At 38.3% G+C, this 62,713-nt stretch overlaps 5 protein-coding genes and 1 non-coding gene across 14 annotated transcripts in view; 2 read left to right on the top strand and 4 right to left on the bottom strand.

Moving 5' to 3' along the window:
- The first annotated feature begins 4,779 nt into the window (after nucleotides 1-4,779).
- On the top strand, nucleotides 4,780-12,419 carry LOC148868204 (spliceosome-associated protein 130 A). Of its 2 annotated transcripts, XM_088972491.1 has the most exons (5): nucleotides 4,780-4,916; nucleotides 5,025-5,304; nucleotides 5,475-8,180; nucleotides 10,766-11,257; nucleotides 11,879-12,419. In XM_088972491.1, exons 2-5 carry the CDS (start codon nucleotides 5,221-5,223, stop codon nucleotides 12,014-12,016), a joined length of 3,420 nt encoding a protein of 1,139 aa, XP_088828617.1. In that variant the 5' UTR covers nucleotides 4,780-4,916; nucleotides 5,025-5,220; the 3' UTR covers nucleotides 12,017-12,419. The 2 variants fall into 2 exon arrangements, with proteins under 2 accessions (XP_088828617.1, XP_088828616.1); XM_088972490.1 differs by having other exon boundaries at nucleotides 5,025-8,180.
- A 1,063-nt stretch (nucleotides 12,420-13,482) lies between these two features.
- LOC148868205 (UDP-glucuronic acid decarboxylase 1-like) lies at nucleotides 13,483-19,872 on the bottom strand. The gene is made up of 7 exons (XM_088968058.1): nucleotides 19,094-19,872; nucleotides 18,843-18,989; nucleotides 18,656-18,735; nucleotides 16,222-16,305; nucleotides 16,018-16,092; nucleotides 14,040-14,132; nucleotides 13,483-13,918 (listed from the first exon to the last, which is right to left on the bottom strand). Exons 1-7 carry the CDS (start codon nucleotides 19,722-19,724, stop codon nucleotides 13,709-13,711), a joined length of 1,320 nt encoding a protein of 439 aa, XP_088824184.1. The 5' UTR covers nucleotides 19,725-19,872; the 3' UTR covers nucleotides 13,483-13,708.
- Nucleotides 19,873-22,545: 2,673 nt separating this feature from the next.
- Nucleotides 22,546-25,902, bottom strand: LOC148868206 (alpha/beta-Hydrolases superfamily protein). Of its 2 annotated transcripts, none has more exons than XM_088972138.1 (9): nucleotides 25,489-25,902; nucleotides 25,294-25,329; nucleotides 25,096-25,189; nucleotides 24,929-24,961; nucleotides 24,698-24,844; nucleotides 24,466-24,596; nucleotides 24,216-24,353; nucleotides 24,028-24,126; nucleotides 22,546-23,053 (listed from the first exon to the last, which is right to left on the bottom strand). In XM_088972138.1, exons 1-9 carry the CDS (start codon nucleotides 25,489-25,491, stop codon nucleotides 22,745-22,747), a joined length of 990 nt encoding a protein of 329 aa, XP_088828264.1. In that variant the 5' UTR covers nucleotides 25,492-25,902; the 3' UTR covers nucleotides 22,546-22,744. The 2 variants fall into 2 exon arrangements, with proteins under 2 accessions (XP_088828264.1, XP_088828263.1); XM_088972137.1 differs by having other exon boundaries at nucleotides 25,426-25,834.
- A 13,864-nt stretch (nucleotides 25,903-39,766) lies between these two features.
- LOC148868207 (uncharacterized) lies at nucleotides 39,767-40,375 on the bottom strand. The gene has a single exon (XM_088968448.1). The coding sequence runs from the start codon at nucleotides 40,373-40,375 to the stop codon at nucleotides 39,767-39,769; it is 609 nt and encodes a 202-aa protein (XP_088824574.1).
- A 13,578-nt stretch (nucleotides 40,376-53,953) lies between these two features.
- On the top strand, nucleotides 53,954-58,734 carry LOC148868208 (large ribosomal subunit protein uL29-like). 7 transcript variants are annotated; one of them, XM_088973467.1, is made up of 6 exons: nucleotides 53,954-54,084; nucleotides 54,210-54,345; nucleotides 54,458-54,614; nucleotides 56,749-56,804; nucleotides 56,970-57,136; nucleotides 58,303-58,734. In XM_088973467.1, exons 1-6 carry the CDS (start codon nucleotides 54,081-54,083, stop codon nucleotides 58,356-58,358), a joined length of 576 nt encoding a protein of 191 aa, XP_088829593.1. In that variant the 5' UTR covers nucleotides 53,954-54,080; the 3' UTR covers nucleotides 58,359-58,734. The 7 variants fall into 7 exon arrangements, with proteins under 7 accessions (XP_088829593.1, XP_088829597.1, XP_088829592.1 ...); XM_088973471.1 differs by having other exon boundaries at nucleotides 53,963-54,084; nucleotides 56,749-56,786; XM_088973466.1 differs by lacking the exon at nucleotides 58,303-58,734 and adding an exon at nucleotides 57,264-57,352 and having other exon boundaries at nucleotides 53,963-54,084.
- A 3,930-nt stretch (nucleotides 58,735-62,664) lies between these two features.
- The window catches only part of TRNAR-UCG (transfer RNA arginine (anticodon UCG)), a 74-nt gene continuing 25 nt past the window's right edge, over nucleotides 62,665-62,713 (bottom strand). The window contains exon 1 of the tRNA in view: nucleotides 62,665-62,713. This exon is cut by the window's right edge and continues 25 nt beyond it. This is a non-coding gene — a tRNA (tRNA-Arg).

Raw genomic sequence — 62,713 nt, forward strand, 5'->3', positions numbered from 1 at the left:
TCTCAATAACATTCAATTAAAATGAATAAATAATTATTATAAAAATATATTTATAAAAAATTTATTATACAAATAAGTTAATGTAACTAACTCCTCCTTTGCTTGCAATTGCATTGGCGCAAATGTGTGGGACTGCAAATGAGTTGAGTCAACATTTTGGTTTGATTTTGTTATAAGTTTACTTTGTTCTATCTATTTATAATAAAAACGAAGAAAAATTGAAATTGAAGTAAAACAAAATAAAACCTCAAAGCTAGCAAAACTAAAACAACATTTACAACTTTCTCATTTTGCACTAGTTTCATGCATTTACTAAAACCTATCCTCTATTTTGCATATTACTAAGGCACCACTTACAAACATTGTTTTCAACCTGTCCGGTTGAACTATTTGAATTGTCACTTGGACTTGATTGCTAAAACCCATCTGTTAGTGCAAAATCGTCTAACCCAAGTGGTTTTGACTATTGATTCGTTCAATAAAGTCATTGGGTCACATGTTGTACATTCAATGTATGTGCAAACTTCTAGAGGCCATAGCTTTGCACTTTTATGTCCAATTGGGATTTTTTTTTTTTTTTGTAACTTTTCAAGATTTATGTGTTTCAAGGTGTCAAAGGTGCCTTGCCCTATTATTTTTGAAAAAAAAAAGCCTTTTTTAGGCTTTAAATTGCAATTCTTAGAATTTTTACAAATAAAAATTAAAAATTAAATTAAAAATATAAACTAAACATAAAATAATATATATGTATACATACATATATATATATATATATATATATATATATATATATATATATATATATATATATATATATATATATTGTATCTAAAAAATAATTATACATTTTTATTAATAAAATACATGTTTATACATACATATACTATTAAACAGTGTATGCCCTTAGTTCCAATCAAATTGATGTACATATACATTTATTGTAAATGAATAAAAATATATTATTGTTTTATGTTGTCATTGATATATTTTTACGAATTTATCCCTTAAATTGGATGAAACTTGTGTTAGTTTAGAATGTTCTCAGTCGTTGCCAAAGAAGTTGGGGTAGCTTGTCTCAGCTACTAAGGTTAAACCTGAAGCACGTGTAATGTGTGTTTGGTTGAAGCATTGAACCTGTACCATTTTCCAATTATGCCCTAGACCTTAAAGACTGATGGACAAAACTGGAAAGTTACGCATAACCCCTAGATTTGATTATGGTACTGCACTGAGTGTTGGATTGGGTTGTCTTTGATATGCCAACTAGTGAGATCCTTTGGGGGTCAAAACCTGGGTATGTTGGGGTAGTTTGAGAATTCACTTGAGTGAGTGATCATAGTAATAGGATCGGCCCCTTTGTCGGACAAAGTGAATGATTGGAACTACACTCTCTCTGATGGAAACCAAAGCTGCCAGCAAAGAGTATGACATTGCACCTTGTAGTCAGGGGAGAGGTTCTTTCCCATTAAGTAGTGTTTGATCATTGTGAGTTAAGAGGTTAAGTGTAAGAAACCATTAAATGCTGATTACATGATGGGCTATATCTTACTTAAGTCCATTATCCTTGGGCCTTCATAAGATGGTTGGACTCAGGGATCATTTAATTGTAAATGTTGGGCCCATTTTAAGCCTATAGTTATGAGCTCAGGGGTTCACTACATTTGGTAGTGAATTTGGCAAAGCCTTTTCATAGAGGCTAGGCCAAACCCATGTGAGATTATGCGAGGTCACTATTGGGGTCCCACACCATACAAATCAAACCTAAATGGGCCAGTAACACACTTGGGACGTGAGCCACTTAGTTAATGGGCTTAAAGCCCATGGTTAATCAAGATATCACATGACTGCTTAAACTATCATGTGACATGGGCGAATATGGGTATGGATATGGGTTTGGAGCATTCATTCTCATTAGAGGATAAGACCTATCTATTGGTAGAGTCAATATCCAAATAAAGATTTGGATCCAACCTCTTAATTCGGTTAGGAGTGGTGCTGCTTAAGGATTAAGAGAAAGAGAGATCAAACTGCTTTAGATCACTCTGTTTTCAATTCTCTCTTCTGCTCTTGCCGCCCAAGAAACCCTAATTTGACCACCACTTTTGGGATTGATCTTGATCAATTCTCTCTTTGATTTTTGCAAGAAAAATACAGAGAAAAACTATGCTCACCTCCCTAGTTCGATTCAAGGTGTTGGATTGCAATTTTGCTGAAAAACTGCGTTGTTGAACCGACTTCAATCCAAGCTGCACCATTTTCAATGGAAGCTGGTTTTGAGATTTGATTTGGGTGTGAACTATCACTTTGGGAGCTATATTTGAATCCATATCATGTATACTCTCCCTCTTATTTGGTTTTAAATCTTATCCGGTTTCAGTGTAAGATCGATCATAGAAAAATGTAGTTTTTCTAAAACTAGGAATCCATATCATGTATAATTCGGCTATCGATATGATGGATTCCAGATTCCTTCATATACACCCGCACACACATATAATATAATATGATATAATATTATATTATTGGCGTGGCACAGTCTAAACCGTATAATCCGGATGGTTGAACCAATGACCTATGACTTAGAGGCAACAACGATTCAATCTTCGAGTAGGTTTTTAAAACATTGCTTACAATTTGCATATGCTTTACTTATTTGACCCTCCATAAAAAACATTTATATTTCTATATGGGAATGGTCAGGTGAACACTTAAGGCATGCTGAAAATATGATGGGGCATTAGCCCTTTTATTAAAAATAACCCTAATAATTCTCTAATCAACCTATAGAAAACAAATAAACCCTCTCCACACATTATAACTTTATTCGGAAAAGGGGTGGACTACATGTTATATACGAGAATTTTTAGGGTTATTTTTGAAATAAAAAAACCTTTGATGCAAGCCCTTTCTAATCAAGCGGTCATACCCAAATGTAAATATTTTATGGGCATCAAAGTCATCAAAGGAAAATATTTTATGGCCACACATTATAACCCTCTCCACACATTTTATGGGCATCAAAGTCATCAAAGGAAAATTAAAAAAAAAGAGAACTTTTGGAAAAGGCAAAAAAGGGGTCCTCGTGGGCCTAGCAAGGCATTATCAAAGCCAGGGATATTCTAAATAAAGGTGTTCATTGGTCCGTAGGCAAAGATGATAAAATAAAGTAAAAATTTTCGATTAATACCCTGTAATTTGGGCCAAGTGCCTCTTTGGTCCTCAAACTTTCAAAACATGACAATCTAGTACCTACTCTTAATTAGCTGTTAGGTGGCATTTGAAAAAGATACAAATGCCCTTTGAGTGTCATCTAATTTTTTTTTATCAACCATCTAAACATTGATACAAAATTAACGGTCTCAAATCCTTGCCTTTTCTATTCAAGAAAGTTGGGGTAGAATTTCCACTCAAACGTGACCCAAACTTTCTTGAATAAAGAAGACAAAGATTTGAAACTATTAATTTTTGTCAACGTTTAAATGGTTGATAAAGAAAATTAAATAACACTTGAAGGGTATTTGTGTTTTTTTTTTAAATGCCTCTTAATGGCTGGTTAACAACTAGTTAGCGACAGGTATTGGATTGTTACATTTTAAAAATTTGGATACTGAATTATCACATTTTAAAATTTGAGGACCAAAGTAACACTAGACCCAAAATATAAGGTACTAATGGAGAAATTTCCCTAAAATAAACTTTGGTTCAATCAATGGGTTAATGGGAAACCTCTAAGTGCAGAAATAAACTAGGACCCCATTGAAAATAATAACATCCGCTACCAAGAGAGACGTTGTTGGAACAGAGACAAAGTTTGTTCTATGGTTCCTGACCATGTTTGGTCTCAGATTATTTGGAAGCACCCAACAAGGCCTGGAAGCATAAAAAAAGAAAACTTTGATGCTTCTTGCAACACTAGTAACAAGTGTTCGGTTAGCCACTATAGCTCGTGACTTTGCAGGAAGATCCTGAACTTTAAAGCGTACAAAATTGGGGAGTCTACCATCAACCAAGTGGAGGCGTGGGCAACGTGGAAAGCCAACAACCTTGTATTGAACTTCAAAGAGTCTCCAATATAGTAATCTCCTGCCTGAACAATAAGGTTGTTCATCCATGAAGATTAAAGACCATCATATTACGTTGCTTTCAAGTGAATGAAGTTTCGCCATATCTATGGTGAAGCAAATCAAGCTACTGATTGGCTTGTGCATGAAGCTCTAGCGTCTTCTTGGGATGGTTTCTCTTTCAATTTCGCCTGTTTCCCTTTTCTCTCTCCTTTATTTGTTTTGCTGATTTGTGGGGACGTGCTACCCCCAAACCACTGTCTTGTGTGAAAGGGTTGAATAAATAATTGCAGATGGGTGTTTTAGTAAAATACAAATTAGGGGCTAAATTTTAATAAATACATAATTCAACTATAAATGGAAAAGTTATGATATCTGAGAAGTCATAGTAACTAATTAGGTGTTATTTATCAAAATTCATGGATGGAATTTGATTGATCAAAACTCTTCCCATACCATATCTTTTCTGCATAAGGGGTGCCTAAGAAAATGGGATGGATGTAATTTTTTTGATAAATTAATATAATCTTTCTAACTGTTTCTACCACAAAAAACAGGTAATTCATACCTATCGAATAAAATCTTACACCATAGTGGGATCGGAATTCTCCCTCTGATTCTACTAAAAAAATTAAAAAAGGGATCGGAGATCTACACTTTTACTTTTACACGTGTTCAAAAAAGATGTGTAATTACTAAAACACCACTTGTGAAAAATAAAAAAAAATGGAGGAATGGAGCTCGTCTCACGTGACTTTCCCCTGGGAGACTGGGTGAGACAATCGAAGCGGTTAACTAGGGTTTCTCTCTCTCTCTCTCTCTTCCGGTCGCGGGAAGCAAATTCGCACAATTCAGGTTAGTTCGGAGTCTTCGGACGATGACACTGATTTTTCTTTGATTTTCTAATCGTAGATATTATCTCGACATGTATTTATCTGAAGTCGTTCCTTTCTTACTATGCAGCTTGAAATGAGTGTAAAACCATAAACCCTCGTTCTATTTCCCCAAAAGATAGGGTTTTCTTCCCTTACATGTTAGGTGTTGCTTAAGGTTTCAACGAGGTGTTCCTGCAGAGATTTCTAGGGTTTCAGTAACGACTTCGCCATGTATCTTTACAGTCTAACTCTGCAACGAGCCACCGGTATCGTCTGTGCTACTAATGGGAGCTTCGTCGGTGGCAAATCCCAAGAAATTGTTGTGGCTAGAGGGAAAGTTCTTGATCTGTTGCGCCCCGATGAAAACGGTAAGATCCAGACAATTTTATCCGTCGAGGTATTTGGAACAATCCGTTCATTAGCTCAATTTAGGCTAACTGGTTCTCAGAAAGACTATATTGTTGTTGGGTCTGATTCCGGTCGAATCGTGATTCTTGAATATAACAAAGAGAAAAATATTTTTGATAAAATTCATCAGGAGACGTTTGGGAAATCGGGTTGTCGTCGAATTGTTCCAGGGCAGTACGTGGCCGTTGATCCCAAGGGTCGTGCGGTAATGATTGGTGCATGTGAAAAGCAGAAGCTTGTTTACGTTTTGAACAGAGATACTGCTGCGAGGCTGACAATTTCATCGCCATTGGAAGCGCATAAGTCTCACACCATCGTGTATTCTATTGCTGGGGTTGACTGCGGCTTTGACAATCCAATTTTTGCTGCAATTGAGCTTGATTACTCGGAAGCGGATCAGGATTCATCTGGTGTGGCTGCAAGTGACGCTCAGAAACATGTTACCTTCTACGAGCTTGATCTTGGGCTGAATCATGTCTCCCGGAAATGGTCAGAGCCAATTGACAATGGTGCCAACTTGCTTGTCACAGTTCCTGGAGGTGGGGATGGGCCCAGTGGCGTCCTCGTGTGTGCGGAGAACTTTGTCATTTATAAGAACCAGGGCCAATCTGATGTACGAGCTGTCATTCCTAGGCGAGCTGATTTGCCTGCAGAGCGTGGGGTACTCATAGTTTCTGCTGCCACACACAAGCAGAAGTCTATGTTCTTCTTTCTGTTGCAGACAGAATATGGAGATTTATTCAAGGTTACATTGGATCATGAGAATGAACGCGTGAAAGAGTTGAAGATAAAATATTTTGACACTATTCCTGTTACTGCTTCTATGTGTGTTTTGAAATCAGGGCTTCTATTCGCTGCTTCAGAGTTTGGGAATCATGCTTTATATCAGTTTAAGGCAATAGGAGAGGATGAGGATGTGGAATCATCATCAGCTACACTGATGGAAACAGAAGAAGGTTTTCAGCCAGTGTTTTTCCAGCCTAGGGGCCTTAAGAATCTTGTTAGGATTGACCAAGTTGAGAGCTTGATGCCAATCATGGACATGAAAGTTATAAATTTGTTTGAGGAAGAGACTCCTCAGATATTTACACTTTGTGGCCGGGGCCCACGGTCGTCTCTACGGATACTAAGACCAGGTTTAGCCATTAGTGAGATGGCTGTCTCACAGCTCCCTGGTATCCCAAGTGCTGTTTGGACGGTGAAGAAAAATGTTAATGATGAGTTTGATGCATACATTGTTGTTTCCTTTGCAAATGCTACACTAGTGCTTTCGATTGGTGAGACAGTTGAAGAAGTTAGTGATAGTGGATTCCTTGATACCACTCCATCACTTGCTGTGTCTCTTTTAGGGGATGATTCTCTAATGCAAGTCCATCCAAATGGTATCAGGCATATAAGAGAGGATGGCCGTATTAATGAGTGGAAAACACCTGGGAAGAGGACAATTGTGAAGGTTGCCTCTAATAGACTACAGGTGGTTATTGCTCTGAGTGGAGGAGAGCTTATCTATTTTGAGATGGACATGACGGGTCAGTTGATGGAGGTTGAGAAGCATGAAATGTCTGGGGATGTGGCTTGTCTGGACATTGCCCCAGTTCCCGAAGGGAGGCAAAGGTCCCGTTTTCTTGCTGTAGGGTCCTATGATAACACGATCCGCATCTTATCCTTGGACCCTGATGACTGCATGCAGATTCTGAGTGTGCAGAGTGTATCTTCACCTCCAGAATCTCTTCTCTTACTTGAAGTTCAAGCATCAGTGGGTGGGGAGGATGGTGCTGATCACCCTGCTAGTGTTTTTCTTAATGCTGGTTTACAGAATGGGGTGCTCTTCAGAACTATGGTTGATATGGTGACAGGTCAACTTTCTGACACCCGTTCCCGTTTCTTAGGACTCAGAGCCCCAAAACTATTTTCTGCAATAGTAAGAGGTAGGAGGGCAATGCTTTGCTTGTCTAGTCGGCCTTGGCTTGGTTATATTCACCAAGGACACTTCTTGTTAACTCCTCTTTCATATGAGACTCTCGAATATGCTGCTTCGTTTTCCTCTGATCAGTGTGCAGAAGGTGTGGTTGCTGTTGCTGGGGATGCATTGAGGGTTTTCACAATTGAGCGGTTAGGAGAGACATTCAATGAAACTACAATTCCTTTGAGATATACTCCAAGGAAGTTTGTCTTTCATCCCAAGAGGAAACTGCTGGTGGTGATTGAGAGTGATCAGGGAGCATTCACTGCAGAAGAGCGTGAAGCTGCAAGAAAGGAATGTCTGGAGGCTGCCGGAGTGGGGGAGAATGGAAATGGTAACATGGAGCAGATGGAAAATGGTGGTGATGATGAGGAGAAAGATGATCCTCTATCTGATGAGCAGTATGGTTACCCAAAAGCAGAGTCAGACAAGTGGGTGTCTTGCATCAGAGTTCTTGATCCTAGGACATCAAGCACTACATGCCTTTTAGAGCTTCAGGACAATGAGGCTGCATTTAGTGTATGCACTGTGAACTTTCATGACAAGGAATATGGAACTCTTTTGGCTGTTGGTACAGCAAAAGGATTGCAGTTTTGGCCCAAGAGAAAGTTCACGGCAGGCTTTATTCATATTTATAGGTTTGTGGAAGATGGAAAATCTCTTGAGCTTTTGCATAAAACACAAGTAGAGGGTATTCCTCTCGCTTTGTGCCAGTTTCAAGGAAGATTGCTTGCTGGGATAGGATCAGTACTCCGATTATATGATTTAGGGAAAAGAAGATTGCTTAGGAAATGTGAGAATAAGCTCTTCCCCAACACAATCATCTCTATCAACACATATAGGGACCGGATTTATGTTGGTGACATGCAAGAGGTATGTTTTATAAGGAATATAAATATACTTTCTTTGAATGATAAAATGCTTTTTTCAAGAGAGTTATTGTCATGAATGCTGTTATATGATTTATATTTTTTTGTAAGTTTTACTGTGCTTACAAGTTTGTGCACTCTTTCTAAGGTTTGATAGAGCTTTATTATTTCCAGAATGTGCACATAATTATGTTTAGCGGGTGAAGGAACTGTTGAGTTTCTTCTCATCTCTATGCTTTTTTATCAGCAACTTTTAAATACACTCATTAATAAATTTAGGAATGTATACAAAAACATGTGCTATGCCCCCAAGACCCAAGTATGGTATCTAGCTTTGACTAGCCATCTTAAATATGATAGAATTTCTTCACCCTTGACCCCAATACATTTCTTTTTGTCTTACTCCTTGTTTGACAAGCCCATCAGCAGCAGTACTGGCCAATCTGTGAGTTCACTTATATGCTGTCCTCAAATCCAAAGGCAGCTTTGAGATTGATTTCCTTCACTACATGCCTGTATTTCCATGACCCACATTCATATTTTTTTTGATAGATAAAGTATCATATTTCCATTAACTCAAAGACTGGTTACATGAATATCCCCTTAGAGAGGCACGAGGTGCCACCTCTTTAAACAGAGAACACATAAACTACAGCAAAGAGTACAAGAATGTTAATACAAAAAATACAGTTGAGCCCAGAACAATGTTTCCCTATTTGTCCGTTGTTTTGTCAAGACATCAACAAATGCATTAGCTGATCTCCCAACCCACTGTGTTGTTACAGACATATTCCTTGTCAGCCATTTGAATTTCTTTAGCTCATTTTTGTAGCCCCACGTTACATTTTTGTAGCTGATCTCCCAACCCTCTGGATTATTTAGCCAGTTCACCACTGTCTTAAGAGTTCCCTTCAACCAGAAGTTGCTCCACACCCATTTCTTTTGCGAGTACTCCTTGTATTGCAGCTAACAACTCTGCCCGAATAGAGTTTCCAACACCTAATGGGCCAGAATAGAGTACAACAACCTCTCCAGCCTCATTTCTTAGTACACCTCCCAACCTAGAGGGCCCTGGGTTGCCTTGGCTACTCCCATCAAAATTCAGCTTCAGTGAGCCTTGAGGGGGGGAGGGTGCAGATTGTCAATACGCTTACCTTTGAGGAGGAACAGCTTGCTACTGATAACCAATTCCTCCAACAGTTAGTAAAGGACTCCTCTTTTCTTGGAAGATCCTGGAATTCCTTTCTTCCCAAACTGTCCGGATCAAGGCTGCTCGTGCACACCTCCACAGTTTCCTTCCTCTTTTATGGGGCCAGGAGAATATAGAAGGGCACATTCATATTTTTTTAGCAACTCTACAAACATGTGTAGGTACCCTTCAACCATAACATCTTTGAAATCCATTGACTTAGCAATATATGAGCCCTTCTTTTCATCTTTATGTTGGAAATTTCATTTTCTCATTTGGGATTTGGTTAAGGCATTCTTCTATGACTGAATCATTTTCAAATGAAAAGAATAGAATAACTTGAATATGTCGAGGAACATCAGTTCAAGCATAGCTTGCATAGTTGCATATGCCATAATTACATGTAATATGCTTTGAATTAGGAAATTAAATTTATTGTGCTAATATCCAAAAAAAATATTCTGCTGGGATAAAACCAGAAACAAGAAAGCCTTTACTCTTTGGGGGAACAGAGTGAACACAATTGACCTCTGCCTATTGCATATTATTTCTAGCCACGGCAACATAGAGAATTATCTGACCAAAAAGTTCCTTTAGGGTCCTATTTGCAAATGATTTCATCCTCTTTATCTCTCCAAACAAGTAGTTTCTTCTAAATCTTTGAAGGATAGCAAAATATTCTTCCATTTCCCAATCCAAAGGAGGAGGATGCCTGAAAATTGGATTCCAAACAAAGCTACCCCCTTACAGGAGAAAATCTCGTTGACAGAACAACCAACCTGAGTGAAAACTCTATAATGATGAGGAACACAGAACAGACAGTACCTATTTAACCCTGGAAGTTGGGACAACATTATGGCTAGGGCTGTCAATGGACCGGATGTTAGTCCATTTTGATCTGGTCCAATATGAGTCCATTACAGATGGAACTGATCCAATCCAATCTGATGAATACTTTGGACCATTCTGGACTGGTCCAATTCAATGTCTGGACCGTCCAAACTGTTCACATTTGTTTTAATTTAGATTGGGGGTCCAACACAAACTTGGTCCATTGACACCTGCACTCTCATCTTATTGTCAATGGACCGGATATTGGTTCAATCTGACCCAGTCCAATAAAAAATCCATTACAAATGAACTAGGTCCAATCCAATCCAATAAATACATTGGACCATTACGTCTGGACTGGCCCTGTTCAATATGTTTTATTGGTCCATCCAGTCCGTTATAAACTGATTTTGATTCAGAGGTCCAACCCAAACTCGGTCCGTCCATTGACACCCCTAATTATGGCAGTAGGATACATGATTTGTTTTTTGTTATACGAACTTGTTGCTCAATGGTGTTATTTTTTCTCATTTGTCAAGTTATTTCTAACTGCTCTCTTTCCTTTGCAGTCATTCCATTACTGCAAGTATAGGAGGGATGAAAATCAACTATATATATTTGCAGATGATTGTGTCCCCAGATGGCTTACAGCATCACACCACGTAGACTTCGATACCATGGCTGGTGCTGACAAATTTGGGAATGTATATTTTATGCGACTACCACAGGATGTCTCAGATGAGATTGAAGAAGATCCAACCGGAGGCAAAATTAAGTGGGAGCAAGGAAAGCTGAATGGTGCCCCCAATAAGGTAGAAGAAATCGTACAGTTCCATGTGGGTGATGTGGTCACATCCTTGCATAAGGCATCTCTCATACCAGGTGGTGGAGAGTGCATCATTTATGGGACTGTAATGGGGAGCTTGGGGGCTTTTCTTCCTTTCACGTCTAGGGAGGATGTTGATTTCTTTTCTCATCTGGAGATGCATATGAGGCAGGAGAATCCACCTCTATGTGGAAGAGATCACATGGCCTACAGATCAGCCTACTTTCCAGTAAAGGTAAAGCCCTGAAATCGAACTTGTAGATACACTTATTGCTGTAATACATGCTCTGTTTCATATATACCCAAAAAGCCAGTTTTCTTTTGCAGTAAATATGTGTAAGGTGAACAAAAAAAGTGCTTGTGATTGTATGTTCCACTTCCCTCTTACCTCACAATGGATGTGGCACGTGACCATTAGGAATGTGAAAGATATGGTAATCCATGCCATGGAAGATATGATCACAATGGATTTGCATGTTTACTGATAATCCATTAATGGAAAAAAGTGCTTGTGATCATATCTTCCATGTCATTAATGGAAGGAATACTGATGATCCATGCAAGCAAAATTAAATGCAGTTAATCATATTTCCTCATTTATTTTGCTTTGACTTGAACACCAAATGAGGTGAGAGTGAGATTCAGTGTTAAATATATTTTATTTCTTATTCTGCTTTGGCTTGATGTTTGTTTGGATAACACTTGTGGTTCGAGTGAGTGTTTGATATGCATATAGTTCTCCAGGAACCTTAGTCGAATCTTGTTGAAAAGAAACAGTTGCACATACAGTCCCTTCCTTTTTCATAGTATTGCTTTTCTACAAAATCCTGCGAGTGATGTGACAAAATGATTTCAGGACGTAATTGATGGAGATCTCTGCGAACAGTTCCCAACATTGCCTCCAGATTTGCAGAGGAAGATTGCAGATGAACTGGATCGAACTCCAGGGGAAATAATGAAGAAACTTGAAGATGTTAGAAACAAGATCATCTGAGAGGCCTTATCTATTTGATCTTATTAATGGGCAACAAATGGGCTCTCGGTGTATAAATGTCATGCAAGCTGGTAAACAACCTGGTACCTGTTAGGAAGGATGGATTTGGATCACCATTTCAATTACTTGCAGAACTGAACGAGCTTAACTTGGAAGCCCTTTTCTGGCCCATTTGGCGTCTGGATGTAATTTTCTTGGTCGTCTGCTTCAACGGTGGAGATAACTTGGGAAAATGACCTGCACGAAATCTGTAGTAGTTGGAATTTCAGTGGCGTTGGATTTGAGCTTTTTTTTTTTTTTTTGGCAATTTATGTTTACCTAATCCTCTCGCCAATCACTTTTGCTAGAGTCATTGAAGTCATTCAGGAACAATTAAAATAGATATAGGGTTCATCTTTGGAAATTTCCAGATTGTTACAAAGTTGTAGGCATTATTTGGTAGCTATCTTGAGGCTAACGATCTGCAGTGGCTCCCGAGAAACCCATCTCAGACAAGCATGACATTTCATCTCCCATGTTTTGTTGCTGAAACTCAAGTCCTTTTATGTCTAAACCTGAGGGCATGAAATGAGGCTTCATCTCATGGATATCATACGACTGCTTTGTCATTACACAGAATTGACGACTCCAGCAATCCAAGTGTTGGATCGCATGCTTGTCACTGTCGGCTTAATATTTTAGTATTTTACTGAGTAACATGAAATAATTTAAAACGAATTAGAATTGGACCTCATTGCCCAGTCCACTCCTGTAACCATTGGCTCCAGGGATTTGGACAGGAGAAGGCAGCTATATTACGAGCTTTCGGTAAGTTCTTCCACACAAATGCCTTAAGAATGTTTACGAGACTGGTCCTAAACCCTAAGCATTTCATGTTAAAGTTCTAGCATAGCAATGCCTTGAAACCGATTTTTCCTCCAGATGATATCCCTAAATGAAGCCGATCAGAAATCTTCAGAAGTTACCAGTTGTCCTATTTTGTAAGGGAGTAATCAGGTTCCACTCTATACCCTCTCCCAGAGATTCTTAGATCTGGAGATTTTGATAAGGGAAATTTGTTTTTCTTCACAGATGGATATCGAGCCAAGTGGTTGCCTGACTTTCAGAAAGCATTTCCCTTTCCCTGTAGATGAAAATCACATATAAGCCTGATCTCAACCCCATCATAGTTTCATTACGGCCGTAACCATAAAAAATTAGCTGACAATTCCTTGTGGATTAACCAATGAGGTGGGACGTCCACTTGACTTTAAAGATTCTGAGATACGGCTACAGCAACCTGTTACAGCGAGGAGATCGTAGTAGTGGCTCCCAAATGTTGGCATCTCCCATGATCAATGGATCGAAAAACGAAAACTTATGCGCCATGTCTGCTAATACAACAAATTTAAAGTTTTTGGCCAATGGAACCAAGCGCAACTTGCCTACTGCTCAATCATATTGTAGTGGGGTTGCACTCTTAATTATGTCAGAACACAGAATTTGCATTACAAAACTGTAGGATACATGCCTCTTTCTTTACAAATGTGGAATGCATCCAAAATTTCCAAGTAGATATTTAGATGATGGTAGAATAGGTGACAACAAATTAATCAAAGATCTTAGCCGCCAAATGAACAAAATAAAATAAAAACACTGATAGGTGGAATATGCGACATGCTCTTCATACTATACAGAGAATTACTTCCTATCTTATTTGAGTGTTCCTCCTTCCTCATCATTCAAGATGCGTTTCTGGAAATCAGTCACCATTAATGGCAATCCCTCCCTTAATGATATCTTCGGCTCCCAATTCAGCAATTCCTTTGCCTTGGAGATATCCGGTTTCCTTTTATGTGGGTCATCCTCTGTGTTTGGATTGAATTCAATGGTTGCACTGGAATCAATTGTTTCTTTGACAACCTATGCCAAGCGATGCAAGGTAAACCTTATTGATGGAAATAATGAAAAGAAAATTTTACAGTTGAGAAACACATCATTTGTGCACACCTAATACATGTATAGAATTCAGGGAATTCCTCACCTCAGCAAGCTCCAGCATGGTGAATTCTCCTGGGTTACCCAAGTTGAAAGGCCCAACATGCTCATTTTCCATTAATGCCACCAACCCATCAACCTAAAATGAGAGAGAGAATCAATCATTCCCATAACAACATGAAAGTTCACTAAATAAATGCACGCACTTGTGCAAGAAAAATTCTCCCATCCTAAGCTGTACTTGTGAAAATTTTGTGATGCATATTACTGGTGGTCCAGCACCTCTCTCTCTCTCTCTCGTGACACACGGACACATGCAAAAAAAAAAAAAAAGACTCAATATTTATAAATGGCTGTGTTGAATCCTGTGGCTGCAGTCTATGTTTTCATGGATCTCAGATCTTTGTGGATGACTAGATTATTACATTGCCTTGTCCTATGCAGTTAGATCTTAGAAGAACCGACAGTGACAAGATCTCTTGTTTAAGACCCCACTTCCCATCTATTGAACCAGTTGGGTTTGCCTCACTAGAGACCTCAATGTTGGTTAAGGCAACCATAGTATCTCTTTTCTATGAACATTTCTGGTTAGAACATATAATCTTGCCTAGATGACCAGAGCATAAGCTGGAGCAGGATTGAAATAGGGGATACTGGAGTATGAAATTAAATATTTCTAACACCCCCATGAAGAGAAGCGGGATTGGATGTTGTTTCCACTTTCGGAGAGTGATGTAGAAGATAGGATTCACATTTCCAACTTTATGGGAATGAGGTTCCTGGAACCATATAATCAAGGATGAAGCAAGAGCCACATCCATTATAAGCGGATCCAGATTCCAGGGCCCTAAGCATCTCCTAAAATCAGTCTCTAGAATCCCCAACTAATTTTGCTCAAATACCCAAAGATGAGGAAGATGAACATATTCCATCAAAGTACAGGTTATAAAACTGCATCGTTAAAGATTAAGCAAGTAATTTCAAATGCATTGTGTCAACATAAAAGAGATAGAAACACCTATCAATTATGTATCGTATTTTGGTCATACAAGTATTAATGAATATGTCATCTACTGTCCTGATCCAAAACATGGGGAAGACAGACCATGCACAGTGACAATCATTACATACACACATACACAAATACACACCATGCACAATCTAACACAGTTCAATTCTTTTGCATGGTTCATCTTACCATATAAATAAATTTCTTCAATCCAGTCCAACAAAGTCTGGTTATTTGCCTTTTTTTTTGTATTTCTACTCAAATGAAGGCCAAATACTGTCTTCCTTCCCATATTCAGATGCAACTTTACCATCAGCATCTTCTTTCTTCTTTCTTGTTAAGTTTAAAATAAACAACCTATGAAATAAAGCAAAACATAAATTATCAAAGCCCATTTTGACAGATTTATATACTCCCTTAATTGTGTTTTACTAAAATTTTTCCTACTTTTCAATCTTATTTCTACACTTACATGTCCTTTGACAAACCACTTTCTCTCCTACCACATGAAGCTTGGGAAAAGCTTAGCAGGGGTTAAAACAGATTCCAACCTGCTAAGTTCAATAAAAAGTAGTAGTAGATGCCAAGAAAGGGGAGTAGATTTTTCCCTACTATCACCCAATAATGCATAAGATGATAACCAACTCAGCAATGGTGGAATTGAATACAACATAGGTTCAGTCTCCCTCTAGGTTCACCATGAAAACCTTTGGAGATAATGTGCATCATGAATACTTATGAAATTTTATACACAAGCTTCACGTCTAAGAGAGCAATTTGCTGTGGCACTTAGAATACTCTTCCAATATTTTGTTAACAACTTATAGCTGCTACAGATTTTAGGAAAAAAGATACAAAGCTAATAATCACTTAATAAATGTGCATGGAGTATAATGCCTTGAAACAGTTTTTACCTTGCAAAGACCTTACATCTCAAAAAAAAAAAAAAAACAAAAAAAACAAAAGGAGTAGCATAGACAGAACAAATACACAGGATGATAGATATGTAGAATACCAAGTCAGAAACATATTGGAAGCTTCGTGATTGCTTTCCATTACCATAAACTGTCAAAGGTTGTTTGCGGAGGGCCTGAAAAAGCTTACACAAACAGTTAGAAGATCCTCTCAATTCTATGATGTCCTATCATTCTGATTTCAAAATTGAAGCATTAGGAAAGAATTAAAAGCTACAAACCCATCAAATGGGGGCTGAGCAAACCTGACCAACAAAATTGCTGACGACATGTCCATCATCTAAGCACATACGGGGCCCATATGTATTGAAAATGCGTGCAATACGCACCTGTAAACAATACATCCCAAGGTCACTTCCATCTAAAGATATATAAGTGTACACATGCTTTGCACATGGCAATTTTTTATGATGATGATAGTAAATAATGTTTCTAAAAATTTCTATAATGTTTTATATTTCTATATCTATAAAAATTATTCTTATTTGCCACACTTATTTTTATTTAATATAATGAATATACATATTAGAGATGTGCCAAGTATTTTTTCTACAATTTTTTTTTTGTATTTTTATACTTTTTATGTGTTTTCATCTTTTTTATTTTAATTTTTATTATTATTTAAGTAAAAAAGTTGAATTGTTGACTCACCACCAAATAGGAAAACAACTACACTTTTGGGTTGGTTTTAAATTTATATTTTATTTCTATCATCAATACAAACAATTATTCTTTGCCACACTTATTTTTCTTTAATTTGGTTAATTAATATAGGATTCAATGAAATAATGGGAGTTAATACCCTAAATATAAATATAATACTTAATGAGAGGGAATTGAATGAGGAGAAGTGTAGTAGTTTGAATTACATTTTGTGACTTCACAATTACAGAGGGACTAAATTAAAAAATTGGTGTATTTTAGTTAAACAAAAGTTTCACACTATCATTCACACTTTTATAGAAGAAAAAAGAAATAAAAAAGGGGTTTCAGATTTCTTAGGGGGATTTATCCCAATAAAGAAAATCTAGTCAAACCCATCAAACATCACATCATAATCATAAGGCCATGCTATTTCAACCTTCAGGTTTTAAAAGTATAACAAAAGAGCACAAAACATGAGGATCTTCCAATTTCAATCCATCCTACTTGACAGTAAATCTAGGAAAATGAAATATAGGTTCAATTACAAGAAAATTCAGCATGTACCCCTCTTTAACCATGAGCATCATATTTGTTTATACTTTTTTTTCTTTAACCATGTACTCCTCTTTACAATTTGGCAGGGTGTTCCAGTATATGATCATCTCATAGAACATACTGCAACATATTCATATAAGCTGCCTCCTCTGCATTCAAACATCGAGTAATCATTACCAGTTGCTGATAATGAAACAACAGACCTTTAAGAGCCAGGTAAGTAGATTTGGAAGTATAAGTACTACTTGAATGGTATGAAAGCAATTCTATAATTGATTGTGTCAATTACGTACTAAAAAATGTAAACAAATATAAATTTATAATTTCCCTAGGGTCATTGTAAATAAGTTTAAATTAGAATCTTTGCATTAAAGGCATGCTCAAAGTAATGGTTGATTTTTAGTACTCAGTTTATCTCATGTGCCTTTTGGCCGGTAGAGATAGATAAGGAGTTGTATACTCATCCATTGAGCATCAAAAACAGCCATAACCTAAAATGGGGTGCTCAAAACATAATGAAGAATCAATAGCAAAGTTTGTTTTGCTAAACCAATTACTACAAGTCCATAATACCATTGTATAACCACGTCTAAAACCAGTCGGGAATGTAGTATTCTCACTTTTTGATAAATTCTATTATTAAGATTCAAATGTTGATATATAAAATCATGCTCTTATTTCTAGACTTTTATTATTACCTAACCTTTTCCCTTAGTTTTCGTATAACTTGTCCAGGAATGATATCACTCAAGAGACTAGTATATGATACCATGTTACATAACCCTCTTTTCATGGGATTGCCAACACAGATATTGATACTTGGCACTAATACTCGTAACTAATAACATGATTATCCAGACAATTGGGTCTACTTAAAAAATAATGAATCAAGAAACTAAATTGTAGACAGTGGTCAAAAAGAAAAATCAGATTTCAGAAGCTAAAGCAGAAGCAAAGTATCTATAAATGGTATGCCATGTCACCGACATATGCATTGATAGAATAACTTTCAAGGTTTAAACTCAACCATAGTGGACAAAGGGAAAAATGGGCGTTCTAGAAATTAGAAAATAGTTATAATATCTACAGAAAGGCGTTTCAGATTTGGAAAGGTAGTTAAACGACCAAGTAAACATATAAGTTGGGTATAAATATATCTGGTTCTCTAGACATGAGAGCAAAGTTTTAGACAAGGAAACATGAAGGGAACGTATTTGCCGACTAGACGCATGAGCAAACATTATGGGGTTGGAGAAAACTTTGATGAGATGTTATCGTCAACATAAATCAAGAAAAATCAAACATTATAGAAGAGCATACCCATTTGTATACAGAACTGGGATTGAGACATTAAGCGGCAAATAGTAATTGCATTTAATAGAAAAAGAAATATCATGTAAACCTCGGTCTGTGTCTCGTATGTCACAGAATCAACATTCTAGAAAAGCTCATCCATAAGTTGATATCAGAATTACCTACCTCAACACCTGCACCTCGGTGGTAATCCATCGTTAAAGTTTCAGCAGTCCGCTTTCCTTCGTCATAGCAGCTTCTGACACCTAAACAAGACCAAGAACTCAGAAAATTAGTAGGAAATACAAAAAAAATGGATTTAAACAGAGAAATAGGGAGATGGGATTGATCGTAAACAATGACTAAAGCTTACCTATTGGGTTCACGTTTCCCCAGTAAGTTTCCTTCTGCGGATGCTCAAGCGGGTCACCGTACACTTCACTTGTACTCGTGAGCAGAAACCGTGCCCCAATTCTCTTTGCCAGGCCCAACATATTCAAGGTGCCCACCACATTTGTCTTGTAATCACAGTCAAGGATTTAAAAGTATTCCAAATTTGATAAATAACAGAAATCCAAAAATAGCAGAAGAAAATTCAGAGCTATAATAGCTTTGAGAAGGATATGATCGTCTTGATGGGATTATACTTATAGTGTACAGGTGAAGCCGGACAAGCCAAATGATAAATTTGATCGACTTCCAAAAGTATAGGCTCCACTACATCATGTCGGATCAGCTCAAACCTTGGATTCCCAAAATGGTGCATCACATTCTCTTTTCTCCCTGGAAAGAAATTATCGATCACAATCACATTGTTCCCTCTTGCCAAAAGCTTATCGACAAGATGACTACCCACAAATCCGGCACCTCCGGTCACAACAATTCGCAACTGCCGTCTCTGGATCCCGGCCGGCACTCTTCCGACCTTACCCACTTGACGATTTGCGGAACTCCAAGAGGGGTTCCAAACGTTATGATGATTGGTAACACCAATGGGTTCTACGGAGATATATTCAGAAGGGCCAAGCCTCGATAGGGTGGGCTGGAGAAAGAAGAAGGTAGATGCGATCAAGATACCGACGAGAATGAAGAGGAGTCTCTGTTCTTTCATGAGGTAATTGATGGATCTGGGGAGGGATCTTGGTTGTTTTTGGGTTTTGGAGGGATAAGTAGATGGGTGGGTTGAGGTGGTTGGCGGGTTCTCTTCATCTCTTCTGTAATTCACGACGCTTGATTGCTTGTGAAGCTGTTTCATGTTCACAGTTTCTCCAGTGTTGCTTTAATTAAATGGAATTTCTAGTGATTTTGGGAATGAAAAAAGAGGAAGAGATCTATTAAATTTGATGCGCGATCGAGTTCAAGAATTCATAACAAATACTATGATAATTGAGAAAAATTCTTTGCCTGAGTGTGTTCTCTTGACGCTTAAGCGAAAGAGAGAGAGAGAGAGAGAGTATCAGGCAATCAGCATCAGTTATAGAAAATATATTAGAAAAGCGGTTGGTTTAAGGCTTTAAGCCTAAGGGACCGTGTGGGAGGGTGAGCTGATAATTCAGCTAAGCTGGTTCAGTTGCTTTTGAAGCGGTCCGGATTAACCGATAAATTATTGAAAAAGGCTGAAGCGGACAGCCTGACTGACAGCCAATTTCACCAAACATAACTTACAATCTGTCCTCTTTTTAAACTGTCTATACATTTTCAGGTGTCAGGGCCCACCAAATATAACAGCAAGCAAACGGCGGCCATGCTTGAGGGTAGTATTTAGTTCTATTTACATTTATTGACGGTGCCAAATAAGCACCACTTCAACATTTTCTTTCTCTTACTCCTCTCCATCTCCATGTATCGAAAATAAAAATAAAGAAAAAGCCACTCAATCCGTAAATGTGGGGATGGATTGAGTTTAATGCCAACCCAACTTATTAATTAATCTGGTCTCCATTTAACTTTGTATTTAGTATTTATGGTAGGTTCGACCATTATGCCGAAAAGACATGATACCCAAAAAAATATATAAGCAGTAACCAATTATTAATTCACGGTGTTGATTGGTCAAACCCTTTTCGATATCATGTTCTTCAAGCATCATATGTTTCTCATCTATCTATCTATAATCTATTGAATGTTGTATGTGTTTCAACAAATTTAGGTTTTTAAGTCAATTTTTTTTAAAGCATGAGAATTATGTCCTTTTATATATAATAATTTAGAATTTAATTAACCTCAACCTTTGGGTCTAGGAAATGGGAACACTTGGCAAAGCAGTCGGGCCTATCCAATTCCAAACACAACCCATTGGATGGGGATTTAATTCAATAGATCAGGTTGGGTTAGGGTTGACCTCAATCCGATTCATGGTTTTTAAAATCAACTTGGTGATCGAATCGATCAGGGGTTTGGTTATTAGTTCAAACGGTCCAATCGTTCGATCCAAATGGTCGGCCCATTGACAAAAAAAATTAAAAATTTAAAAAACAGTCAAAAGCATTCAAATGATTAACCGGCCGGTTCAGCGGTTTGTAAATCAAAATCAACGGTTTTGGGAAAAAACAGAACCGGTCAAGTGACCGGTTCCCAGTTTTTCCAGTCCGGTCCAGTTTTGAAAACCATGATCCAACCTAATTGGCCCAACTTGCACTCCTAAGGCCTAAGCATAGCAGCTTTTGTCTTTCCAAGGTGAGCCTAGGGCTGTCAATGGACGGACTCAATGGACCCGAATTGATTCAAACTCGACCCAATATATATAACATAATATATAATATATAAATAAAATGTGTAATATATTAAATAAATTATATATATTATACATATAATATATATAGAGTATTTAATATATATTAAACAGAAACATTTATTTTTATTTATTATAATTGGGTCTGTTGGATCAGACCCAACTGTTTCAGGAATCAATCAATTTAGTTCAAATAGACTTATCAGGTTCGGGTCCTCAACCTTTTGTGTTGAATCGATTTCCGGTTCCAACTGGTTCTAACCCAGACCCGACCCATTGACAGTCCTAGGTGAACCTCATAAAGACAGCCTATAAATTATGTTGGGTGAAAAAATCTAGAGCCCAAATGGTTCTCTATCACTCATTTAAACTTTTAAAACGCTGTCTACTTTAACCCATTGGAATTGCTTATCCAGAGAGCCTCAAAACAGCTGAATGCCAAATGGGTCGGTACGCGTGGATCAGATGCAAAACCTTGATACACATTTGTATTTATATTCATCCTAAACTGAGCCTATAGTTAAAATTTTTAGTTGTCTAAATTCAACATGAGACATTTGATCACACAGATTCCTTCTAATAGCATCTTGCTGGGTTAACATCACTTCGGTAAAACATAGCGAAGGAAGGTGCCCAAGACCATGTGAAATGGTAAGGCAAAGATAGAGTTTTCCTCAAATGATTGCCCTACAATAAATTTATTTTTTTATTTGGTATTCAATGTCCTATAGTAATTGGCAAAAAAATGGTGCGGACTTGCTAAGGAGATGGGAGATCTCTCCCAAGTCCCAACAGGGCCTGATTAGTAGTAAGTGCATCCCCTTCAATCTATATATGAACGAGGTTGCGATCCATGGCAAGCTTCAAAGATTCCAAAAAGAGCAAAATCTCCCCCAGTCCAGTCCAGATGAGACTTGAACCAATGCTTATAACTCTTTAATTAATAAACAACATTCATAGAATTAAGTTTATAAGTTCAAGTTAATAACTTTGGATTATGGGATATGGAAAGATTCATAGATAATGGATTGAATTTGGAGCAGATCCCATAATACAAACAACTATCAAATAAAAGATGTATCAACCAACTAGGAAGAAATCGGATGAATTGGTTTAAGGCCTATCTACCCCTGAACCAGGTCAGACCCTGAAACACATATTACAGGGGGAAAATGTATTAGGGGCACCGATATGATGCACCCTGAGTCCCTGATGCATTGCAAAATTTTAATCCTTGCCTAAGAGAATGAAGCATTTACAGCCAAACGTGTAAACTACTTTTGTATTTAAACATCCTAAACGATCTTAAATAAAAAAATATTGGCTTTAGGTAATAAGCTCCTAATTCATAAATAAAAGATTATCATAATGAAATTTGGTTATATATGTAATTCACATTCACAGCAGGTAGCTAGGATGAACTATATATAGAATTCTTCTTCTGTTTCCATGACACCCACATATCTCCAACTTATATCCTACAAAGATGCTAAACTAAAATTAAGTTGAAAACAATTTATGGTAGCCATTCCAGCATTAATTGATTAGGGTTCCACAACCGATTTGTTGCCTCGAAGTTGAAGGGATTTTGACTTAGTATCACAGGCAAGCTTCTGCTCCATCTCTAATCTGGAATTTCCGTGGGTGGTTCTCTCCTCCAGCCAGTTTATGATATCACCGAAAACAATATTTATGTTTTCCACAGGTTCACCAGACGTGAGCGCATGCCACATCCCAGGATACAACTTGAATGTTTTGTCTGAACTTGATGCTGATTCATACAATGACTTACTCACAGATGGATCTGTCACTTTATCATCCCCTCCGTGCACGATTAGAAACGGCAATTTTACCTATTTAGATATCAAGTTAAGTCACACAGTCAACAGTTGTTAGCTCAAAACTAGCTAAGACACCTTTATTCAAGTAATCACATATCCATTCTCACATCTCTATAATATTATTTTCATTCATCAAATCAAATTCAAATAAAAATCGTCCTGCCACAATGAGCGAGGACCCATTTAAATTGTGGTGGATGCCAAATCAACTGAATGAGGGTAAATGCATCATTTCATCATACAAACATGATGATGATGTATGAAATAATGGATATGGCATGGGATTCATGTAGCAGAACCCTGTATAGTTGTGATAAACCCTAGAATCTTGATGATGATGTCACATACATCAGCTTATTCTATCCTTTCAGAGTCAATCCCTCAATTTTGTTTTGGGGTTTTAAAATTCAAAAATAAAACCCAAATATAAGACTGTCTAAATTGACCAGCAAGCCACAATTAATTCAGTTTTATTTTTATAATCAAGCAAACTAAATCTACGGATTCCCACAGAATATTTGCACATGGCCATGGGGTAGGGGTCTCCTAATAGCATGAAAGGCAAGAAGATTGAATTGAACGCAGCTGAATAAAAAGCACAAGTATATTAAATTAATTATGTCGGGCAGATAGCAAATGAAATTAGAAATTTGCATCCGGGCCGGGCTATATATGGAAATGAAAGAAGATTTTTAATTCTATTCCAAGAGTTACAGCCTTACAGGGTCAATGTAATTGATTGACAAGTTTGCCCTAAAGTTGTTTTTGTTTTCCTTTTTAACTGCAATAGAATAGACACTCAAACGAGGCAGCTAAAGTACAACCGAAACATCCCAAGTTCGGTATTTTGTTCTATTTTTAGGATGCTACTGGAGAAAGAATGTGATAGGCTGATTAATAGCTGGGGACTTTAATATATGACAACAAGAAACCCCATCAAATAACTACTGAATTAAAAAAAAAAAAGAATAAAATAAAGCACTGACCTCGTGAAGGTTCTGTTCTATATCTAAACTGACTGCCAGTAGTTGGTTGCCGGTTTTCAAGCGAGGTCTTCCTTTGTAGCAATATGGGTTTGATCGAACCTACACATAATTAGTTACATTGTAATTAACCAAAATAAAGTTTTACTTTTTATTTAAAGAAGAAAGAAAGAAAGAAAAAATTAAGCTACCTCCTCTCTTCTTTGAGGCTCTTTAATGGCAATATCAATTATGTCTTTTGTTGGGATTATCTTCCAAGTGGGGATAATCTTGCAGAGTTGAGTTAAAACGTTGATAACCACCGCATGAGGCTTCATTTCATCAGCAATCTAAAAAAATATAAACAAAAAAAAAAGACAACGAAGAAAATTATTAATTATTAAACTTTTGTTTTTTGTGTGTGTGTGAGAGAGAGAAAAGGTAAAGCACAGTGAGACATACCTTACACATGGGAGCAACCAAGACCGCACCATCCCAATAATTTGGCATCTTTCTGTGTAAAAGGAGAACCACAGCACCCCCCATTGACTCTCCTAAGAGATATCTCAGCTTTTTACTGTTCTCTTTCCTCTCTGATATTAGGGATGCGAAATCAAATTATGGGGGAAAGGAAAAAAAAAAAAAAAAAAAAGCAAACAGAAGGAAGAAAGCAGAGAAGGAGAATTAATCTGACCACAAATGCTGGTAAAATGGTCGGAGCAGTCGTTAACGAGATCATCAAAGCAAGGAATGTAAGCGTCCAAGCCGGACGATTTTCCATGGCCTTCGTAATCTATCCCGTAAACCGCAAAGCCGGCGTTTGCAAGTCGAATTCCAGTATCTGTATCATAATAGATACCGATCAGTCATTCAACTCTTTTTATTTAATTTTAAAAACTAACAGAGAGATTCTTATATTATTCACCTTTCATCGAGATACTGCATTCCATAGCGTAACCTGCCAAAATCCCAATCGAACGTAAATTTCCAGAGAGAAATACCAAAAAAAAAAAGAATAAAATAAAAAGGTCGAGAAGCCTACTTCACATGTAATAGATTTTAAATTAAAAAGGAAAAGTGATGGTTAATTACCATGGCACATAAAGATCAAGGCTGTTGGTTCTCGTGTTGTAGGGAGCCATCTGCATGTGAAAAGTTTCATTCCTCGGGAGTTCAATATAAACTCCTGTAAAATCGATAAAAAAGAATTGGTATCAATTCATTGAAAGAGAATCGGAAATTCACAAAACCTAATAAGTCTTCCTTCATCTAAAACTGAATAAAACGAACCTCTTCATATTTGATCCTATCTCCGATTATTTGCGCCTGCATAACGAGAAATTAAAATTAAAGTCTGTCGTCAAAGGAGAAAGAGAAGAGAAAAAAAACTGAACAATGAAGCGAAAGAGAGAGAACTGAAACCATGGATAGCTTCATATGTTGTGAGGATTAAAAGCGAAATAAGAAGTGAACAAGAGAACTAACCATGAGAGAAAGGAAAAAGGCTGAGAGAAACAAGAGTAGTGTTTACTGGGACGAGGAACCGATGAGACTGCGTGGAGTCGAGGAATCAGGGAATACGCAATCGAAGAATACGGAAAGCGTGGAAGGAATGAATAGTTGGGATTTCATATCGTAGACGTCATTTGATTTATGTATATATAGTTATAAATAGAGAGGAAGTGGAAATCTCTCTCTCTCTCTCTCAATTACAATTTACACAAAAGAAGACAACTACTTGGCCGGGCGGGCGAGGAGATAAGTGAGGTGAGGACTGAGGAGAGGGAGAGGGAGAGGGGAAGAAGAGAGGAAATGAATGACGCGGGTCCCAATTCCCAATTCCCAATTCCCAAAATTAGGTTGTTTCTAATTTGAATGTGAATCATACCGTAAGTTGTTAGGTTATTTGTCATTTGGGCTTGGGAAGAAGTTGGACTGCGTTGGGGCCGGGTGCGCATTCTCCCCCCGCTATGTGCACGTTAGCAGTTTAATATAGCCAACGCGCTTGAGCTCCGTTTGTTTGTTACGGTCAAAAGTAAAATCTCCCGTCTACATGTACAAGAGACTAACAACAACTTTCTCTGGCTTCATTTTGTCGTGTCGATTGCATATTGGATCGATCGGCGCCGGCGGCAACGTTCGCCAGATCGGCAGATCCAGCTATTTTTCAACGATCTAAAGGTTGTTGGTACGGTACCACGGTCCACAGCTTTACTCTCTCCGGGTTGGACTGGGCTGTGTTTTGGAATGCGGCTTTCCATACACATACATGACACATTGACACGTTCGTTTGGGTGCTGGATAAAGGATGATTAATTATAATCAATGTTTTTTTTTTTAATTAAAAAAAAAAAAAACAAATTTCATGTGTAGAAAGCCTAAGGAACAAGATTTGACTTTATCACGAGCATAGCCGCAAAGCTATCTTGTCTAGTGGAATAATAGACTTAATACCTTTTAGAAGGCAAGGGTTTCTGATTAGGCACGTCCCCTTTTTCTCCCCCTTTATAAAGGGTCAAATATATGACCGTTTACGAAGCAAAAACATTAGATATTATATGCGGTAAGTATGTATCTTTTCAACTCCATGTAAAAAATCATGGTTTTTAAAATTGAACCGGTCAGGGTCTGGCTATTGATTCAAATGGTCTGATTGTTTGATTCGTTCTAACAAAAAAATAAAAGAAAATTAAAAAAAATTAAAAAATGGTCAAAACTGTTCAAATAATTAACCGGTTGATTCAGTGGTTTGTTTATCAAAATCAACAGTTTTGGGGAAAAAAAACTGATCAGGTGACCAGTTCTCGGTTTTTCCCGTCTGACCATCTATCCCTATCCGATTTTGAAAATCATGTTAAAAACTAATTATCTTGCCACGTGTCATATGCTTATGTATTATGTAAATGCAAAGATATAAAGATATATTTTTAAATTTTAAAAGTATAAAATTAAAATTTATGAAATTTTATCCTGTAAGCAATTTTAAAATTACATGTTATGTTTTTTCTGGATTATTCATTTCTCTTTTATATTTTTTAAAACACGCAAGTTATTGTCTGTAAAAATGTAATTATTTATATTTTTCTTTTACCCCTTTCTTTCTAATATATATATATATATATAAAGAGAGAGAGAAGAAAAACAATGTCTATGTTAATTGCACTTTGAATATGATGCTAAAAAGACATACATGATGCCAGAAAAATTGAAAACCAACCATCCTTTTGTAAAGCTTGTCCTTTATCCAACCAGTCAGGAGTCACATCACATGGTCCATACGCAGCACCACACCACATCCACCTCTTCCTTTGATGCCAAACGCTCCTTTACCAAAGTAAAAAAAAAAAAAAAAAAAAAATCTCTGCTAGGTACCTTCATAGAATACTCATAAAATCTCCTTTTCAGTATGTCTGAAAGATACACCTACCCATCGCAACTCTTCCATCTCTTGTTAATTTGGATGTGAGTATTCATGTGCGTGTGCATAGAATAGAAATGCTTTGGTTTCAGACAAAGTAGTTTTGTTTGTTGTTAAGCAGGAATTTGACTGTATGTTAGCTGTGAAACAAATAGTACACTTAGACAAAAAAGCCCCATTTCCAAGGAAAAAATATTCCCAAGACCATGATTTAGAAAGTACTTTTGCAGAATGATAGTCTAATAGTAACTAATAACTTCCAACAGGTAGGTGTTTGGTGCTTAGACTTAGGGTTAGGATCCTCTAATGACATCTACGTTTCAGGCATCAGCACACTTACCAATGCTACTGCTCATTGCTATTCTATTCTAAGCTAGGTGGTTTCTAGTACATTTGCATTGGCCTAACATATAAACATTTATGCAAGCTATAGGATCCGGCTGTAGCGGCCTCTGGTCGGTGTCTGTGAGATGAAAAAGAGGAAACCAAATTAAAAGGTGGCTATTCGACACCTTATAATTACTGTTTCTCCTTAGATGTTTTCTGGAAAAGTGGGTCCCAAAAAGTAATTCATTTCAAGATTTTTCTCAAGATTAAAAGAAAAAGAACATTTAAACTGCTTCTCTTTTTTCCTCATCTGTGCCCTACCCTACACATTATCTCAAGTTATCATCATCTTAAATGTGAGAGAAAGTATGTCATGGAGATTTTTCAATTTCAAAAGCTTCAAAAGAAATAAGAATAACAATAATAAAGTGACTTTTAAAACTAGGGAGCATTCAAACTTCAAAGCATTGGTAGGAATGGCTCAATTTCAAGGCATGAATCAAAATGGTTAATTCATTGTGGGATTTTGATGTTTTGCAGTGATTCCAACTTTTTAAATCCACGAAACCAGAATCACCCCAAGTTGACCATCACCCCTAAATTGTAGAAGAAGATCAACATAATAACAATTTAGAATTTTCTTTAATTAAATATATTTATAAAATCAAAAGCTAAGAGACAATTTGAATGCACAAAATACTTCATTTGTAACAGGACCTGATGAGGGCAGATTTGGCCCTCCAGTGGAATTGTGACACATGTCAACTAAGTGTGACCTCCGCCATGGGCAGCTCCCCTTAGGCAGTTCGCCATAAGCAGCTTGCCACAGGCAGCTCGCCATAGGTAACTTGCCATAAGCAGCTCACCACAGGCAGTTCGCCACAGGCAGCTCACCATAGGCAATTTGCCATAAGCAGCTTGCCACAGGCAGCTCACCATGGGCAAAGCAGCTTGCCACAAGCAGCTCGCCAGGGGCAACTCCCCATAGGCAGCTCGCCATAAGCAACTTGCCATAGGCAGCTCGCCATAAGCAGCTTGCCACAGGCAGCTCGCCATAGGCAGCTCACCACAAGCAGCTCGCCCTCATAGCTTGACAACTTAGACAACTCGTCATTGCATAAGCAGCTCGCCACTAGGCAGCTTGCCACTAAGCAGCTCCCCACTTGTAGGGTAGCTCGATACAAGAGTAGTTTGACGTATCGCAGGAAGATCTCCTGCTTGACGACCTGGCCTAGATACCGACTCGCCGATTGACACGGGCACTGACCCGACGACCTGGCCTAGACACTGACCCACCGACTGACACAGGCGCCGACCTGACAACCTAGCCCAAACACTGACCCACCGACTAACACAGGCGCCAACCTGACAACCTGGCCCAGACATTGACTCGCCGACTGACGCAAGCGCCACCCTGACAACTTGGTTCAGGCGCTGACCTGGCCGCCTAACACAAGTGCCAGCCTGACGACCTCGAGGAGTTCACCACCGTACCCCGGTTCTGACGGGATGTGACGAGTCTTACCGTTTGGAGGCTTTTCACCCACCTAACCCGCGAGGACTCCGGTATATAAAGACCTCACCCCCCAAGGGGGGGGGGGGGGAAGATGGAAAAAATGGAGGTAATCCCTGCTCTTTAGCTCTCTCGTTTCTCCAATATCATCTTTAAAGCTCTCTACAATCAGAGTGGTAACTTAAGCGTCGGAGAGCCCCCGTCGGGAAAATACCTCTGGGTCCTATGATTAAGTTCTCGCAGGTCCCTCAGCTCCCGCCTCCTACAAAGAGGAGGAAAAGATGGAGTTCTTGCACGTCCCTCAGCTCCCACTGCTTGCAAAGGAAAGAAGACCACCTCATGCAGAGGGCAGTCAGGTTGCGCTGCACCAGGGAACTCCACCATTCTCTAAGTCACAGGCTGCCTAGTAGGGAGCTCGCCACCAGGCAGTTCGCCACCAAGCAGTTCGCCACCAAGTAGCTCATCACCAAGGTATATCACCACCAGGTCAAATAACAAGGTACTTAGCCAAAAAAATTTATACATCACAAAAAATGGTACGTGACCAGAAACGGTTATATTAGGACCCTTTTGAACAAAAAAGAAGATAAAGGTAAAAAGGGACCCCCAAATCACATAGTTCCAGCCCACTTGAAGACATAAATGCCATTTAAAATCAAATCATTCACAAAAGATAATAGAATTAGAAATGAAATCTTTTTGGATTCTGAAACTGATTGAAAAGTTCATATCATTTTCTTAGCATCTCCACCTTGCATAGATACATTCATACATTCAAACCAAATGCCTTGCAAGTATGTAACTTAGGCTCAGTTTGGAATGAGCACGAATGCAAATATGTACAATGCAAATACATACAAATTAATATAAAACATAAGGTTTTGCACTCTATATATTTGCATTTTGTACTCCTTCCAACATCCATATCTTTCTTCTTCTTTTTTTCTTTCCTATTTTTATTTAGGTTGTGTTTGGTTGTAGTGCAAATTTATTTACATTAGTACAAATGCATGGGAGTGCAAATGAAAACAAAAATGCAAATTCTTATTTAATTTTATTTTGGGTTTTACTTTATTCTGCTCCATATCTTAAATTATTTCATTTATATTTTAATCAAATAAAATAAACTAAAATTTGAAACAAAAATAAGTCAGGATTTACACTCAAATCATTTGCACTGTTAAAGTTTTATAACAGTACAAATTTATTTGCATTGCAACCAAATACAGCCTTGGGATCAGTTTGGGAAGAATATGAATATAAACATATACAATGCAAATTGCAAATATAAGGTTTAGAAATATCAATTACAAGATTTTGCATTGTTCGTATTTATATTTGTACTCTTTTTCCAAATTAAACCTGTTTATATAAATAAAGATGGAAAGAAAAATACGATTATTAACTGTTAATTGAAATTGATTTAAGACAAAAGACAAAAGTAGAAGAAACGCATGCTTGATGAGAAATAACGCTTCCTAGAGGTAAAGGCCCATCAGTGGCCTGTTGCCCCAAGTGATTTCTAAAAATAATACATTATCAATTGGTTACGCCTTTCTTTTCGGTCGTAGTTGACCATCCGATTGAATAAGATAGATGAGAAGCTGAGCAGTTATTCAAGAAAGCACGCGCATGCCATCGTTTAAAACGAAAGGAGAAACTCATCAATCATGATGTGGGATCCCACACGTGCTGGGACTTGACCCTATCTTGAAAAGCTGAGCAGTTATTCAAGAAAGCACGCGCATGCCATCATTTAAAACGAGAGTGGAAACTCATCAATCATGATGTGGGATCCCACACGTGCTGGGACTTGGCCCTATCTTGTACAGCTTGATGGGGTGAGGTTTTTGGGTGGGTAGGGGTTTTGAGATTCTACACAAGGTGTATAAGTATGGGTATGGTATAGTATTAGTCTAAATCTAATCTTTTTTTACTCTATATTAGATGTTGAATTTAATAATATTTTAAATTTTATGTGAAGGATAATTGTTAGATTATGTATTTTTTATATATCTTAATCAAATAATTAAAAATCTTCATATTAATTTGTATTATTTTATTTATATATTGTTTATATATAACAAGTAATAATAGGAAATTAGATGCAGGTTTTAAACCCAAAATGCCAATGCCTTTAAATGCTAAGAGGGTAGGGCCGGGGAGGGTTTGGATTCTCAAAATCCAACCCGCTATAGGTTTTGGGGCAGGTACAGATTGGGAGGTTTAGGGAGGCGAGTAAGGTCTAGAATTTACAAAACCCTCTTTGAACCCGCCCCATTTCCATCCATTGGCCCACCTAGAGAGCGGTCTAGCATCATTTCATGGATAAGTCCGAAACGAAAAGTGAGCCATCAATAGCGAGGCTTGGTATGACCATATGATTATCTTTTCTTTTTAATTAATAAGTATGGGAGGTAGGAGGGCTTTCTTTTGTTTTTATTTTTTGATTTTTTGTTTTTGATTAACTGAAGGGTGTTTTTTTGAGGTAAGAGGAATGGCAACAAGGTAGGGATCATATTCCCCATCCCTAACCCCGATCCTCGTCAAGGATAAAAGTTGTCTTCCATCCCTGATCCCCAACGGGGATGGGTTCCCCACGGGGACCCGAATCCTTGAAACGTTTTAGTTAATAGTATTTTTTGAAAAATAAATTTATTTAAAATAAATAAAATTTTCAAAATATAAGTAGTATTTATATATAATAATATATATATATATATGCATAATCGGGGTTAGGGCGAGAGAGGGACCTCAATCCCCATCCCCGATCGGAAATTCCTATTAATCTCCATCCTTGTCCCTGTCCCACCAAAGCAATCCCCATCCCTAACCCCATCGAGTCGGGGAAGTCGGGTCCTCTTCGAAGATGGGGAAAATTGCCATCTGTAAGTGAGCCCCATACAGATAGCTGTAAGGTTGGATTGGACTTGTACAATAACCAAAGAGTATGTTTTATCAACGTATAAACAGTTTAGTATTTGTTCTGTAAAGTGCAAGCCCTTGTCTATGCTATTTCTAAATCTTGTATTTATTTTGTATATATTTGCATTTGCACCTTTCCAAAAGGCTTTTTATATTTTTACTCCTTCCAAACTGAGCTTTATTTTATATCATTTTAATATGTATTTATACTGTATATTATTAGAAGAAAGTAAAGTTATCCGCCTTAGAAAAATCTGTGATGCCAGAAGACGTGATACCAAAAAGACTATGACCAATCACACCCCCCCCCCGCTCCCCCGAATTTTGATTACAAATCCACATGATCGGTAATCCCAGCTGATTGGTTATAAATTTTTTCGGTACCATGCCTTTTTGGATCATATATAGTCCAACCCTTGCATAGTTACAAGAAAAAATAAAGAATTGGTTATTAAGGCCATGTTTAGGACTATTTTGTCCTTTATTTTTTCTTTTTAAGTTTTAAAAATATATCATTTTGAAAGCATTTTTATTAAATTACTTTTATAAAAGCAGTTTTATAAATACATTTTATGAAAGTACTTTTACAGAAACACTTTTAAGAAAGTATCCTTACGAAATCACTTTTTTGGATGTATTTTTATGAACTTTCAAATAAAAATTGCTTTCATAAAAGTATTTTCATAAAAGAGATTTTATAAAAGTTTTTTTTGTAAAAGTACTTTCTTAAAAGTGATTTCTTCATGAAATTCAACTAGAAATAACTTTATAAGTGGTATTTTAAAATTCAACCGGAGATAATTTTGAAAGAAAAAAAAATTGAATAAGTGCTTATACAATAAGCATTAAAAAAAAAACTGGAAATTTAGACTTAAAAAATAATCCATTATTTTTAAATAAGCACTCATTTAATAAATACTTACTTTTAAGTGCTTAATGACTTTAATAAACACTTACTTTTAAGCACTCCCAAACATGGCCTAAGATGAGCAATGCTCCAATACCTGTGAACCAACTTAACTAAATCTTCAGCTCAACCTTTCTAAATAAGCCCTGAATAAAGGCAGAGGATCATTGTTCATTGTTGGGTGAAACACAGTCACACACCCACTTGCCTTGTCTTTCCTCTTAATTAATGGGCAGGTTGGTTGCATTCACACTCTTTATTTGTGAATTAGCTAACAATATCCAATCTAATTATTAACCAACTACAAATATGTCTAATACTATTTTGTGAATAACCTAATTTGGTTAACATGTCTTCCTCCCTGATTAATATCTACCTAACCAATAGATATGGCCATATATACAATATTTCATATCCATCATGTCACAACTTGCAAATCCAATTCATGGCTTCATGCAGTCCATATCAACGTAAGAGTCCTTATCAATGAAGTATGAACATTCATGTAGAAATATATAAAATGCAATAGCATACGAAATGATACAAAATACAAGATTTTACACTCTATATGGTTGGATTTATACTTTTTCCAAACTAACCCTTACAAGTCTAAATGGCAAAAGCGGGGCTTAAACATGTTTTGTCTTATCCCACATGCCATCACCTCAAGAGAACGACAAAAGATTATGTATATGCATACTCAAGCTTGAACATGAATTAAGAGATTAGATGCTGAGTATTACTTGCACATAAAGGTGTCAATGGACCGGTTTTGGATTGGATCAATTTGTATGAATCGGATAGACCAATAAGATATATTAGATTGGACCAATTTGGTCTAAAATATTTATCAGATTGAATTAGACCCGGTTCATTGGTAATAAATTTATATTGGGTTGGGTTGTGTTAAACCAATACCTGATCCATTGATATAAGATAAGAATATAGGTGTCAATAGACTGAATTTGGATTGAAACCAGTCTAGATCAAAACAAATTCAAATAGATTGAACAGTCCAGACATTGAATTAGACCGATCCAAAATAGTACAAAATAATCATCGGATTAGATTGGACATGGTCCATTTATAATGGACTCGCATTCGACAGGATCACATTGGTCCAAGTCTAGCCCAAATGACACCCCTACTTGCACATGGCGTCCAATAATTATGGCCTCAATTTCATAAATACAACTTTCTCATGTAGCTAATAGAAACTGGTAAATTTGATATAAAACAACATTGGAGATTGCATGGTTGTTATTTATGCCCTTAGGCTTAGTTTGGAAGGAATAGAAATACAAATTTATAGAGTGCAAAACCTTTATATTTTATATTATTTATATTATACATATTTGTATTTATACTCTTTCCAAACTAAGCAATAGTTTTTGGTTTGTTTCTATCTGGATTATTCAGAAACCTTCTGCATTGCTATTAAATGATCTTCTCTAAACCGTTCACTATCGTAGGGTAAATTTCAAGATAATAGATTTTATGGCTTGTCTAAGCCTATTTTATGAAGATTCCTTTTTAGCTTTAATTGAGAGTTGGAATTGCTAACTTCAGTGTTCCTTATCAAAGGAATCTACAAATTCGACCTTGGCACAATATCAGAAATATTGATCGAGAATGCCTTTATATTGGTTCTGGATATTTGAATTTAATGTCAAAAACGCCCCAGATTGAGATTTCTGTTAACCAGTAAATTTTGGGTTCAATCAGGGGACAGTACATGATTCAAATTCTGGGTCCAACCAAAGTCCAAAATTTCAATCGACAAAATTTGTTGACCGACATGTGGCTAACAAACAATGTAGTTGTAGTAGAAATATTTGATGATTGATCTCTCGAGCAAACAATTTTGATCCAAAATGTAATTAATCTGTTGGTCACATTACATAACCTAAGGTATGGGTGATCCTTTCCACCGGCTTTCAAGAAAAAAAAAAAAGATCATTTCCAACCCGGTCCGCCCCTCTAGATACATATTTATAAACATTTGTATTCATAGCATATATTTGCAAGTCAAAATGCATCCATGAATTGACTAAGTATTAGCGAATGGTTGACCTGCATCTACAAGAATACAATATCATGCTTTGCCATTTATTTAATATGAATTTAAACCTCTAGTTTTCATAACAAGGCAATGTGGGACATTGGTTACTTGTGAAAAGTAAGGTTTTATGGAAGAATACAAAATTGGGTGGTTAGTCTAATTATGAAAATTAAAGCATTGCCTTCGGGTGAATAAATTTATCTATCTTCTTTTGATTTTTTGATTTTCAGATAAATTATATAATGATTCTTTTATTCATAAAAAGTTATTGTTAGAATAAATAAATTTGTATCGATATGTTTTGTTAATTCTTCTCCAATTATGAAAAAATTATTTATATACCTGCGATGTAGGTATCACTTACCTAGACAAATGATACATAAAGAAAATGATTTTTCCGTGCCTTTCATGAATGTGAAAAATGAACATAGCAAAAATGATCAATGAGAACCAAAATCCCATTGATTGACTCCCCCTTCAATTTATGATATAAAATATTGTAAATACTTAAATTTTATAATTTAATTTAATTAATGGCATAAGCCTAAAAAACATGTCTGACCTGCACTTATACCTTAGGTTCAGGGGCAAACTGGGGCTGGGTGGAGCTGTTACCCTTGTCATAGGTGCTAAACCTGGCTCTGGCCGGACTGGGCTGATGAATTATGATCACCCCCTACCTATAAGATGCTCTGATTATGCTCGCTTAGAGAAAGGCAGATGCATGCTTTAGTGAATTTGAATTTTGTAAAACCTGTGGGCATTTTGGTCGATTCAATTTATAAGGTAAATTGAATAGGAGCCATTGAGATTTTAACAAAGCTTGGATGTCATGTAGATGCCAACAACAACTATTGGCAGAAAATGAAGCCTGATTTTTTATTTGCCATAGAAGTCAACATGAGAGATTTATCTTTTATTTTATTTTTTTTCACTTTATATCTTATCCGTTATTAAAATCTTATATTTAGTAATAAATAAATAATAATATATCTACGTATATAGCAGATGATCCACGTTATCATGCCTCTCCTTACTCCATTACCCCACTCTGCATTCTCCTTGACTCTCTCTCTCTCCTCTCCCCTTCTCACCACTCCCGTTAAGCCACATTTCTAACCCAACTGCCTAAAAATATTTCTAGAATTTCTTTCCTAAGGTATCTCCTCTAAGCCATTAGGAACTATCATATCACCCAATTCCCCAATCAATTTCTAAAATCTCTCCCCCAATCTATATCCACTCTCTCTCATTTAAAATATTCATATTAGTTAATAAATAGTTAAATATGGTTAATATTTAAACCAACCCATATTCAATGAGTATTAAATAGTGTTATTATCAAAAGTTAATAAATAAGGTTTATAAATTACCAAAAATTAATAAATATTGCTATTAATTAACTCATCATGACTTTTTAAAGTATCTTCGGTAAATATCGTTATATTCATGTTAATTAACAACATTTTATAGAAATTGAAAACGGTTTAACTAATTCCTATAAAATTGAAAGTTATATTTAATAATTATAAAAAAAGCATAAAATTTTAATTATTGCTATTATTATAGTTAACAACCAAATGCAGATGGAGGAATAAAATATTATAATGTTGAAAAATAAAATTATTAGTTAATTTATATCGGAAAATAAACAATAAATCAGTATAATTTTGTTAGTAAACTACCTAATAAAAATAAATATTTAATAACAATTTAAGATAATTTTCAATAAATCTCCATAATTACACAAATGTAGTAAATTTTTCAAAAATTTTCAAAAACTACATATCCATAAAATAATATTTTGGAAATTAAAAGATATAAAACTCTTGAAAGTTTATTTAAAACACATTAAATAATTATTGAAAATTAATACTTTGGAAATTTTAGGAAAATTTATTACATTTGATAGATTTTGGTAACGTATTGAAAAATATGTAATTTTCATTATAAGTTAATGAAAATTGTTAAAGATAAATGAGTATGAGAAAGGGAAAATTATAATTTGAACAAATAATTAACATAAATTAGTATAATATTGGAAAAAGGAAATTATTGATTAGTTTATATTAGAAAATATAAGATAAATTAGTATAATTTTGTAAGTAAACCATTTAAAAATAAAATAAATTATTTAATAACGATTTAAAAAAAATTAAATACATTTTCAAAGTTACACAAATGTAATAATTTTTTTAAAATTTTCATAAAATTAAATTTTTGAAAATTAAAGGCAATTGTGTACTTTTAGAAATTTAACGTGTGGTTGATACTGAATATATGATTTTGATCATTTTGGTTATTAAATTGAATATTGGGTTGATGGGGAGTGGGTGCCTTGCCCTAAACCCACCCAACATTGGGGACAGGGATGGGGTGCCCCATCCCATTGTCATTCCTATATAATTGTTAATTACTAGTGAAATTAATAAAAATATTAGCTTTTGTAATTATTTTCATTTATTTAAAGTCACTCAAAATTTCATTTAAAAATAATGATAGTAATAACAATTATTAAAATTATTACAAATGATTTATAAATTTAATTTTATTAAAAAATATTTGTCCATATTAAATTAACAATGATTATTTTCTATAAATCAACATTAAATGAAAATTACAATTATTAAAATTTTAAATATTAACAATAACTTTGAATAGTTTTAGTTAATTAACAGGAAATTTTGATTATTAATTTATCAACTAATTAATGGTAAATAAAATTATTCAATCTTTAAGATTCTCTCATGCATTTCACAGGTTCCCGCTATTTATAAATAAAACTAGAAAAAAATGTTGGTTTTGATTAGAACTTAGGACCCTCTATCCAAGTAGGAGGTTTAAATCGAATCGATCGATGGGCGGGATGTCAATTTTATGGTGTTGGCTAGCTATTATTATGTTATATAATGTTGAATTTGGGCATCGTATTGGTGGCCGATGGAGTTTGAATTTTGAAGTGGCCAATTAATATACATATACTTTGTGATCATTAAGCCATACAACGCTTGACCAAATGAAATGAATGAGTCCGGATCTCTTACCCATGACCACTTTACCACACCTATCTGCATGAGATTGCAGCCACACATAGAGAACATCTCATACTCTTATATGATATTATGCATGGAGAGATGTTCCCAATGCTTAGAGGTAGTATTTTGTTTAGGTATCAATAAAGTTCTTGTGGCTAAGAGATCCAGAGTCAAAATGAACCACAATGATCACTCCAAGATCGGACCTTGGCTATGTGATCACGAGTTGGAAGGATTTCCTGATCCTCTCAATCCCATTTGTTGCTGCCAATTACGGAGCCGGGGGCAACAATGTAATTTCTAGTATTCGAGGCTAATGGGTCCAACTTGTTGAGACAAAGAAGACGTCAGAGGCCATGGGGTTATCCTAGGGGCAAAGACTCCGATGGTCATGTTGGATGAAAGTCAAAATGGGTTGAGGGCTTAGACTAGGCCCATGAGCCTCTAGGTTTCTTTAATTAACCAAGGGGGCTCCATGTTTAGTATGGCTTGTATTTTCTCAAGATGGTCCTCTCTGCCTCGTTGGGTGACTACAAACCCTAGGAATTTTCCCGATGTGACCCCAAAGGTGCACTTAGTGGGGTTCAACTTCATGTTGTATTATCTCAATACCCCAAATGTCTCGTTGAGGTCCAAAGTGTGCTGGCTAGCCCAGAGACTCTTCACAACCATGTCATCGGTGTAGGCCTCAATGTTCCTCCCCGTCTACTCTTTGAAAATCATGTTCACCAGTCTTTGGTAAATAGCCCTGGTGTTCTTCAGTCCAAAAGGCATCACCTTGTATTAATAGGTGTCGTGATCAGTGATGAATGAGGTCTTCTCTTCGTTGTCAAGGTGCATTTTTATATGGTTGTATCCAGATAAGGTGTCCGTGAAGCATAGTAGTTCATACCCTGTGGTGGCATCAACGAGGTAATCAATCCTCGGCAAAGGAAAATTGTCTTTTGGACAGGCCTTGTTGAAATCTCTCTTATGAAGTCAGCACCGAGTATCTTGTCCACCTCCTCTCCGATGGATTTCCAACACTTCGGTGCAAAGTTCCTCTTCTTTTGTCGAACCAGCCTACAAATCGGGTCCACGATCAACCTACGAGTAATGATCAAGAGGTCAATTCCTAGCATATCAGTGGCGAACCAAGCAAGCACATCGGTATTGTCTTTAAAGAAGCTTACCAATTTGGAAAGTGTGTCCTGAGGGAGGCGAGCCCCGACTTGTATTGTTTTCTCGGGCTCGGCCTCGGCCTCGTCTAGGGGAACCGAGATGAGGTCCTCGGTCGATTGGCCTTGGCTAGGTGGTTCTTCCCTAAGGTCGAGCCCTCTAATGGTAGGGTTTCCTTGTTCTTTTCTTTTAGAACTACAACATAGCATTGTTTAGCAGCGTGGTGGTTTCCCCTAACTTCCCTACACGATGTTTTGTGGGGAACTCCATGGTGATGTGGTAAGATAAGATGATTGCCTTGAGCGTGTGAAGGTCGGCCTCCCTATGATGGCGTTGTAAGGTGAGCCTATCTTCACAACCAAGAATTCAATCATCTGAGTGTCGTGCCAAGGTTCAGTCCTTGTAGTGACCGATAAGGTTATCTTTCTCTTTGGCCTGACAACTGCTCCAAAAACCCAACGAGTGGCACGTCAATGGGCTGCAATTGGTCTGATGTCAACTGCATCTTCTCAAATATCTCATAGAACATGATATCGACTGAGGAGCCATTGTCTATGAGGATCCTTTTCACCATGTAGTTGGCGATGATCGTTAACACCACCAACGCGTCATCGTGGGGCATAGAAACCCCCTGTAGGTCATCATCTAAGAAGGATATGAGGTCCTCTGGCCTTGGCCTCTTTGGTGCTTGGCCCTGAATGTTATACTGTAGGGTGTATGCATTTTGAGATGAGACGGATGCTCCCCCCGAGGCCGAGCCCCCATCTATGACTTCAATGACTCCAGCCAGAGGACGATGGGTATGGGTCTCGGGTTGTAGTTTTTGCGAGGATGACGTCGGGGTGTCACCCTCAACATAATCTTTTAAGTGCTTGTGGTAGATGAGGGACTTGAGCTCGTAACAGTCCTTGGTGTCATGGTCGGTGCCGCGGTGGTACTTGTAGTACTTCTTGGAGTTTCCCCTTCTCGGGTTCCTCTTCAACTTGGCTAGCCACTTCATGAATTTCTCCTTCCCTACTTGCACCATTATGTGCATTTGGGAGGAGTTTAGTGGCACATATTTGTTGAAGGAAGGGGCCAACAGCTGTCCCTTTCCTTCTTCTTCTTATCATCGGGCCTTGCTTTCGGATCTTGAAGGCATTTATTAGCTTTGGCCTCCTTAGCAACGATGTACTTTCGGACCTTCTTCAAGAACTCGACTTTAGTCTTGGGCAGAGTCTTGGAAATGGACAAACTGAGGGGTCTAGGCCGGAGGCCATTGATGCCCGTATGCATGGAAATCGAGGGGTTGAGGTACTTGACCTTGAGTTCTTTCTTGTTGAACCTCTTCATATATGCCCGAAGTCTCTCCCCGCACTTCTATTTGATGGACATCCGGGAGATAACAATTTTTTGACACCATCAGTTGCTCACAAAGTAACCTAGAAAGAGGTTCGCAAATTGGTCCCAAGAGTCGATGGAGTGTGGAGGCAATATCGAGAGCCATCGGCATACTACTCCCTTGAATGTGGCTAGGAAGGCTCGACACATGAATGCGTTAGAGTATCCGTGTAGGAGCATGAGGGCCCAGAAGCTTTCCAAGTGGTCTTTGGGGTCTATACTTCCATCGTAGATCTCTAGCATCAGGGCCTTGAAATTCAACGGAAAGGGCTCGGAGATGATGGAATCCACAAAAGCCTCCATCCAACTGAATGAGGCATGGCAACTGGCAAAGGCGTCACCTCGACCCTCCTTTACTTGCCAAAGCTGATCCTAAATGGCGCAAATATGCACTTGAATATCTCTAAGGCATTGGTCGATGTATGGCATTATCACTTTGAAGTGGTCCTAGTTCTCTCTCACGTAGGATGGGCCAGCCCTATTCCTAGAGTGCTCGAACATTGGCACGTCCTAAGCCTTGCGGGTGCGGCGACCATTGAGGAGGTCATGGAGGTAAAAAACTGGCAGGGGAGAGGCACGGTGCCAGTTTCATGCCCCTGGGGGGACTGTAGTGGCCCGAGCAGCCGCCATCGTCTCGGCTACGTGACGGTGTTGACAGTCGTGGTTCTTGTGCTTAGTGTGGGACTCCACAGGGTTTCCCCCTCGGTTGGGAAGCCGAGGTGTCTTAGAATGAGGCTTGCTAGCCCATCGACTTCTGTTATCGGATTCACCGAGGTCGGCCCCATCCAGGCCACCTAAGCACTGGCATAGCATGGTATGGGCGGATTGCCTGCTGTGTTGTCCATGGCTTCCAACGGGGCAGCCACCTCGTAGGTGGCCTCCTGTCAGGTGCCCTATATTGTCCAATCATTGGGCCAAGCTGTCCAATCGATTCAGGACTAGCTCAAACTAGTCAATCGTGACTAAGTTTTGAATATTAGGAATGATGTCTTGCTTGTTGGCCATTTCAGAGACACTAGCTGATTAGTTCAAATTTGTTTTTCTTAGGGGAAAGTTTTGAATACGTTCCCACAGTTGGTGACAATTGTTGCTGTTAAATACAAAACTAAGGGCAACAATATAATTTATGGTATCTGGGGGTGACGGTTCCAACTTGTTGAGACAAAGAATACGTCAGAAGTCTCGGGGGTTATGACAAGGATGAAAACTCAAATGGTCAAATTAGCCGAGGGGTCAAACCAAGTTAAAGAGGAAACTTAGAACTTAAGTCTCTGTCTTTACCTCAATCCGAATCCGAGATAGTCGGAGAAGAGGAAATGTTGAGAACTGGTAGTGACAATTGATAATAGTTGATGATGGACAACCAAAATGCATCCTATTGATGCCACGTGTCAAGGTCCACAGATCGATTAGATATTTTTACATCACCATTTAATTACGTTCTTTCGGTCAATAAGGCATTGAGAATCTTGTGAACTCTTTAATGGTTGAAATTGAAATTGGGTTAATTATTGTAGTTTAAAACCATTGAGTTAAGTACTTCAGCCGTTACCATACCCTTAATCTTGACTTTGGGACACGTGTTTAATTGATTCTTTGAGTTCCATCCAGCAATAGTTACGTCATCCCTTTCAAAGTTAAATACGAGACAAGGACATTGGCGTGTAATACTTGGGTAGTTCTAAAGTCTAAGTACCCTTTTGCAAACGAAGAATTTTGATTTAGGGATTTAATTTTGTAATTGACTTTTTTTTTTGTGGAAATTTTGTAATTGACTTTGTGATTCACCGAATCACCATAATAATCAATCTGAATCTGTGTTAGAGAGAATGATAAAAGAGATAATATCTCAGCTTGTTTTTAAGGCCTTTGCTCAAATTTTTAATGAACAATAAGAAATAAGAAGTGCTACACAAACCGGAGTAAATCAAATCGATCAAACAGGCTTTGCAATCCAGTCAGTAGTTTGATTTGCCTTTTTGTATACATGCTTGTAAACAATACCACGCTCCAACCTGTTCTTCATCTGTAATCAATCTAAAATGATATTACTAAGAGTTCAAGGAGGAGAGGACAATCTCTTAAGACAATGAATGGTAATGTTCGAATCACCTTCAATGATGATCGAGTGGTTGTAAAAGTTGGCTTCCAAATTGTAATACTCCGAAGCCACCCACACTCACATTCAACAGAGTTTATCATGGAAGTGCCTAAGAAGTAGCTTTTGAAGTCCAAAATCTTGCCTCATTGGTTCCTTGTGATGGCCGCAACAGAACACGCACCATTCGTGTGACAAGAAGCATCAAAATTAATTTTAAATTCTCCATGATTTGGAGGGGCCCAAAAGATGGCTTCCAACTTCTTAACTCTTTGATGGACTTTGATTTTTAAGATATCCCCTCATATTCAAGAAAGGCCCTCAAGTCTTTATCCATAACTAATTGCCGGAGGGTCCTCTTTATTGTTGAAAGTTAATTAACTTCTATTTTTCCAAATATGCCACATAATAAAGGCACACATTAATTTTAATAATGTGGAGGGGTGGGGGTGGGGGTGGGGGGTTAGGGGTGCTTTTCAACCTAGGCCCGACCCTAAAACTTGGACTTAAGCCCGAGCGTAAATCGAGCCCAAGGTCAAGCCCGATTTTCCCAACCTAACCCCAGCCCATACTGTAATTTGATACACTCAGGCCAGGCTTAGGTTGGCCAATGAACCCACTTTAAAATTATTCACATATATGCATTTATGCAAATATGCATACATATACTTGTGCATATGTATGCAAAATATATATATAAGTAGATAATTATATATACAAATGTATATATATTCAAATATGTACGTACATATACATAAATATATATGCAAAATTAACATATATATACATGTGTATAGTTGGGCCGGGTCCGAGCTACCTAAGGGCTAAGCTTGGGCTTGACCCAAAAAATTAAAAAGCTCGATTTCTTGGGCCTGAGCCTAGCCCAAGGACTGAAAATCCAAGTCCAACCTGTGTAAATTTTCGAACTAGGTCAGTTCGGGCTCGGGTTGGGCCCACCCAAGTTTCATCCTTACTTTTCAGACATGCATGCACTGCGCCGGGCCAAGTCTGGCCATGGTGTGTCATGGTGTGGCACGGGTGTATAGACATCTTTTATGTCTTCAAGTGATTGAAAGCACTCTATAAATAGAGTGTTGGTCAACCCAATAACCACGCCATAACACACACAACATAGTTTTTATCTTCTTTGTCATTCGTCTTCCTTGAGCATTTCTTTGGTGGTTTGCGGAGGTCTGGTAAGTAAGTGCACGCCTACCAATAGCCTATGGGTTGTTTTATCTTGGTGACCGATTTGCATTGATTCGGTTGCACTTTAGGAGGCAAATACGATTTTAAGAAGAGTAACCCAGTGACACGACTCAGCCATCCTATTCACTGCAATTCTCGGTTCTGAACAACAGTTCCACAACTCTTCTGTAATTCGGGTTTGGAAAGTGTATGCCATTCTACCTTCTTTTTTATTATTTTTACAACAGATATTAAGCAAGCTTTAAAAATACCTCATTCAATATTCAAAAATTTTCAAGATAGTAAGAAGGAATGGTGGGCTTGTCATCCACATTAAAAAAAAAGTTGAAATATATACTTCCAGGACAGGCCCTGTTTGGTTTGCAGGAATGGGATATTACCATTCCAACCATTCCATTTGAGAGAATGACCATTCCTTACCCCCTCTCTTGGGAATGAAATTCCACCATGCTGATTTCAATTTTCATTACCATTTTTGTCTGAACCAAACAGATTACGGGAATAGACCATTCTTATTCCAATTTCGAAAAATTTCAATTCTAACTTCGATTCTAATTCCAGCTCCAAACCAAGCGGACCCTAAAATCCATCAATTATGGACCCGTCCAACTTTTCATCCTTCTCAACGCCTTTTTTTTTTTGTGAAAAAGACGTTCTCAAGGCCTTTATATTATAATCATTTTGATTTTTGTATAATACGGTATTTTCTCATTATTCCTAATATCATCACCATGGTTGTGACTTAGGGGCCATCCATTTAGGAGTAATTGGGGTGGTTAGGTTGGTGAATCTCATAAAAAAAGGAAAGAAACACGCATTCATGTTTCGGTATCATGATCCTACACACAATAATGATTCTTGAGCTGCTTTTATATCTAAATAAGTAATACATTCTTTAAATTGGATAAGTAACTTTTAAATTGAATAAATAAGGTGTAGTTGGATTGTACTTTTCAGAGGTCTGAATCTGAAAATGCTATTTTTCAAACGTCACCCATTGTTTGGTTTTACCTCTTAAAATTGGTCTGAATCTTATTTTCAGATATGAAAATAATAGAATTTGGTCTGGCTCTTAATGTATTCAGACGCATTTCAGAGCTGGTGTATAGTCCAAAATATCTTTACAATATTTTGGAAATGACATGAATTACCTCTGATAACCCCAAATCCAGAAAACCAAAACATCTGACCTCTCTCTCTCTCTTCGCCTTGTCTTCCAGCCACCGCCGCCACACACTCTCTCTCTCTCTTTGCCCTGTATTCTGACCACCGCCGCAACAACTTGCAGCGGCGGCTCTCTCTCTCCCCCTCCCATGTCTTCCCACCACCGCCACTGCCGCTGTCTCTCTCTCTCTCTCCCCCGCGAAGTCCAACAATGGTCCAAAGTGTATGCAGTCTCAATCGCAGTGCGCATCAGATGGATTCTTTAATTACATTGTGTTCTTCTACTACGACTGTCAAAACTTTAGGATCTTGGGGTATTCCGTCTTGGGCACATGGCTTCTTGCTTTATTCTATATGTTGGGTAATACTGCAGCTGACTACATTTGATGTTCCTTGGAGAAGCTTTCAAGTCTCTTGAAGCTTCCCCCAACGGTTGCTGGTGTTTCTCTACTCCCTCTTGGAAATGGAGCTCCTGATGTGTTTGCTAGCATTGCCGCTTTTGTGGACACGGATACAGGTGAAGTGGGTCTCAATAGTGTTCTGGGTGGAGCTGTTTTAGTCACTTGTGTTGTTGTTGGGACTGTCTTGCTTTGTGTTGCAGAGAAGAGGGTTCAAATTGATAGAGATGCTTTATCAGAGAAGAGGGTTCAAATTGGTAAAGTGAGTGTTGGTGGAGCAGTTGCCTTCGTCTCGGTCTATATTGTTTATGCTTTTTCTGTTGCTGCAAATGAGATCTTGAGGAAACATGCCCGCAGGTTAAAACTGGATGCTGTGACGCCATTGCTTCCAGTTAGAGGGAGTATCTTTTCCATAGGAAGTGAGGAAGATGAATCTATTTACAGCTCACTACTGGACATAGAATCTGAGAGTGATCCACCACACCTTCATACTACCTTACCACAGTGGATGTGGGCTTCAAATGTGGCAATTTATTCAAATCAGACATTGAGGATTAATTATTTTAATATTTTTATAGCCATTAATTATTTTTTAATTTTAATCATTTAATTTATTAATTAGTAATAATTAATTTTTTATTTTTTATTTGTATTGTTTCAATATTATTTTGAGGTTGAAAATTATTTTTTATGAGATAATGTAAATTGAATTCAACATTTCCAAATAATATGTTTTAGGGGTAAAATAGTAAAATCAGTAAATTTCATATGCTAAAGGGTTGATCCAACACAAACAAACTTATGGATTCAGATCTTCTAAAAACTAGAAAAACATCTATGCCTCTTTTCATATTTCAGACACATTTAATATATTTTTAATTTTTCAGATCTGAATTTTTAGATTTATCAAGTGCCACCTAACTTTCATTTTGGCACGGAAAATTGTTAATGTTTGATGGGACAAGATTCTCCTTAAAAAATGACCAAGGTTTTTAAAACCGAACTGGACAATGAGTCGGTTAGGGGTTTGGTTCCTAGGTCGAACGATCCGATAGTTTGAACTTAATAGATGATCTGTTTCTAATAAAAAATTAAAAAATAAAAAAAACGACCAAAACCATTGGATGGTTCGAATGATTTGATTGCCTCGGTTAACGGTTTGCTAACCAAATCAACAGTTTTTGGTGAAATAACAGTTCTGGGGTAAAACAAAACCAGTCACCTAATTGGTTCCCGGTTTTTCTGATCCAACCGTCTGGTCCAATCCGGTTTTGAAAACCATGATAATGATATTTTTATGATAATTTTAAGTGAAAATAAAAAAAAAAACACTGATAAATGCCAGGTAAATATTTCCAGGAAACACTTGTTACCTAGATAAAATAACTTAAAAAAAAAAAAACAAACAAATTAGACCTTATCATTGTTGAAAAACAACAGGTTGAATTTGAGGATTAGGGCCTACGTGAGGAAACAAACACTTTCTTGTGATCAGTTCATGTTGAGTTGGGCCAATTTATAGTTATTAGGCTTAGATGTTTTGTTCTTATTTTAAGTTGTTAAGTTAGGAAGTTGTTGGGCTTTAGGCCCATTAGCTTATGTTTTTTTAAGTTGTGACTGTTCAGTTGCTTTAGTAGTCGCCCTATTAAGGGCATTCTTGTAATCTTTCATTCTTTTAAGTTAAGTATAAAATATAATGAGGGGTTGGCGGTCAAAACTAATTCAATTATGGTTAACATCCCACTCTTTCTTTTCTCTCTTTTCTTCTCTACTGCTGAAACTCTTCATCTTCTTCTTCTTTTTCTTCACAAGGAATTCATCCTGATTTACAAACAGTGATTTCTACTTAGTATCATAGCAAGGCCGGAGGTTCCTGGAGTTGTTTTCTCGCGTAGCCCTAGATCAGCTGATTGCATGGTGATTTAAGAGGTTGATCAAAGATCTCAGGTAAGTCCAGTTTTTGGATTTTTTGGTGAATATGTTTTGCCTTATAACTAATCTAGGGTTTCTCATCAAAATCAGGAAAAACTAGAGAAAGGGGGAGAATCCTGTTTATGCCGGACTCTTCATTTTAGACCTAGGAAGTGGTGCCCTAATTTTTTAGGGTTCCTTGGAGTTTTCTGTAGGGGGAGGTTCAAGTCCTATCTGATTTGGAGGTTTTTGGAGAGAGTGGTTGCCTCTTCTCTCTCTTCTCCTGTCCTGTAGAAAATGAATCTTTTGTGGGAGGACCATCTAAGGCACCAAAAAGGTGTTGTTAGTTCCAAAAGTGTTTCATTTGATCTTCTTGCATATTATATTAATTTTCTTTGCACCTTTTGAGAAATATGGATGGTCATAGAGTTGAAAACAAGCCCGGGAGTGAAATGAGACCAGTGAGAGGAGGTGTTGAAGACCTTTTCGAGGCTGCAACCCATTACTACAATTAAGTTGGATGGTTTGAATTACTTAGAATGGTCACAATCTACAAAGATGGCCATTGGTGCTCGTGGAAAGTTAGGGTACATCATTGGTGAAGAAGTGAAACCCAAAACTAACAGCTCTCAGTGGGTATAGGAGAACTATATAGTGATGACTTTGTTGTGTAATTCCATGTTGCCTCATATAAGTAAAAACTTTTTATGAGCAAATACAGTTAAGGAAATATGGGATGGGGTTGCAAAAACCTATTCACAAAAGGAGAATGTTGCAAGGACTTGTCAATTGAGAAATCAGATTATTACTATAAAGCAGGGAGATAGACCTATTGCAGTTTACTTTTCAACCCTTAAAACCCTGTGGTAGGAGATTGACCATTTAGAGACATTTGCTTGGGAAACTACTAAGGATGCAGCTGCCTACCAGAAACACCTAGAGAAGTATAGGGTGTTTGAATTTCTTGTTGGCCTTAATCCCCATTATAATATTGCAAGGCAACACATTCTTTCCAGGGATAGTGTTACCCTCTCCCAAGCATATGCCTTTGTGTTAGGGGAGGAGAGCAAGAGAAATGTGATGATGAAAATTTCTTGGTTTAATCAGTTAACCATGCTTAGCACTGTAAGACCTAAACAAGGTGGAGACTGGGGTGGTAGTGAAATCAAGAAGGAAAACAAAAAAGATTTGATCTGTGACCATTATAAGAAGCCTAAACACACAAGAGATACTTGTTGGAAGCTTCATCCACATCTTATGCTGAATAGACTCAAAAATAAGAAGGGAAATGCTCACATGGCAGTCATTGGTGACATTCCGGCCCCTCCTATTACAGCTGCTCTGGAGTCTATTGCAGCTGCTGTAGTAAGGGCCGAACTTGAAAGGTATGGGCAGTTCCTGAACCAGTGGGATACAACTAGTTCTAGTTCAGCAATAGACGAAAAGCAAGGTACAGGTGGTTCTGGTGGAGTTCATTCTACTTTGCTCGCACAAGTAGTTCACATGCCATTGCAAATTATGTTTCTACTTTAGGTAAGGAGGGACATCTTTGAATTATAGATTCTGGAGCCTCAGAACACATGATCCATAGCTCCACTATTTTTTCCTCTTACCAGCTCTGTTCTAGCAAAGACAGGGTCTCCACAGCTAATGGATCTCATGTTCCCATTGTTGAGAAGGGGTCTATCAAGATTAGTGATTCCATTTTCCTTCCCTCTGTCCTTCATGTTCCCAAACTGAGCACTAATTTGTTATCTATTAGTAGTTTGATTAAGAACCTGAACTGTTCATGATGGTGCGCGATCTGGATGCTCCTAACTGTAGGTCAACTCGAACGCTTGTTGCCAAGTAGGTCGCTTGAATTGCAAAAAAGGAGGAATTAGAGAACCCAAGGTAGCTAACCCGATGGGGTCACTCTGATGCTTAAGTCAGTAATAGTAATATACGAGTTGAGAGTTTGAGAAATAGGAGAGCTAGAATGCACTTAATCGTGCGTACCTGGGTCTTGGGGGTTGATGCCCTTATATAGTTGAGCAGCGGTGGGTCTCACGAAACAGCTCTGGGATCTTCGACCCATGTAGATGGGATCTGTTATGCCTTAGAAGGAGAATAGTGTACCAGTCAATGAAGTCTATCATTACCGTCCAATACGGGCAGGGAGAGGATAAGGCCTGTCATTACACGGCGTGATCCCGGGAGATTTGGAGTCCGATGAGAAGCTTCTAGAGTCGATTACATGTCACTTCGGTACTCGGATGCCAAAATGGCTTTGGTGCCGAGGTGCTTGAACACCCGGGCTCCCAAACTGCTGACAAGGCTCTCCTTGTTGAGTTATCATCCTATTGGCAGGTCACGTCCACGTGTCCTTTACTTACTAGGTCGGGCCAAATCACCCATCATTAGTTCAATAATTTTTTCTCCTTGTCATTGTATCTTGTAGGATCTGGATTCAAAGATGATGATTGGGAGTGGTCGTAAAGTGAATGGAATCTACCTCCTGGATGTGCTTCCTCCTCATCAGAGTCATCATGTCAACAGGGATAGTGAGTCAAGGTCTATGGGTCAGATTATGCTTGGCATAATCACTTTGGTTATTTGCCTTTTTTTCTTGGAGTCTTTTGTTTAAAAAGCTATTTGAGTCTGTTAGTTTATCAAGTCTAGAGTGTGAAGGTTGTCAACTTGGAAAGCATTGTAGACATTCTTTTAAAGATAATAATAAAAGGTGTTCTTCTTCTTTTCATGTTATTCATTCTAATGTGTAGGGACCTTATCATGTTCCTTCTATGAGTGGTTATCGATATTATCTCTTATTTGTGGCTTGGGTTTATTTGATGAGATCCCGAGATGAGGTACCATCCTTAATAAGGCAATTTCATCAGATAGTGCTAACATAGTTTGGAACACGAATAAAAGTATTCAGATTAGACAATGCCAAGGAATATTTTGAAAAACACCTTGCTTCATATCTGTTAGAATATGGTGTTGTCCATCATAGCAATTGTTCCTATAGTCCATAGTAGAATGGTGTTGTAGAAAGGAAGAACAAACACATATTGTTGAGATTGCAAGGAGCATGATGATCACATCTGATGAGGGCATATTTGGCCCTCTAGTGAAATTATGACACGTGGCACCTCGTGACAACTAGGAAAGCACCCAACCAACAAACTTACAAAGTTGGTGACCCACCCGGGCACCAGTCTGGCCGGCCTGGCGCGACCTGCGCGGCGCGCGCGCGGCCTGCGCGAACTGCGCATGGCCTGCGCGAGCTGCGTGCGGCGTGCGGCCTGCGCGACCTGGCCGACCTGGACCAGCCTAGCGCATGATCCGACCAAGGCGCCCACCGACAAACCTGGCCTAGACACTGACCCACCGACTGACACAGGCGCCGACCTGACGACCTGGCCTAGACATTGACCCGCCGACTGACGTAGGCACCCCTCTGACAACCCGGCCCAGGCGCCGACCTGGCCGCCTGACACAAACGCCAGCCTGACGACCTCGAGGAGTTCACCACCGTACCCCGGTTCTGACAGGATGCGACGAGTCTTACCGTTTGGAGGCTTTTCACCCACCTAACCCGCGAGGACTCCAGTATATAAAGACCTCACCCCCCAAAGGGGAGGGGGAGGAAAAAAGGGAAGTAACCCCTGCTCTCTAGCTCTCTCATATTATCTTCAAAGCTCTTTACAATAAGAGTGCTAACTTAAGCGTCGGAGAGCCCCCACCGGGAAAATACCCCAGGGACCTCTGATTTAGTTCTCGCATGTCCTTCAGCTCCCGCCGCCTACAAAGAGGAGGAAAAAATGAAGTTCTCGCAGGTCCCTCATCTCCCGCAGCCTACAAAGGAAAGAATACCACCTCATGCTGAGGGCAGTCGGATTGCGCTGCACCAGGGAGCTCCAACATTCTCTAAGTCATCGGCCGCCTAGCAAGCAGTCCGCCACCAGGCAGTTCACCACCAGGCAGTTTGCCACCGAGAAGCTCGCCACTGGGCAGTTCGCCACCAAGCAGTTCGCCACCAGGCAGCTCACCACCAGGCAGTTTGCCACCAGGCAATTCACCACCGGGCAGTTCGCCACCAGGCAGTTCACCCCCAAGCAGTTCTCCACCGAGCAGTTCGCCAGTAGGCAGTTCACTACCAAGTAGCTCATCACTAAGGCACGCCACCACCGGGTCAAATAACGAGGTACTTAGCCAAAAAATTTTACATCACAAAACATTGGTACGTGGCCGAAAATGGTTACATCAATTGGCGCCGTATGTGGGAACACGCTACAAAAAGCTAAGTTCTCATCTTGCCAAAACTAAGTCCTCACTTTTTACAAATTGAAGCTATCGCTTTATAGTTTACATTTTTTATGAACTCAGAGACAGTGTAGGGAGCTAACGGACTAAGTAGCTCTACCAACCTTACTTTCAATTCAGATAATGCCACATCAGTCCTCTCCGCAAGGTCCCCCCTACAAAGATGAGCTCTTCGTGGCTTATGCGGGAGTGGGCGGCCAACTGACTACATAGGCGCCCTTACTGGTCGAGCCTTCCAAGGCTCCCATGTGAACTGGCAACCTAAAGTTAGTAGTGCTGCCCCCGAAGGTCGAGCCCCTAGTAGCTTCTTGTAGGAGTAGGTGACCGGCATTACGAAGCTGATGCAGGCCAAGCCTACGGGCCACATTACTACTTAAGACCCGGTCACCTCTCCGGCATGGGCAAAGTTAGAAAAGAGTAGACCACTGGTCACTCCCAAAGCCTACGGTCCACATTACCACTAAAGACCCGGTCGCCTCTCCAGCACGGGCAAAAGTCAAAGAAGAGTAGACTACGAGTCGCTCCCAAAGCCTACGGGCCACACTAGTAATTGGATCAGCACTTACTAGCTCATCGACTTACGGGCCAAAAGAAATCTACTCCCTTCACTGAGTTACTATCAGCTCGGGAGTGGGGGGCTATTGATGAGGGTAGATTTGGCCCTCTAGTGAAATTGTGACACATGGCACCTCGTGACAACTAAGAAAACACCCAGCCAACAAACTTACAAAGTTGGTGACCCACCCGAGCACCAGTCTGGCCGGCCTGGCGCGACCTGTGCGCGGCCTGACACGCGCCTGCGCGACCTGCGCGCGACACACGCGACCTGCGCACCGCGCGCGGCACACGCGACCTGCGCACTGCGCACGGCACGCACGACCTGCGTGGCCTGCGCGAGCTGCGTGCAGCGTGCGGCCTGCGCGACCTGGCCGACCTGGACCAGCCTAGCGCATGATCCGGCCAAGGCGCCCACCGACAAACCTGGCCTAGACACTGACCCACTGACTGACACAGGCGCCAGCTTGACGACCTGGTCTTAACACTGACCCGCTGACTGACACAGGCGCCGACCTGACGACCTGGCCTAGACATTGACCCGTCGACTAACGCAGGCACCCCTCTGACAACCCGGCCCAGGCACCGACCTGGCCACCTAACACAAACGCCAGCCTGACGACCTCGAGGAGTTCACCACCGTACCCCGATTCTGACAGGATGCGACGAGTCTTACCGTTTGGAGGCTTTTCACCCACCTAACCCGCGAGGACTTTGGTATATAAAGACCTCACCCCCCAAAGGGGAGGGGGAGGAAAAAAGGGAAGTAACCCCTGCTCTCTAGCTCTCTCATATTATCTTCAAACCTCTCTACAATAAGAGTGCTAACTTAAGCGTCGGAGAGCCCCCACCAGGAAAATACCCCCGGGACCTCTGATTCAGTTCTCGCAGGTCCTTCAGCTCCCGCCGCCTACAAAGAGGAGGAAAAGATGAAGTTCTCGCAGGTCCCTCATCTCCTGCAACCTACAAAGGAAAGAAGACCACCTCATGCTGAGGGCAGTCGGATTGCGCCGCACCAGGGAGCTCTAGCATTCTCTAAGTCATCGGCTGCCTAGCAGGCAGTCCGCCACCAGGCAGTTCGCCACCGAGCAGCTCGCCACCGAGCAGCTCGTCACTAGGCAGTTCACTACTGGAAGCTTAACCCAAAGGCAAAGAATTGTCTTCATTGGATATACAAAAAAATCAAAAGGGATACTGTTATTATGATCCAGTTTCTAGGAATCGATATTTTTTCCTCTTAGGATGAGGCATAACGTTGTAAACACGTTCAATTATCACTTAAAAACTTTTTTGGCATCTGTCCCTTGAAATACCCAAATTTACCCTTGAAAAAAATTAAAACCCACTTTTCAGAATATCTATAAAATATTCATTAAACGTGCTTATTCTGTTGTGCCCGGTAGATTCTATCCCTCTTGTGATGGGCCATAGTCGCACATACCGTAAGCCCATAGGTAGATTCTATCCCTCTTGTGATGGGCCATAGTCGCACATACCGTAAGCCCATAGGTAGATGAGCGAGACATATCCAGCCCATTACCAAATTCGCACGTGAAATGTAACCGTGCAAGGACAGGGGATTGGTGCCGGGCTTCGGATTTTGGACGAGCAATAAAAACTTCGCCTGACTCCTAACTTCAACTCCTTTCCGTCTTTAGGGTTTCAGAAGACCTACGGAGGAGGGAAGATAGCAGGCGGCTCTCACAGCCATGGGTAAGAACTAAGTAGAACAGAAACATTCTCTGATCCATCGTTTTTCTTTATTTCTTCCGTATCTCTCATGCTCGATTGATGTGTTTTGGCCTGCTTTTGTTATCTCTTGCTCTTACGTTTTCCAGCGAGGGTCAAGGTTCATGAGCTCAGAGGAAAGCCGAAGGCCGAGCTCTTGAACCAGTTAAACGATCTGAAAGCAGAGTTAGCGCTGCTTCGAGTAGCTAAGGTCACTGGAGGAGCACCAAACAAGCTATCCAAGATGTAAAAAATCTCTGTATTTTTAGAACATATAGTTTTGATGTTATTGTGGTGTCTTAGATTGGTTGGTGCCTTTTTATGCCATCTTACAGTTTCGGTTGTTGTTTGGATACAGAAAGGTAGTAAGGTTGTCAATTGCACGGGTTTTGACGGTGATTTCTCAGAAACAAAAAGCGGCTCTGAGAGAAGCCTACAAGAAGAAGAAGTTCGTGCCGCTTGATCTTCGTCCAAAGAAAACCAGAGCCATAAGAAAACGCCTAACAGCCTACCAGGTGCTCTTTGATGCTTTGGTTTTTCTGTCCATCCCTTTATTCTTAACTTAATTTCTTGAGTTGAATTGCTAAACATTTCTTATTTGGCTTTTTTAGAAGGATAAATGGTTACATGTCATATTGAAACGTCTTAAATTTTGTCTAGACATTGCACTGAATTATTAATGGTGATGACTGAATAGAAGTAATAAGATAATTGAATGTCATTGTTCATGTTGACATATGGCCATATGGGCACGATGCTATGGAATAAGAACTTATGGATCTTAGGTATCACTTTGCCCTCTTCCCCTTTTTCTTCCGAAATTTGTAAAATGTTGGATTTTGTTTAATGACTTTAATCCAGTGTCCTAGAAGCTGGTACGAGAGTACTGGGATTCTGCATTTGAGTTCCAGCAATTCGGATGTTTTGTAATGTATAGTTGGAAAAGAAATGTCTCTAAGATTTTCAATGCTGAATATTACGGGATCAACAATTTTGCTTAGATCACCCTGTTAAATCCTCAAATCTCTTATTACTGTAGTAGTTCCTGGTTGGGCATTTTGACATTGCATTGTTGGTCCAACTAACATTTTTTTGGTAACCTGTGATTTCCATTGACTATGCTTGAATGGGATTTGTTCATGTTAGGTTGGGGGATAGGGTTCCCAATTCTAACCTACTCCTTAGGTTACAAAGGTACTGAAGATTTCTGGTAACGTTGATTTATATGGGTGTGAACTACTAGCATTTCTAATGGTGGCATGATGCTTTCAATATATATGTTTCAAATGACAATTACCTCTGATCTCTTAACAATGATTCATGCTTATTCTCTAATGAAAGGGCCCCAACTCCTAAGTGCATCTGTCTATGAATCCTTCATGTTTTTCGTTTGTTTGTATACTGAAGAACAATGATGATTACTGCAATTTTACCAATATTCTGTTAGTGTTTTGCTTCTTTTATCTAGTGATCTTGTCTCCAAACTGTTGATGGTTAGCTGGTTCTTTGGTGGTCTAAGTTTTCTGTATTTGTACTTCATTAGACCTGTTCATGGGCCGGGCCGGGCTTTTACTCTTCATAAACATGATTTTGGTAGGCCCAAGCCCGAGCCCGACTCTAATAAAAAGCCCGAAGCCCGACCTAACAGAAGAAAGAACTCACCGCCAGTGACTGTCTTCGTCGGTGCTGAGTTCACGTCCGTGAGAGAGAGAAAGAGAGAGGATTCACCGGCCGGTGCTCAGTTCGCAGTTAGATGCGATTTTGACAGTGAAAAGAGGAGCCAATTTGTGTCTAAGAGAGAGAGAGAGGACTCGCCACTGTCGCCACTGGTGCCTGTGTTTGCCGCCTCGCCGGTGTCTGAGATTTGAAAGAGAAGAAGTGAGAAGAGGGACGAGAGAGAGAGAGAGAGAGAGAGAGAGAGAGAGAAGACTCACCGCCAGTCTGCCGGAGTTGTTGCGCCGGTGAATGTTCGCCGGTCCTATAGCTGCTTGAGAGCGTGAGGAGGATGTGAAGAGAAGAGAGGTTCGGCATTGGGCAGTTCAGCTATCAGAAACTGTGGAACGAGATGAGTGAGAAGGGTTACTTAGGATATTAGGGTTTAGTCTATAGGTCGGGCCAGGCTATTTTGGCAAATCCTGAGCCCGACTCGAATTTATTGCAGGCCGGGCTTTTTGGCCCGAGGTCAAGCCCGTGGGCTCATTTGTGTGTTCAAGCCCATCCGGGGGCCGGCCCAGCCCGGGCCCATGAACAGGTCTATACTTCATATAATAATCATATTTGAGAGAAAGTCCATTTCCTTCTTTCTGTCCATTATCTAAATCCCCTCCCCAAACAAAGAAGATAAAAAAAAAAGAAAAGAAAAAGTGCTTTTGTTGGAAATGAAGCCCGATAATATGGTAATTTGTCTGCTACATACTTGAGGTAATTTCTTAGGTCCTTGTGGTGGTCTTATAGGGGGTTCTTGAATCATCTGCTGGCTCTTTTTTTCTGTGGGCTTTGACTAAAAGATGTTCAATTTCATTGCAATGATTCTCTAAATGGTTCCTTAGTTTGGCTTTAACAATCTTTTCTTTTTATTTTATTGTAATAGCTTAGCCCCATATCCTTGTGGCTCACATTCCTAATATCTAAATGTCCATCTATATGCAGGCATCTTTGAAGACAGAACGTGAACAGAAGAGGGAGAGGTATTTTCCAATGAGAAAGTATGCCATCAAGGTGTAGAGTGGGTTCTAATGAAGATTGAGATAACCATAACCTTTGGCAATCAATTAAGGATAGAAACTTCAAAATTTTTGCCCCTTTTAATCTCGGTTTTATGCAGACTACCATTTGTTTGACCACATTTATGTTTGAATATTTTGTCATAGGCACAAGTTTGGGCTTGCTCATTGTCAGTTGTTTGGAATTCTAGGGAACAATGTTGCTTCACTCACAACGTATGGCAGTTTCATTCTTGATTGGGGCATGGCTAATGGGTTTGGTCTGCTCAAGCTGCATTTCCATTTTTACTTGACTCATCACACGGCATCCTCAGGTTATTTAATACATACGGAAACATGCTTTTTTTTTCTTTATTATTCATATCTTGTCGTCCTTGAATAACAAGGGTTTGCATCTAACCTGCCTTCGTTGCTGTAATCTTGCCTTGTTTGGTTACACAGTTTCTTGTAGGAACAAGCATTTTTCATACTGTTGCCTACAGTCATTACTGATTTTTTAATCGACTGTTTCACGATTGATGATGATTCAACTTTGCGTTCTATAACATTATTTGCCTACGGCTCACCCTTCCGGAGGTCAGATCTATTTAGGACTTTAGATTTTCTTTTTTGGGGTTTGTAAAGTCCAGATGGCCCTCAACCGATTACACAGAAACATCCAGCCATAAAGCTTTTTGCAACCTAGTCGAGGGCATTATGTGCCTGGGTCTTAAGAAACCAGGTTTATATCAGCAATTCGAAATTATGATTTGTATGTCTCGCTGTCTGAAAGCAAAAATAAAATCGTATTTTTCTTTTCCTGTCGGCATGGTGTTTGAATTATTTGATGAAGGTAAGGTTGACAACCTCAATGGATAAGTAGCAAATAAACCTTAGAAGCGTGCGAAGCATTATGATGTCAAATTATTTGATGCATTCATCCAAAAGAAAAGAAAATCAATAAGGCCAATACTTCCTAAAGTTAAATCACTCACCTTTCCTCCACAGGGGCTGTATTTCAGTATTCCTTGACATAATACAATATTTTTTTAGCAACACTAATAACCATTCTCAAAGGTGGTGAGAGCTTATTGTTTAAACGTGTGACATATGTTCCTAATTTGGAAATTCCTAATATTTGGTGTTTCGTCGGGTCTAAAAGTAGATATACATGTCAAAATTTTGAACTATGCATTATTCAGAATTCCTAATTTTATTAGCAGCATACATTTAAAAAGGATATTTTTTTTGGTAAACAAAAAAAAAAGTATTCATTAAACGAAAGAAACAAATGAGGGAAATAAAAAGAACAGAACAGAAAACTAACTACAGCCTACAAAGTCCAACTTAAACATCAGAAAGACCAAAAGAAAGAGAAATATTTGACTGAAAACTAGATTTCAAGCCAAACTTCGCTGCAGCATGAGCAGCATCATTTGCTTTCCTTGAACAGAAGTGAAACCTGAAGAGTCTTCTTACAACTTCTCTTATATTTTGACAGTAGAAGAGAATTTCTGGCAGAACATCTACCTCAGGAGCATTGGCAGACTGCACTAAGTTGGCACAATCAGATTCAAAAAGAGCTTCGGAGATTTCCAGCTGATCAGCAAACCTAACCTCCTTCCAAAGAGCTTTGGCTTCTGCTAACAAAGGAGAAGAAGCTTTTACTGATCCAAAACCAGTCGCCCAGAAAAAACCATATGGTCCCGCAAAACAAAACCAAAAGATGCTTTAGAACTTGACAAAAAACTCCCATCAGAGTTGAAATTTAGAATCCCCTGCTGTGGAGGCTTTTAGCAGTTGCAACATTCTTGGGGTTAGGATTGTAAGAGACTTTAAATTTCTGCTGCTAGTGAAAAGATCTCTCCAATATTGACCTGTAAATAGCATTAATAACAATAAAAGGGCTTACATCTTCATTTTCAAAACAAAACTTATTTCCATCTTTCCAGATTCCCCACAAAGCCAGAGTTATATTTGCCGTATCCGTCAAAATTTCTCTCCCCAGCAAAGAAACCAGGTTCTAAAGCCAGATACATCTAGCCTTGTTACATAATAAGAGAGAATGCAAGATTGTTTGAGGTTCTTTTTCCACACCTGTCACAGATTTCAGATTAAACCAAAACCACTTTTTTTCTTTTTTCAACAGCTATTGCATTTACACTACATCTCCATAATAAATGTTTTATCTTTGGTTTAATTGGTAGGTGCCACAAATTAAGGTTTTTAAAACCGATTCGAAGAACGAACCAGTCAGGGTTTCAGTTCCCGGGTCGAACGATCGGCCCATTCTGATAAAAAAAATAAAATAAAATAAAATAAAATAGGATCAATACCGTTGAATGGTTCAACTGCCTGAGTCAGCGATTTACTGACTAAATCAATGTTTTTTTGCAAATATCCAGTTTTGGAGTAAACGGTTTTCCGGTCCAGTTTTTAAAACCATGCCACAAATAGTTCCAGTAGCTTTTATCAAGTGTTGGACTGGGAAACTCCAGGAATTCTCTCTCTTGCATTTTCTGTGCAATGAAATAGGCAAATCTGACTGAGAATTTCCCATTTTTGCTTCCAACCCAACACAGTTTATTATTCCAAGGACTGGGCGACAGGTCAATCCTTGATCCATAAGCTCTACTATTACTACCTGGGATGAGATCTTAGGTGTAGGACCACCCCTTCTAAGCCTGGAATCCAAGGGTCATGCCAGACTTTTACATCTAAACCACTGCTGACTTTCTATAGATGGCTTCTGCAGGATTTTCCTTCCGACAAGGATACTCCTCCAGCCTTGAACATTTTGCATGGGGAAAATGAGAGTTGTTATAATATTTTGCCTTTAGGATTCTAACCCACAGACCAGAGTTATCCGTACACAATCTCCAGTCAAGCTTTGAGACACAAGCTAACTCTTCAAAAGTATTATCAAACGTGAACTATTTTGCGTTCCTTTGGGTGTTTTGGTGTGTGTAGCTGATTTTTTTTATTCGATTTTGGGGAGGTTGAGGTGTTTTGGCATATGATACAGTGTTTAATAATTTATTATAGCTTTGAACACATTGATGCCACTTGGCTCTATTAGACGCCACATAAGTCATTTTAAAGCGGAAACATGCCTCTGTTGGGGGAAACAATTTTTTGAAGCTTCCTCCAACACAAATACATAATAATTCTATAAAAGTGTCCAAGCAAACAGGATTTGTGGAAGATAAAAAGCCAAAAAATGACTTACGTGGTGCTTAGCTGGACATCAAGTACAAACACAAATGGAAACATGTATTTTGGGATGTGCGTATATAAACACCACCCTTGTCTATAAAATAAAATGCCGTATCAGCAACAATACGAAGCAAAACATGTATTTTTGGATAAATGTTTTTAGTTTGATTAAAAAAAATGTTTCTGAATCCAAAAAAAAAACAACGCTTTGAAAAATAAAAACATATTTCTGGGACAAGGCTTATATGTAAGCTCTTATGGTTCAGAGACTTCATACCAATCCATCCATACTTAAATGGGTTTGAATTGTCCGTATAAAAATAAATTAAAAAATGGAAGTAAGAATTGTAAAGTAGAATAAATTGGATAAGAACAAACAATCTCCATAAATTAAAATTAAGGAATGTATCTCTCTCTGCTTTTGGTAAAAGAAAAAACACCACACAACCAATAACATATTTCTCAAACCATTTGCGGACCCAGTTTTGTTGAAATCACTTATCTTCTGGATCGGTCCACACCACAGACTAAATTTTCGTCCATGATTTTTTATTATGGACTGATTCAGTCTACCATGGAACTTTTTACCTGGAATTAATTTTTGGATTTTTTTTTTTGCATGGGATGTTTTATCTTAAAAATCTATTCTATATTTTTGTTATGTATATTATTAAAAAAATAAAATATTTATTTTTCTTGTTATATAATATTTAATGTTATATACACTTTTAATTGAATATGTGTATATTTTATCTTTTTAATTAAATATGTGTATATTTTATCTTTTTAATTAAATATGTGTGCATTTTATTAATTATTATTTTTATATAAAATTAGTACTCTTAACAATTTAATGATTTTATTTATTTTTATAATATTTATTAAATTTTCAATTGTATTTAAATTTAGAAATTTTAATAACTTCATAAATTACTGTTAGCATTTTACTGATATATTTTATTATGTTTATTACTAAAAAAAATAAAATATTGTTTTTTTCTCTGATTAACAACATAGATCACCTCACTTGTTGTAGGTAGTGTTGTAATTAGGCATGTCAATGATACTCAAAAATTCAAGGTCCAATCCGACATCCGATTTGATTATCTTGGATTCGGATTTGACCCCATCCAATCCTATTAAAATTCGAATCCGATTAAATTATAATATTTGTTGATTTTAATATATAAATTTTATATAATTGTATTTAAATTATAAAAAATATATTATATATATTTTATTATATATGAATTTATATATAATATTATAATATAATTGGATTATTCAGATTTTAATCGAATTGGATGGGGTTAAATTCGAATATGATCCGATTATTAATCAGATGTAGATTGTAACATCAAAATCCAATCCGATTAGATAAATACATTATTCGAATTCGAGATAATCAGATCGTATGTCAAATCAGGTCTTAGATTTTTTAGTATCATTTACAAGCCTAATTGTAGGTGAAATACATGGAATCAAAACAAAGGTGTGGAATGAAATACACCACACTTTAGAATGCTTATATAGGTATGGTGTGGTTCAATCCGTACTTCTTTATTCATAGTTCAGCACAACTAGGGAATTAAGATGTAAAGTAAATGAGAACCATCACCCAATTTCTCATCTAGGTTATATAATACCTCCTTAATTGGTTTCACGTGGATTGCATGGACAGCCCAATCTGAATATGCCGAAGCTATATAATTGGTGTGGGCCTTTGCTTTAATTCTGCTTCCCAATTGCTGCAGGGCTCCACCATATCAAGGCCCTGATTGGGTCTGGGTCTTGGCTCAGTAGATCTTCTGAGTTCTGACTACTGTATGTCTCCTTCTCATTCAATCACCCGATAGCCTCCTCCCCCTTTGAGAAAGCCATGATTGACGAAATCAAGCAATGCATGGAGTCTGGAGACATGGTAAAATGAAGACTTTTGATAGCGTCATATCTCTCTCTCTCTCTGATTAATTAATGCTGAAAAAGATGACGCCCAAATGGGTCGATAGATCTTGTGACTCAGAAATGAGTTTTAGTCTTTACCCAGATGGAAGAAGCTATTAGTATTAGAAAATCCATGTTCTGGTTGTGTTTTCTTTGGTTGGACTCTTCTTCCTCTCATTTTAATATTTTATATACTTGGACTTTGGACTTGGTCTTACCCAGATCGACTAGCAATCTGAATTACATGACATTCTAGACGATGCCTGCTCTGCTGCTTTCTGCCATATTTAATTGGTTCAACTCAAAATCAAACCCAGTGCATGTTTTTCGTAAGATCAACCTAATTGCATGAGCAAACATTTATAACATTCCATGGAATTTGGTTGACCATGTCGACTGGCTAATGTATGCATGAATCCTGCCTGATCGGTGAGACAAGAAAGAAAGAAAGAAAGAACGCCAGATGGCATTCTTATTATCAAAAAATAAGAAATAAAACATATATAATTTTGTAGTGTGCGGTGGGCCGGTGGCCGGTGGCCTAGGGCTGCCAGGTTGCAACTTGCAAGTTGGAACAGCCTAGCGCAAAGGCAGGAGGAAAAAAACTGAAAATTTAATCAATCCTGGGCTTGGGCCTTGGGCCTGGTTTGTAGAAAAGAAGTACGACTGTAGAAGGGGTCAAAACTCAAAATAAGATTTCAAGCGACCACAGTGGGAGTCGAACCCACGACCTTTTGATCCGAAGTCAAACG

This window comes from Nelumbo lutea, chromosome 2 (assembly GCF_056320005.1).
Source record: "Nelumbo lutea isolate HS-2025 chromosome 2, American lotus-T2T, whole genome shotgun sequence".
Taxonomy (NCBI): domain Eukaryota; kingdom Viridiplantae; phylum Streptophyta; class Magnoliopsida; order Proteales; family Nelumbonaceae; genus Nelumbo; species Nelumbo lutea.

Coding starts and splice junctions, on each gene's coding strand:
- LOC148868204 (XM_088972490.1), top strand. CDS start 5,166: ATGTATCTTTACAGTCTAACTCTGCAACGAGCCACCGGTATCGTCTGT. Junction 8,181..10,765: donor ATGTTGGTGACATGCAAGAG/GTATGTTTTATA, acceptor TTTCCTTTGCAG/TCATTCCATTACTGCAAGTA. Junction 11,258..11,878: donor CAGCCTACTTTCCAGTAAAG/GTAAAGCCCTGA, acceptor AAATGATTTCAG/GACGTAATTGATGGAGATCT.
- LOC148868205 (XM_088968058.1), bottom strand. CDS start 19,724: ATGAAACAGCTTCACAAGCAATCAAGCGTCGTGAATTACAGAAGAGAT. Junction 18,736..18,842: donor GGGAAACGTGAACCCAATAG/GTAAGCTTTAGT, acceptor GGTCTTGTTTAG/GTGTCAGAAGCTGCTATGAC. Junction 13,919..14,039: donor CCATGCTGGAGCTTGCTGAG/GTGAGGAATTCC, acceptor CGCTTGGCATAG/GTTGTCAAAGAAACAATTGA.
- LOC148868206 (XM_088972137.1), bottom strand. Junction 24,845..24,928: donor ATGCAGTATCTCGATGAAAG/GTGAATAATATA, acceptor ATTATGATACAG/ATACTGGAATTCGACTTGCA. Junction 24,597..24,697: donor CCATTTTACCAGCATTTGTG/GTCAGATTAATT, acceptor CCCTAATATCAG/AGAGGAAAGAGAACAGTAAA.
- LOC148868207 (XM_088968448.1), bottom strand. CDS start 40,375: ATGGTGCAAGTAGGGAAGGAGAAATTCATGAAGTGGCTAGCCAAGTTG.
- LOC148868208 (XM_088973465.1), top strand. Junction 54,346..54,457: donor CCAAACAAGCTATCCAAGAT/GTAAAAAATCTC, acceptor GTTTGGATACAG/AAAGGTAGTAAGGTTGTCAA. Junction 56,805..56,969: donor AGGTATTTTCCAATGAGAAA/GTATGCCATCAA, acceptor ATTTTGTCATAG/GCACAAGTTTGGGCTTGCTC.